The sequence below is a fragment of the Microtus oregoni genome, unplaced genomic scaffold, assembly GCF_018167655.1.
Source record: "Microtus oregoni isolate MIOR12 unplaced genomic scaffold, Mior012 000010F_ref0000083, whole genome shotgun sequence".
Taxonomy (NCBI): domain Eukaryota; kingdom Metazoa; phylum Chordata; class Mammalia; order Rodentia; family Cricetidae; genus Microtus; species Microtus oregoni.
The window spans coordinates 19,824,728-19,892,410 of NW_024543069.1; the positions used below are offsets into that span (position 1 = coordinate 19,824,728).

At 41.2% G+C, this 67,683-nt stretch overlaps 2 protein-coding genes across 2 annotated transcripts; one reads left to right on the forward strand and one right to left on the reverse strand.

Moving 5' to 3' along the window:
- Nucleotides 1–844: 844 nt before the first annotated feature.
- Eif2a (eukaryotic translation initiation factor 2A) lies at nt 845–27,249 on the reverse strand. The gene is made up of 14 exons (XM_041659055.1): nt 27,121–27,249; nt 21,023–21,092; nt 19,609–19,683; nt 16,927–17,045; nt 14,494–14,593; nt 13,690–13,772; nt 12,935–13,008; nt 12,666–12,810; nt 12,389–12,505; nt 8,412–8,983; nt 6,710–6,823; nt 3,813–3,929; nt 2,308–2,373; nt 845–1,802 (listed from the first exon to the last, which is right to left on the reverse strand). The coding sequence occupies exons 1-14, from the start codon at nt 27,170–27,172 to the stop codon at nt 1,737–1,739; spliced, it is 1,770 nt and encodes a 589-aa protein (XP_041514989.1). The 5' UTR covers nt 27,173–27,249; the 3' UTR covers nt 845–1,736.
- Nucleotides 27,250–27,368: 119 nt separating this feature from the next.
- Nucleotides 27,369–31,254, forward strand: Serp1 (stress associated endoplasmic reticulum protein 1). Its single transcript, XM_041659056.1, has 3 exons — nt 27,369–27,831; nt 28,076–28,151; nt 29,366–31,254. The coding sequence occupies exons 1-3, from the start codon at nt 27,748–27,750 to the stop codon at nt 29,404–29,406; spliced, it is 201 nt and encodes a 66-aa protein (XP_041514990.1). The 5' UTR covers nt 27,369–27,747; the 3' UTR covers nt 29,407–31,254.
- The last annotated feature ends 36,429 nt before the right edge of the window (nt 31,255–67,683 follow it).

Here is a 67,683-nt window from a genome sequence, read left to right on the forward strand (position 1 = left end):
TACTGACCGTTTCCTTTCCTTTTCATGGTTTCTGACCTCAAACTTGTGATACTCCTTCCTCATCCCCTACCCCACACCCCTGAGCTCTGGGATTACAGGTGTATGACATTACACTTGGCACAGAATAACTTTTATATCCCATCATTTCTTTAAAATCTACATGAACATATATATCTGAATGTACATACACTTTGTACCTTTAAAACATAAGAACTGATGAATGTTGCTACAGAATATAGGCAAAAGACGAGCTTTCATTTTATGCTGTCTTCCCCCGACTTCCTAAAAATGTGTACATGTGTACTTTCTAAAGAAATACAAAAATTAGTACTCTCATGATGGGTGGGGAAGGGTCTTGTTGCCAAGCCCGACAACCTGAGCTGATGCTAAGAAACCACATGGAGGAGAACCGACTTCTACAGATTGTCTTCTGACCTCCATGTGTGAGCCACGGCACACGCCACCCACCAACACACCCACCTAAACATCCAATAAACAAATGGTTTTTTAGTTTTTTGGTTTTTTTTTTTTTTTTGGTTTTTCGAGGCAGGGTTTCTCTGTGGTTTTGGAGCATGTCCTGGAACTAGCTCTGTAGACCAGGCTGGTCTCGAACTCACAGAGATCCGCCTGCCTCTGCCTCCCAAGTGCTGGGATTAAAGGCGTGCACCACCACTGCCCAGCTAAAACAAATGTTTAAAACCAACAACAAAAATCTTCAAAAAGTCAAATAGAGAAATAGCAAAAGGAAGAACAATTTACTAAAATATGAACAACTGACAAATTTGGCAAAAAACACATAAATGCATCCCTAATAAAAAAATAGATGTAACCAATAACAAAAAAATATCATTTTTAGTTTATTAATCTGGCAAAAATTCAAAGGCCCTTTTACAGTCAATACCAATAAAGGTGAATAACTTTACTGGTGGATGAATAAATTATCAGTGTTTATAAAAGTAAGAGTGAGCACAGTTCGGGACCAGACAGTCACTGCCCTCGGGACACCAGCAGTGTGCCACAGGAACCTAGCGCATGCACTCTGGAGTCAGAGTACTTCTGTCCAACTCCACTTCCCACACACTACCAGGTTGCTTTCTTTTTAAAATATTTATTTTTATTTTAAGTGTATGGGTGTTTTGCCTGCATGTATAACTGTACATGCCTGGTGCCTGTGGAGGCCAGAAGGAGGCGTCAGATCCCCTGGAACTGGAGTAACAGACATGGCTGCAGGTGGTGCTGGAACTCTAACTTGGATCCAGTGTCCTTATCTAAGCAGCCATCTTCCCAGCCCCTAAAGATTTCTTACTTTCTGGACTTAAGTTTCTTCACTTATAAAAAATAGACATGATAGCAACATACACTTCATATTTTGTTATAAGAATAATATATCCTGTAAATTTATAATAAAGAACTTCTTAACTTGAAAGCAAAAATAAATTTAAAATGTCTTTAATTATTTATTTATATAGGAAATTCTGTTACCTATTTTAAAAAAAGTCTGTCAATTTGTCAAGCTCATCTTAAAGAAACCATCTCTCTTTATCACATACTGACATGATACAGGATGTAGATGTCAAAGTCAACTTGATAGACATCATTAAATAATCACACATATGCAGTGTTGGATAAACAGTTAACAATACAGACTGATGTTAAAGGTGGGCATGTAGAGATTCCATCAATACCATGGGATTAACAAACGTGTTTCCTGCCAACAAATTGATTTCTGTGAATCTTCACACTCCCAATTCCAAGTCTTCAAGCTCCTGGAGAAGGGCTGTCTCTTTTTGAATTTTCTCCAACTACAAACATTTCAAACAATAAAATTATTAAATAGAAAATAATTATTGGATCTGTAACCTAACAGTATGAAGGACAAAATTTAGAGATGGAATATTCTTACACTTTATCAGACCCACGGCAGAGAGCTGTCATACTGTCACTCCAGCTCAAGATTCCCTGCATCTGCTTGTGCTTCAGAGTACTGAGAACAAGGGGAGGGAGATGGCAAGCAGGCCAGCGCAACAGACAGGGGAGTCCACTATTTACCTACAGCTGTCATTACTTTGTATTACAGAGACTCCACTAGGATACCCCTTAGGAACGTGACTCATTCACCGTGATATAAGGCAGCTTCTCCTACCACAGACAAAACTTTAAGAGTAGCAGAAAGAAATTTAAAAAGTATTAGAAGGAATTTCACAAGCAGTTTCCCAGACAAGTTCGTCAGTTCTGCGCTTTTCTCCTTACACTCATGGGGTGGGGGTGGGGTATGCTGATGAGTCCACAAGGCAAGTGAAGCCTTACCTGATTTTTCTCTAGCTGCTTACCAGCGGCTGCCTGCTCTTTCAGCTGCTCTATTGCTTTTAGTTTCTGTGAAATCAAATACAGGGAAGGAGAAAGAAGAAAAGTTACTTTCTAAAGCAATTCTCCCCCACACTCCCACCTCCGGGTTTCTCTGTGTATTTTAGGCTATCCTGAAACTCACTCTGTAGACCAGACTGGCTTCAGACTCACAAAGATTCACCTGCCTCTACCTTTTGAGTGCTGGAATTAAAGGTGTATGCCACTATGCCCGGCTAATGCAAATTATTTTATCAACAACAATCGTACTTCATTTCTTTCAGAGACAGTCTATTAAAAATGCTAGGACAAGCCAGGTGGTCATGACACACACCTTTAATACCAACACCTGGTAGGCAGACGCAAGTGTGATCTCTGTGAGCTTGAGGCTAGCCTAGTCTGCAGAGTGAGTTCCAGGACAGCCAGAGCTGTTATATAAAGAAATTCTGTCCCAAAAATCAAAAACAACAAGAAAAAAAAAAAGTTAGGATAAATTCTTTTTAAAAGTTAAATATAGCCGGGTGGTGATGGCGCACGCCTTTAATCCCAGCACTTGGGAGGCAGAGGCAGGCGGATCTCTGTGAGTTCGAGGCCAGCCTGGTCTGCAAGAGCTAGTTCCAGGACAGGCACCAAAGCTACAGAGAAACCCTGTCTCGAAAAACCAAAAAAAAATTAAATAAATAAATAAAAAATAAAAAAGTTAAATATAAAAACGTGGGATTAGGCAAACTAGGTTTTTGCAAGATTTTGGGTTTTTTTACTTGTTCTGTGTGTAGGTGTCTAAGCTGTGGTGCGTACATGGAGGCAGAGGAACCCTGTAGAGTCTGCTTTCCCTCTCCTGTCACCTCTCCGTGAGTGCTGAGATCAGACCTGGACTGTGAGGTTTGCACAGCAAGTTTTCAGTGATGTTGTGAGTGTGCGGGTATGGTTTCACAGCTACAACACAGGTGTCAACATCTAATTCAACACTGCACAGTGGCAGGACAATGTCTCTGGACTTAGAAGTCTTTCCCCCACACACTGTAAGTTCCCTTCTGTGTGTGTGTGTGTGTGTGTGTGTGTGTGTTCATGTTATAAACTGGAATAAAGTACTTGTCCCCATCTAACTCGAAGGGAGCCACTGAAAGCCGAGGACAGGATTCAGGGCTGGGAATGCAGCTCAGCAGAGCAGCACTTGTTTAGCATCTGTGAGCCCTGGGCTCACTCTCCAGCCCACAGTGATGACAATAAGAAACACCTTTACTACACAGATGTCTATCGTTCCTTATTACTACAAAATTAACAGATTAAGCAGCTTCAGTCGCTAAAGCATGTGTGACTGGAACTGACTTGTGATTCATGGAAACAAAGGAACAATGAGAACTGTTACCGACTCTAACCCCGTTGAGCGCCTGAGTTCCACTCTTAATGATGCTTCTCTCACAAACATGCCTCCTGATGACATGCCTATTCTTCATTTAGTCTCTCACCTTCTTAAGATTCTTAATTTTTTTGTCTACTTCAGGATCTCCCGAAGTAGACTGGGCGATAGTGTTCCGTGGTGCACTCTGAGGGACAGGAGTAGGAGCCACATCACTTCTTGCTTCCTAAGGGGAAACACATTTACACAGCTATTTCCTCTCAGTCTGTGTGAGACAGCCGAGTGGGTAAAGGTGCTTGGCAACAAGCCTGACAGCCAAAGTTCAGTTCCTGGGACCCACATGCTGGAGGGAGACCACAGCACACGTGTGGTCAGAGGACAGCCCGTAGGCATTGGTTCCTTCAACTGTGTGGTCCCAGGGGTCCTGAATCTGACCAATTAAAACACATTTCTAGAAGTGTAATATATATATACAAATATATGTATTATATATATTATACTATTAGTATATATAATAAACTAAAATATGAAAGAGAACAACTTCAAGTTCTAGAAGAATATAACGTGATTCTAACTTTTGAAATTACATTATTGGGCCAGCGAGATGGTTCAATAGGTAAAGATGCTTGTTGTTGGGCAGTGATGGCGCACACCTTTAATCCCAGCACTCGGGAGGCAGAGGCAGGTGGATCTCTGTGAGTTCGAGGACAGCCTACTCTAGAGTGAATTCCAGGACAACTAGAGCTGTTATACAGAGAAAACCTGTCTCGAAAAAGAAAAGAAAAAAAAAAAGATGCTTGTTGCCAAGTCTGACAACCTTAGGTTGCCCTTCAACCTCACTGGGGCACATTTCCTCCTGATGAAACAATCCCTCCAAGGAGGGGAGCAGGGGAAGAAAAGGTCACAGATCCTGGAAAGCAGAGAGTTGAAGGCCCTCCCAGCGTTATAAAAGGAGTAGACAACTGCCAGGCTAAAGAGAAGAGACACAGTGGAGCTGCTGCGCAGAGAGCACCAGGGCTGCAGCGTTTGTACATAGATAGCACTCTGCTGTGCTGGGCTTTTCAGCAATGTCGCTAGTTGCCTTGAGACATCTCTGTTCCTTATAAGTAACCCCTTACCCACAGTCCTGTTAGCAGCCCCAGTAAAACTTACTGGTTCACCAAGCTGGACTTTGGTACAATTGTTACTCTGGACTGTTGTGGGTGAAGAGATGAGTGTGTTGCAACTCCCCAGGAAAAGTCTATCATGGAACACCCCTCCACATGTGTGTGGATGTGTCTCAGGAGTGGGTGCATGCTCACTTGGACAAGTTCAAACTTCAAAACCCATTTTAAAAGTCAGATACACTAGACAGGGAGGGTCAGGAAGCAGAAGAAGCACACCTGGAGTTCACTCATGGGCCAGCCAACCTGGAATATAACAGCACAGCAGGGAAATACGGGGGTGCTGGCCCAACAGGTTGGAAGGTGGCTCTTGACAGCTACACACACCTGCACCCCCGTACCCGGAAATGATTAGGGCATGAGTGCTCCAACTTCATGCCTGGGATTAGTGTATTCTTAGGAGACTCTATGTCCTCCACTATGGAAGGACACAAAAAGGAAGTCCTCCCCCAAGCAATGAGACCAGCCCCACCTTGCTGAGACTCCAGCCACAATAACTGTGCCAATAAGCTTCTACTGACTAGAAATTATCAACCTAAGGAAGGTATTTTTATCTAGAGTAAATAGACTAAGGTATCTGCTCTGCCTAAATCTCAAAAATGTGGTTACTGACTTCACCAACCAGATATTCCCAATACAGCTGAACACTCTATCACAATGAACAATATAACACTGCAAGTTATATCAATTATTACAAATACCTGGTCTTTGCTTAAGTATATAAATAAAAATTATTTTTAGTCAACTTTCATTTTGATTACTTAGTAGTTCTAAGTTTTTCGTATTTCTGATTACTTAGATTTTCAATTAAATTAATTCTATGTAGCAATGTAATACTGAGTAACACATACTTTAACAGTTATGAAATTTTCAGGTTTTCAACCCTTTTCCTTTATTTTGAAGACAAAGCCTTATTCTGTAGCCCTCCCTGGCCTCATTATGTATCCTAGGCCAGATGGCCCTCACACTCAGCCTCCCAAGTGCTGGGATTGCAGGTGTGAGCTGCCACACCCCTCTTTCAGCCTCTCTTGATAAACACGTTTCTCCAGGAAAGCCAACCACACCACTTGTAGTTTCCATCAAGAGTCTGCGGTAAGAACACGTGACACAGTCCCATCCACCAGCACGGGTCTCAAGGTCAGGTCTAGGGTCTTCAGACTTTTTCTTTTTTATCATTTTAGATTTTAGATTCATATATTAATGGTTTGGTCCCCAAGGTAGTGCTACTAAGAGGTGGGCCTAATGGAAGGGAATGCTCGAGAGCACAGCGGAACGACAGCTGTATCTTACTCCACAACAGGTTTCTGCCCTGATATGCTATACAAGCCCAAGGCAATAAAGAGAATAAAATGAATTACAAAGAGATGAAGCTGTAGGCCAAAGGCAGATCACTTGCCCACCATCTGCAAAGCCCTAGGTTCAGTCCCTAGCACCACTAAAAACAGACACAGTGGTATACACTCATCCTCAACAGTTAAGAGGATGAGGAAGGAGGATCATAACTTGAATGTCAGCCACACACTACAAGACAAGAACCTGTTACAGAACCATACAAACAAAATCCTGTGAGTCAAAATAAATCTTCTATCTTTACAACTTTATTAGCCAGAATCCCACGGTAGTGAAAGAGGTTAGCAGTTACCTAATAAAGATATAGATACTAACAGATACCAATTCAGAGGCAGGCACAAGAGAAAGCTACCTGGCTACTGACATCTAATTCCAACTACATTTTCTCACATCACAATCACATCTTTAGGAACGTAATTGCTAACATGTCGTGGGTTAAAGCTAGATCAAGTAGCTTTTGGCTTGGTTTTGAAGAGCTCATTACTCCAAATACCTGTTTTGCAGCTTTTTTAGCTTCATGCTTCCTTTGATTTTTAAGGGCTGTTTTTGATAACGGCTTGTCACTTCCTTGATGTGGTTTCATATTCTGGGGAGGTTCATCTTCATGCTATGGAAAATGTAAAACAAGCACTTCTGAAATGGAGTCCAATAGCAAATTAAGTACCTTAACTAGTCTAGGACAATTTTATCAGAATTATTTAAGAAAACTGGCATGGAATGTTTCAAATCTCTTAATAGTGTTCTAAATAAGGGCCTCCCTATTAGCTGATATGAATCTTCTAGTTACAAAAGTCCAGGCAAAATTCACTTTGGTTTATAGAAACAATGAAATTTGTCTCAGGACTACTAGAGACGTGTAGTTCTCATGAAATTTGAGTAACAACAGCTTCTCTGTGGGGTTTTGATGTGATTAATAACATTGCGAAGCAACAACCTCATTTGTTTTCTTCACAACAAGAATCATGTTACAGCTCTTTACTGGGAAAGTTAAGTTGAAAGGTTAAGTATTGTTGAAACAGGCTATCTCAATGGGATTTGAGAGGCTTTTGAGATTTTTTTAGTCAAGAAAGAAGGATGTAGTTTTCTTTTTGTGCAAGCCAGGAAAAGGATAAGAAGTTTTATTCTTTGAACGTGTTATCTAATTCTCTGGGTACCAGTTTATTCAGCCCCTTTAAAAGGAACATTCAGCTAGGGTGTGACTCCACTTCTCTAATAACCTCAAGAACATGGAGTTCATGCTCACATATTCTTTATTAATATCAACACAGAAATTCAGACCACTTATCAATGTTCTTCTGAGCGCTGAAATACAGTTTGAAAGTATATGTGAATCTAACCAATATTCAGGAAATGTGAGGAACTAATGGCCCGAGGATAATAAATGTGTTTTCACAAACCAGAAGGAAAGGGCTGTAGAGTTTCACACAAAATCACTTTCCCCTGTGCTATAACTTACCAGTTTGGAATTGGTGACTGGTTTATTTCTTACTGGTGAAAGTGCTATGAAAGCCCAAAAGAGGAGGTAACAACTCCCACCCTATCACCAAAACTCAGGCAACATTACGGAAAAGAACGTAAGGGGTGGAGGATAGGGAGGGGAGCTGTAAAATGCTGTCTTCTGGTTAGAGGTGGCTCTTACGTTTCACAGCAATTGGGGTTAGCTGATATGATCAAGCTAGCCAAACTCTGACATAGATTTGTCATATGTCATTTGACATACTAAGGCCACAGCCCGTACTGAAGAATTATTGGTAAGTGATAGTTGGGAGAAGTGGAATAATTGCTTTTAAGGATATGGTCATGGATAAGACTCCCATTTGCCAAAAGATGGCCCCATACCCATGCACAAAATGGACAGCACTGAATGGACTTACAGGGAGGGTTGTTTAAAAAACTACAACATGAAACTGGGAGGGGATTATGAGGGCAGTTTGGGAGATAGAGAGTAGATATGATCATATTTAATTGCATATGTATGTGAAATTCAAGAATAAAAAATTGTTTTTAAACTGTAAACCCCCTTAAATTAACCTTTCAGCCAGCTTAATATATGAGTTGATCAGCATCTTCATCTTCTGTGGGCCTTACAGAGCTCTCTGGAGTATATTCTAAGCAGGGACTAAGCAACACAAGCAATGAAGGAAAGGGCTGTAGAGTTTCACAAAAAAATCACTTTCCCCTGTGCTATTACTTACCAGTTTGGAATTGGTGACTGGTTTATTTCTTAAGGCTGGAGGTCTATAAGCTGTTGTAACTTTAGGTTCCTCACTAGGTACTTCACTTGGCACTGCTTGGTACTTTATTGTTTTTGCTGGAAATACTCCATCCAAAAATGGCTGCCAAGACACCTGCCATAATTCTCCATTCGACGGCACATCATACTTATGCAAGACAGAGCCAGTATAATGCCAAACCTTAAACCCGTTATTGACACGCAACCTGGGTGCACAGGTGGCAGTTAAAATATGCTCGCCATCCGGGCACCAGGCAAAATACGTAGAGTCAGAAGCCACTGGTTTAGAGATCAGTTTATAGCTTTTAACATCCCACACTTCCATTTGTCCCCGAAGATTTCCAAATCCAGCCAGGACTAATATATGTCCATGAGGGCTATAGTAGGCTGCATTGCGAGGACCAGTCCCGAAATCAAACACAGGATCACACTTCAGGTTGAAAACCGTCGCTTTCGCAGGCATAAAACCATAAACAGCACAAAACTCAGTAGAGCTAGAATTCCAAACAACATCATAAATTGGGCCATTTTTTGCTAGAAAAAAATATAAGATACAAATCAACAGTAAAAAAAACTATATGAACACTAGTGCAAGATACAAATAACATTCATAATCATGCCAAACATTTTTTCAAACTTTAAAAATATATACTATGATATACTATGAGTATTAATACATAATCATACATCCAAGAACTCCCACAGAATTTTATTATCTTCTAAACACATTGGCAATATGGGCTCATGGAAGCCAATATAAACTTACTGTAATACTTTATTACTAGAAATAAAAAACATTTTTAAAAATGAGACTTTGCTAGGATGTCCAGGCTAGTCAAATTCCTGAATTCAGATGATCATCCTAGCTCCAAAGGGCTGAGACGCAGACTACCATGTCCAGCAATAGCTGGTTGTTGTTGTTTTTTTTTTTTTTGGAATGAATACCTGCACATTACTATACAAATACAAACTATATAAAATCACATGCCATAAAAAAAGTGTCTATCAAGGCAACCCATTTCATTTCTTGAATATCCTTTTAGAATATTTTCTTGAAATAAAGCATCTTCTCTAAATACAAAAAAAAATGACAAAGTTCTAGGCTTTCATTAATACCATATTTTGGAGATTTTTCTACATGATCATGTTAAAAATCTGCCTCAGCCTCTGCCTCTGTAATTCATTATAAACTACCCTGATCATTTCTCCAGTGCAAGTGCAGACAAACATAAGAAGGCAGCTATGGACAGACAGTGGTGGGTCACACCTTTAATCCAGCACTTAGAGGGCAGAGGTAGGTGGATCTCTGAATTCAGGGCCAGCCTGGTCTACAAAACCAGTAGTAGGACAGCCTGTGACAGAGAAACACTGTCTCAGAAAACAGACAAACAAAAAGGATAGCTGTGAGGTTACTGACTTGGCAATGCCCTCACAACGTTCCACAATGCTCTGTGAAGCAGCTGCACCGGTTTCCATGCCCATCGGTAGGTTCTAGGGCACGGGTCTCCTCACGTTCACACTACAGTTTATTTCCATGCCCATCGGTAGGTTCTAGGGCACGGGTCTCCTCACGTTCACACTACAGTTTATCTCCATGCCCATCGGTAGATTCTAGGGCACGGGTCTCCTCACGTTCACACTACAGTTTATCTCCATGCCCATCGGTAGGTTCTAGGGCGCGGGTCTCCTCACGTTCACACTACAGTTTATCTCCATGCCCATCGGTAGGTTCTAGGGCGCGGTCTCCTCACGTTCACACTACAGTTTATTTTTACTGATTAAATTTATGACTTGGTTTTGTTTAATTAGTGCTATCTTTTAATAATTAAAAGAAATTTCATTTGTTTTCTGGTAGATTAATTTTCCTATAATTCCCATTTCTCTTCCCAGTTATTGAGTAGGCATAGGCAACTTTTGAAATTAAGTTTACCCTTTCTTTCTTTTTTTGTTTTGTTTTTTTTTTTGGTTCTTCGAGACAGGGTTTCTCTGTGGTTTTGGAGCCTGTCCTGGAACTAGCTCTTGTAGACCAGGCTGGTCTCGAACTCACAGAGATCCGCCTGCCTCTGCCTCCCAAGTGCTGGGATTAAAGGCGTGCGCCACCACAAGTTTACCCTTTCTTATACTCATATATCCCTTGTCTGCTTGTTGTTATTTTTGGATATTTTTTCTGGGTTCTCTTATAATTCAAGTCAGACTGGAACTCAATATGTAAATGAAAATGACTTTGAATCTCTGACCCTCCTCCATCTGCTAAATATTGGGATTAAACGTATTTATTACTACACTTAACCTTGTCAGCTTAAAAAAACAATCTTTTTGCTCACCTAAGTTAGATTCTTCTAACAGAAACCTAAAAGATTTTACATATTACAAATTTATTGTATTTTCCTTAGGATTTTTGTCTTGCTTAGAAAATCTTTTTTTTATTCCAAGATTTTTTATAATTCCAAGTTTTCTCACACTTTTATAATAATGTTATATTTAATGTTTATATTATGTTTATGTTTATGTTTATTTTATAAAATAAGTGCTAATTTTATAACACACTAATGTCTACAAATATACAGATCTATTTCTATATATTTTATTTTATACATACATTAATTTTTCATAAGCCAGATCTAAATGCTCTTAAACTGTTTTACATTTTAATATCTTGTAGTATCAAAATTTCCCATGGCTTCTTAATGGTTTCCAAAATAGTCTTGTGTTAATCTTTTATTACCAAATTTCAGACCAGTTTATCTAGATTTTTTTTTAAAAAAAAAATCTGATTGGCATTAAAATGTTAAATTTTAGATTAACTAAGAGAGGAATGCCATCATTTATAAAAGTTTACTGATTAATGTTTAGAGTTTATCTGAAGAGTTTATCCCATAGGCTCTTATAGTGTGTTTCTTGGTGTGTCTTACTGTATTTAAAAGGCTGTTATTTAGCTGTGATTTCATTTATACAAAGACAAATCCAGTGTCGTCCTTCTTTAGATCTGTTGTAGTTACTCGATACGTCAGGTCTCTGTTTAACTTCTTGTTTCAGTGGGTACAGGACATTTTGGAGAGAAACTATGGACTATTTCTCTACTTACACATGTTCAATTCAAAGGGAAAAAATTAGGAAGCTGCTAGAATTGAAAAACTATTATTCTGGGCTGGAGAGTTGACTCAGCAGCCAAGTGCCACTTGTTCTCTTGCAGAAAACCAGAGGTTCAACTCCCAGCAACCAATGGCAGCTCACGACCAATGTAATTCCAGTTCCAGTGCACTCTTCTGACCTTCTTGGGCCACAGGTATGTGTGCACACAGCATATAGTCATACATGTAAGCAAAGCACTCAGACACATAAAGTAATAAAATAAGAAGTCTAAGTAAAATAACTATTATTCTATAGTTAATTTAGCATATTCAGGTAACATTGTTAGAACTTATTCTCATTTCTGCAGCAATTATTAAACTTACTATATCTGCTTGCTGCATTAGTTAAGTGCTCAGAAAGCAGCTATAGAAAACCACATCACCCAGAGATTCTACTCCTACTCAAGAGCTGATATAAGGCTAACAAACTAACTGGAGTCTGCCAAAGTCAGGCTTGCTTGAGGATGACTTTAAGTCTGTCAATGAAGAGGAATTTTATCAGAAATGTTATCATGGTATTTGGGTTTATCACTTGATTAAGAATTTAGACTGTTCCAGGCATGGTGGCACACGCCTTCAAACCCAGCACTCAGGAGGCAGAGGCAGGCGGATCTCTGCAAATTCGAAGTTATTCTGGTCTACAAAGCAAGTTAAAGAACAGCCAGGCTATTATATAGAGAAACCCTGTCTCAAAAAACAAAAACCAAACAATTTAGGTTGTATTACCTTTATGGCATTGTGTGTGTGTGTGTGTTTTCTTTTACTGCTATTGATCTTAACCACAAGGAAACTGTTAAGGCGTACTCACGTAATTGTACTACAGCACTCTCTCCATTTGTGGCAATGTAGTGCAGAGTTTGTTCTCCATAGTAGGAAGCTCCTGTCTTGTCAACCTCTGTACTAGCGATTACCAGCACAGCAGTAGCTATAACAGTGAAGCAGTATCCAATTAGATTCAAAATACAAGTTAAAAATCACCTATACATTTCTTTCTTTATATGTGTGTGTGCACGTGTGTATGTGTGTGTTTGTGAGAATGTCAAAATTAATATCTGATAACAAAATTTAAAAATTATTCATCATACCTTTCTTATTCCAAAGCATCGTAACCTTATCAGCTTTAAAGAAGCTTTTATTGGCCAGGGCTGCATGAGGTCCAGCAAAGTTGGGGTACTGATATAATCTAACAAATGAAGGTGCACCTTTACTTCCTGGGACATAGACTGCCACCTAAGACACACATGCACAAATGTGTATTTTAGAAGCATAAAATCTGAGATGGATGTTTTTAGAATTACTTTTAAAAAAGAGCAAAGAGTTAAGTTCTATATAAGTAAATAAAAACAGGAATTACCTTATAAGGTTGGCTTCCAGGTGATAAATTAAAGTCATTAACTTTTTGCAAATGTAATTTATTTGCAATTGTGTCTAAAATGAGAGGAAATGGATTACAGATTGATAATAAGTTAACAAAAATACATCAAACTCAGAATTCTTTATAAAGGCTATTATAACTACAAATTGTTCATTGCAGTTTCACGCAGATGAGGCAGAGCAAACCGACAGAAAAGGCATGGGTGGGAGCCAGGAAGAACTAGGCTTCAATTCCAATAACCAACCCATTTACTAGGTGTGTAAACTTGGGCAAGTAATAAGATGATGCTAACTATACCCCACTAACTTCTCAGGGACTGATGACAATGACAAGCACATGGCATATGCCCCAATAAATGCCAATCTTTATAGTAAAAAAATTCATAGAGTCCATTAGATGGGAAAGACGGCCTCAGCTTGCTAGGGTAAAATGTGTATACAGAAATTCTATTTGATAAATACGATAGCTGATACTGACTACAGTATCCTAAGCAATGAGAATCCATGTTAATAAGCAATAGTGTTACCTTAGCTAACGGGATAAGCACAACAATAATATTTAGGATGGCCCTAACCCTATACTGCCACCAAGGAAAGGAAAACTGTGTATTTAGAATATGGCTAGTGATGTGAAACCCTGGGCACAGATTCTTAGCACTGAAAACAAACAAACAAAAAACTTTGAAAAATGCATTTAAAGCAAATAATAAAGTTATTTAGTAAGTCTTTTCATACTAAAATTGTTGTTTTCAAAGAAGTGAATTTCATTGTTAACATTCCGTGCACAGATAACTTCATCATCTGACCAGGAAGGACACCTATATCAAAAGAAAGAGAATTGGAAAGAGTAAAACCTTGTTAAAGCCATGATGCTGTTTAAGATAAAATACTTACATCACACCTGCTACCAACAGTACTAATAGTATAATTAAATGGTGTATCATTAAAATATATTGTTTCTTTTTAAAAACTAAAAGGGATATTTTGCTATAATATAGACCTATAGACTTAAAAACCCTTAAACAACAGGATTTTAGAATAATTTATTTTCAAAGTCAATACTAAAAAAAACAAATATATACGATATTAGCAATATCGTGAAAATGTCACTTTCTGGACTGGAGAGATAACAGGCCAGAGAGCAATATTTAAAATATACAATATTTTGTCTACATGTATGCCTGCAGGCTAGAAGAGGGCACCAGACCTCATTACAGATGGTTGTGAGCCACCATGTGGTTGCTGGGAATTGAACTCAGGACCTTTGGAAGAGCAAGCAATGCTCTTAACCACTGAGCCATCTCTCCAGCCCCCAGAGAGCAATATTTAAAACCACTTGTTCTTGCAGACAACCTGGGCTCATTTCCTAGCACCCATATTGTAGCTCACAATCATCTATAACACTAGTTCCGGAAGATCTGATGACTTCTGACCTCCAAGGTCACTAGGCTTACGTAAGGTAAACATATATACATGCAGGCAAAACAGTCTTAAAATAAATCTAAATATTTTAAATAGCACTTTAAAACATTTATTTACCAGTTTTGCATTTTTTTCTGTATGAAAGATTTCAAACATGTTCCAGTTTTCACGTCATAAAGCTGTAGGTTGGGTACCCCAGCTGTGCCATCTTTAGAAGCTGCAATAAAAATTTTATAGTGATTGTCTTCTAACAGTTGTTAAGATTTCATGCTCACAAAAACCTTGAATAGTATTAAGAATATTAAATAAAAGAATTGCCTACAATCAACTTTTCCTCGTCTTTAATCATTCATTGCTAAAACCATGACAACATGACAGTTGTTTGAGTTAAAGCCCATCTCTGAAATGAATGCTTATAAGTTTTAAGAATACTTGACGGATTTATTTATTAATTCTGACATTATTGTCAAAGGGATTAAGTCATAAAGGTTTGTACTAATAATTTATGATTTTCAAAGTCCCTTCAATTTACTTGGAAAAACAAGATTCATTAGAGTTCAAGCCTCTGGAAAGAATAAAACCCTAAGGTTTATAACCAACAATGAACTATTATCATTCATTCATTCATTCATTCATTTATTGCCATTGTTAGAGAATGTTTTACCCCGTTCTTCCTTCTTTTTTTATATTAGACAGTCATATATATCCTAGACCGACCTCACATTCCTGCTAAGAGTGACGTTGAACTTCTGATCTCTAAGTACTAGAATTACAAGCATGTGATACTTCAACCAGTTTACGTAGCGTGGGGATCAAACAGAGGCCTTATGAATGCTGGCAAGCACTCCACCAACTGAGCTGCATCCCAGCCCTAATAAAAAGTTCTTAACACAGCCTTTATACCACTTTTTTCTCTCTGTATGGATAGAGCATGGCTATATGAAAGTTCCTATGTCATTACCATTATATGGCTTTAAATGTGTCAAACAGGACAGTTTCCTATCCTTTCTGTTCTTGGAGACAAGGTCTCAATTTAGTTTGACTCTTCACCTCACAGTCCTCCAGCTTCAGCCTCCCATCAGGACAGGACTCACAGGCAGGTACGCTCCACACTGTCATAACACACGCTTGTTTCATGTTCTATCCACTGTACTGTCTTTTGCTTATAGTGATTAATAAAAATGTTGACTAAGAGCCGAGCGGTGGTGGCACACGCCTTTAATCCCAGCACTCGGGAGGCAGAGACAGGCGGATCTCTGTGAGTTCGAGACCAGCCTGGTCTACAGAGCTAGTTCCAGGACAGGCTCCAAAGCCACAGAGAAACTCTGTCTCGAAAAACAAAACAAAACAAACAAACAAAAAAAATGTTGACTAAATCATTATTATTCCAGATTTTTACGGATCTTTTCTAGCCAACAGTTATTTCCCTTCTAAATTTTCCTTTGCAGTTTTCTTCTCCTTTATCTCATAACTTACATTTTCACTTTACTTCCTGACTTATGCTATTTGCAATGAAATATGGTCCAAAAATATTAAAAGTAAAATCCTAGAAATAACTCATTCATTTGAAATTGCCTACCATCTTAAGTGATGAAACTTGAGCCATTTCATTCTGTCTAACTGGAACACAAGTATTTCTTTTTAATAAATCATCCTTTGAAAAAAATTATTTGTTTGCTTGCTTCTTTATTTATTATTTATTTAGAGGCAAAGTCTCACTATGTATCTCTGGCTTTCCTAAAACTCACTTTGTAGAGCAGGCTGGCCTTTAACTCATAGAATCCACCTGCCTCATTAATCACCTGTGGGTCCAGGATATCCATACTACACCCATATGCTTCTCCCCACCCAACAGTCTTCCGGGTGATTATATTTACTGGCAGAGGACACAGTGCTTTCACCAAGTAACCCTTATTTTACTTAATGAGAGGAACACAAAAGTAGTGATGCTAGCAATTTGCATAAGAGAAGCTACAGAGAGCTTCCTCAAAGTAAAAAGGTTAAAGTTCTTATTTAATATAAGATAATGCTACATCATTGCAGACGTTAAGGTTGGCAATGGTAATGAATCGTCTATCCATGAAATTATGAACAAAATGTTCGTGTTACTTTTTCTGAGAAACCCTAACAGTTAAAAGTTACAGTCACAGTACTGTGAGTACTTGGTTAAGATGAAAAAGGCTGGGGCTGTGGGTGTAACTCAGATGGGAGGGTGCTTGTCTAGCATGCATGAAGCCCTGGGTCTGGTCTCAATCACCACACGAATGGAGCAAGGTGCTATATACCTGAAATCTCAGCATCCAGCAGCAGTGCAGACAGTAGACCAGAAGTTCAAGATCATCCATGTGTGAGGACAGCCAGGGCTACTTGGAGCCTGCTTAAAGGGTGTGGCTTACTTGCAATCTTAGTCATCAGGGCAGGCGATGGGGGGTTAGGGGTGGGCTGTCTGCTTGACCTTAAATTACCATCTTACAAGGTTATAAATTTAGCTTTTCCCCCACCAAATGTACTTAGTCCTGTTAGAATACTTTTCAAGGGGAAAATACTTACTCGTGTAAGGCTGCCACGTTGCCAGGACAGTGTTATTTGGCGAGAATTCAAGGCAAACTGCTTTTGGGAGGTCGAAGGAGTGCAGTAGTCCCTTGTTAGTGACATTGATTATATTTACTCTGGTTTCAAAAGAAATTACTTCAGCAAAAATACCATTTTGAAACAGCACTAAAACATTCATGCCCCTTTTCAAATGCAGAACACTCCAAGTTGTTCACTTTTCATAAAAACTACTTTTCAGGCAATTTCAAAAACCACCAAGGAAACACAATGTAAATTTTATCCAAAAAGTATTGATAAATAGTACAGAATTAGCAGAAAGACCCAGAAGTGATATGGCTTCCAACTGAGCAAGTCAAAGGGAAGGCAGGCATGAGGCAGAATGGTGAAGCACCCTGTTTACATTATAATAGAATCCGTAATAGTAAGCTAGTCTGTTAAGATTTCAAAAGCTGTCTAACGGATAGGCCTATTAAGAATTGCTGTGTAACCATATAATAAAAGTAGTTCTATATTGCTTCATATTGGATGCTTCCTGCATAATCGCAGGCAGTGGCCTTACCACTTTCTGCAAACCTTTTATTTGAATCCTTCCAAGTGTCAGCATCTCAATTTTATAAAAAAAACATTTAGAATTGAAAAAGAAATCAAATGAGTTGATCTGATCAGCTATAATTTATCATATTACTGATAAATATTAGTGCCAAGTTTTGGAAATCAGCTTGTCCGGACATACTTCCCTATGTTACATTGAAGTGTCAGGTTGGGGCTGCAGAGATGCTTCTTATGCCTTCTATGGACATCACACACATGGTGCAGAAACACACATACAGGCCAAACACCCATATAACCCACATACATGTAAATAAACAAACAAATAAATAAATTTTAAAAAACAAAAATTGAACTAAACATAGTGGCACATGCCTTTAATCCCAGCACTCAGAAGGCAAAGGCAAGCAGATTTCTGTGAGTTCGTGGCCAGGCTGATCTACAGAATTCCAGAACAGCCAGGACTATACAGAGACACTGCCTCAAAAAAAAAAAAAAAAAAAAAAAAAAAAAAAAAAACAGGCTGAGATTGGAGATTGTCCAACCCTTAGAGAAGGCACCATAATGATGTTGCATCTATAAATGTGCTGGAGTGCATTAAAGGATATTCAGGAAGGTATCTGGCCTGTGGACCACAGGTTTAGGTACACCCATGATTAATCTTTTTAGGGTTAATACATGCATATATATGTAATATCCCATCTTATTTAAGAAATTGCTGAAATAAATTTTATTGTGGTCATGTCTGAGGAGGATACCAAGGTCAGGATAAGCAGATCCAGTAAGAATGAGGCTATATTGCACACTAAAACACAAATGAACAGGTGTACCACCACACCCAATGGTCCTCTGCAAATTATAAACTATAAAAACACACTTTAAAATCGGTTTTCTTGTTTTTGTTGTTGGTGATATTCCTAGTTTAATAAAACTTTTAAAAATCCTGTTTAAGGAAAGACCCGTTAGTTTCTGAATTGGGTAACTACAAATTGACCAAAACCACAATCAATACCCATATCTGATTGCCTTGTCCGGGAACAACACACACTATTTTATGATAACATCATTCTAAGAAAATAAAGACTAGCATCTGATATAGAAAATACCTATTAAAATGATGACACAATTTAAAATAGCATATAAGGATATACTAAAAAAAAAGCTGGGCCAATGTGGTGCACAACTTTAGTCCCAGTACTCAAGAGGCAGAGGCATGTGGATCTCTGTGAGTTCCAGGCCAGCCTGATTTACACAGTGATATGAGGCTAGCCAGGGCTATCCAGAGACCCTGTATCAAAAACAAAACAAAAAGCCTTAACATTGTGGCTAAGATTCAATGTGATTAAATTATTGATTTGCAATTTTACTGGTTAGCCAATAGCCTAAAAAGCAAATCAACTAATTTAGCAGTCTTTAATAGTTAATTTTTAAAAAATCATGTTTATCTGACTTTCAGAAAATTTTAGAATATATTAACACTATAAAGAACTTTTAAACTCATTATTTTCAAACTAATGCATTATTTTTCTCTCTTTTGAAAAGCCTAACAGTATACATATGTTTGATAGCAACAAAAGAAAAACAAGTAAGAGATATCTGGACATTTTCTTGATCTATAAAATACTGCAGTGACCATAGGAAATTAAAAAAGACTGATTTTAAAAACTATGACCATTTAATGAATATAATTGTTTTCCTTTTTTTGTTATCTAATAGTTTACATAATATGAGCTATATTAATCATTCTTTCTATACTTTTATACACAATAAAACTAAAAGTACTTAATTACTGATTTAACAGCAAAAATACTAGATATTTAAGTATACAGTAAACAAGCAAAAAAATAATTATTTTCTAAATGAAAATAGTGAATCTAAGAAACCCTAACCAATGATTTAGAATACTATTTAAAATAATTTATTTCCTCCATATTTTTTTCATAGTAATTTTAAGTTGTGAGTCACTTCATAACTCAGGTCATGGCTTATGTATAAGAACATCTCTAAGGGTCACTACACATGACAATAAAAGATAGACTTTACCAATGATAACCGAGTACATGTATTTCAAACCATGCCAGTTATGTAATATTCATGGTGCACATAAAACTTCCATAAATGAGCACTAACTTTTCTCCATTGTTCCAGGCAAACAATGTCCCATCCTTACTAAAAGTGTAGACTTTGCAATTTTTTCCAGATTCCCTGAAAAAAGAAAAGGTTTAAATTTAAAAGCACTAGTAATATTTTTCAAAAAATCTGATTTAGAAGTCTACAATCCATTAATTCAATGATTTAATAACTTAAACAAATTTTATGAACATTCCAAAATGTTTTTGTCTATTTAAATCCTTAATCTCTTGTAATGCAAATGTCAGCAAAGATTGTAAAATATGCTGGAAACTTCTTGCAAACAGATAAACCTTCAGAAATAGATCATTTTTTGGTGCGGTGGTTGGAATGAGAATGGCCGCAGAGGCTCATGGATTTGAACATTTAATCATCAGGGAGTGGCACTACTTGAGAAGGATTGGGAGGTGTGGACTCCTTGGAGGAAGTATGGGGGGGGGAGGGGAGAGTGGGCTTTGAGGTTTCCAATGTTCAAATCAGAACCAGTGGCACGTTCCTCCTGTTGACTGTAGGTCCAAATGTAGAACTAACTCTCGGCTACTCTCCAGCACCATGTCTGTCTACATACCAACATGTCTCCCACCATGATAACAATGGACTAAGGCTCTGAAAATGTAAGCAAGCCCCAATTAAATGCTTTCTTAGGTTGCCATGGCATGGTGTCTTTTCACCGCAAAAGAATACCAACTAAGACAGTGGTCAAAGAAACCAAAACAATGAAACTTAATGTGAAAGTTATCAGCTGTCCCCTCTGAGCAAGCTGAGGGACTGCAGTGCAGAGGCTTGGTAGAGACCAGCCCCACACTATATGCATAAAAAACAGTAGTGGACAGTATACCCTCAAGGACCAAAGGGCCCTAGGATTTGAAAGACTAAGCTATTCCATCAATTTCCCCAGTGGAGACATAATGTATAAAAGCAATACAAAGATCTTAGTAAATGGCGTGCAGGCTTCTGAATATCATCTGTAGAAATATGACTGGTGTCAACATTCCAGCAAGAAATTAAAACTGTAAGTAGTACAACTCTCTACTGGAGATGGCCACTGTGAATATATCTAATAGCAATGAACGCCTAGCCAAATGTAAATGTGTATGAGTATACATGTACTAGCTTATCTATTATTTTCCTTTTTGGTCAATGAGCTGAGAGACGGTTCCATAATCAAGAGCATTCACGGCTCCTCCAGAAGACCCAGCTTCAGTTTCCAGCTCACAACTACCTGTAACTCCAGGGAATACAACACCCTCCTCTGATTCCATGGCACCACACACACAAGTGTTGCATAGACACACACATAGGGAAAATAACCATACACATAAAAACTTTCTAACATTTTAAGAAATATCAGTATCAACAAAAATCTTTCAGAGTGCATTGTATGTTTCTTATTTATCATTTGACAGAGCTGTACCTTGGAAGCACTGTGCTTTCTGTAAAGTGTGGTGGTCCATTCACCATGTACAGTCCTTCTGATCCTCGGACTAAAGAAACAGGGAAAGAAGCTTGGTTACGATGCTAAGAAAGACCCAGAGATATTACTGAACGTTACTGAAAAGCAAAGGGCTTTCAAAATACAGTAAAATCATGAAACATTTCCTCCTACTACAGAATGCTAACATTTCAAGTCCACTTTCCTGCCTTCCACATAGAAATAATGTAGTTGAATAGAAATAAATACGCAACTGGAAAACTTCAAACAATGTAACCATCCAAACAAAAGGCTGTGTCATAGTAGAAAGGGCACAAACTTAGCTGGATACAGTTAAACAAAGAGAACAGTAACAAATTCAAACAATCCAGGGAAAAGCTAGGAATGGGCATCAAAAAACAGAAAGGAGCTAGAAAGAAAAAAAAAGGAGCTAAAAAAAGCTGGAAAAAGAAAACAGGCCTCAGACCTAGAAGAAAATGGATGTTGAAGTTAAGTATCTTAAAATAACGTATTTTAAAAATAAAATCTCAAGACTTTCAGGCTGATTTCTAAAACCAGATTTGCATTTTGAAAAGACCAGTCTGGTACAATGTAGATGAACAGGCTGGAGAAAGTCTGTAGTAGTGTCACAGGAGGGTGTGGAAGTTTGATTCAGGGTGGAACAGCAGGAATGAAAAGCAGGAATGAGGATGGACTGTAGGAATGTAACAGGCTTAGTGGTGGGCTGCGACCTCAACAGCACTGTAAGTGCCCAAGGGACGAAGGTTTAACTCCTGTCCATGGCTTCCATTTCTCCAACTCAGACTCCTCCACCCTTCTCTTAGTTGCTAGGAAAGCAATGAAGCTAATAGATGGGGTGGGGCTTAGCTCCAATCTTAACTTTTCATTCCTTTCTTTTCCCAAGAAGTGTTAAGAGACAGTTATTAGAAAAATACTTTGCCTAAGAATTAGTTAGCTCAATTTTAGGTATCAGGCAGTCTCAAACTCAGAGAGATCCATCCACCTGCCTCTGCCTCCCCAGTGCTGGATTAAAGGTGTGCACCACCACTGCCCAGCTGAACCTTTTCTTTTTTTTTTTTCTTTTGAGACAAGGCCTCATGAAGTAGCCCCAGCTGGCCTAGTTAGAATTCTCTATGTAGACCAGGTTGGTCTGGAACTCACAGAGATCAGCCTCCAATGAGGTACCATGCCCAGAGGAAGTAATACATTATAAACCCATTATCACTATTATTATTTACTTTGTGTGTTGATCAATCTTACATACATTCAGATAAATGTATCTACCACTATAGCCCTGAAGTTTTATTCTTTACAGCATTGAAATCCTGCTACTAAACAGGGAAGGCAGCAGCATTTCTCAGCACCAAACCTGCTGCAATGTATATAAGATACATTGGGATTTAGAATAGGCTATATTTTCTTTCTTTTTTTTTTTTTTTTTTTTTTTTTCGAGACAGGGTTTCTCTGTGGCTTTGGAGCCTGTCCTGGAACTAGCTCTTGTAGACCAGGCTGGTCTCGAAGTCACAGAGATCCGCCTGCCTCTGCCTCCCGAGTGCTGGGATTAAAGGCGTGCGCCACCACCGCCCGGCTAGGCTATATTTTCTTAATACTATAATCAATTTTTTAAGAGTCAGTATCTCATTATGTAGCCGTGGCTGGCCTGAAACTTTAAGTAGACCAGACAGGCATTGAATTCACAGAAATCTGACTAGCTCTGTCCCCTAGAGCTGGGATTAAAGGCATGTGCTACCACATCCAGCATAATTCACATGGTAACATTATAGGGACCAAACAAAAAAATTTCAAACAAGGGCATTTACTAAGGCCATACCTTAGTTGTACACGATGTAGAAATTTAGACAGTGTAAGGTCACTCTCACTAAGGTGTAGTAGAATCTAATACACTGGGAGCTTTTCCAGAATTTACATACAGATCTAGACTAGAATGGCAAACTGTCAGGACAGTCCCAAGAAGGCTGCAATGGAACTATGAAATGTGAATGTGGTCCAAGTGTCCTGTCACTCTCACTGCTTAGCCCATGCGCACGGATGACAAAGAACAGAAAGCTTTTCCTTATCTCACCTTAGCTACCCGTGCTCTGGAGCAGGACCTCTTTCCCCAGCTCTAGTGGCACTGTCGTTGGTAGCATTGATCCCCTATACTCTTCATTCCTGGTAACAGTCGAAGGACTCAGGATATTTAGACAACCATAAGGGCTTTTCTAAAGTTTGTATTTAAGATTTATACTTCATACCAGGGCAGATGGTTAACCCCAAAATAGTAGTAGTAAGGAAGAGAAAACAAAAAGAAGGAAAGCAAAATCCATGTCAACCATACTCACACAGAACTGAAGTCTTAGAAAACGACATGTAACATTTTAAAAGCCAGTGTGAAAACTGCCATGTTTTTGCGGCTCAAGAAGCATTTATGTCTCACGTGATCTATTCTCGGTATCTGCCTTTTTAAAGGATAAGCGAAATCTCGAGCCAAACTAAACAACTGCTTTTCAACATGCTCATGTTCTTACTTCTTGATTTGATTTCTATTTTACTGATATATTTACTTTTGAGACAGAGTTTCACATTGTACTTCAGGCTGTCCTGGAACTCACAGTAATCCTGATCAAGCCTCCTTTGTGCAAGGATTAAAGTAAAGTTTGAGCTCCCACATCCAGCTGTTCATGTTTACATTCTAAAAAAAGGAAACTTTAAAAACAAAATACCCAAAGCTACCTTTTTTATTATTTCATTTATGCAATACTTTTGAGATGACAAAATGGTAGTTTCAAGGATTAGAACCTTCAGAATTGTATTGTAAAAGGGAAATACAAGCATCTCTTGTGCTATATTCTAATAGTGGTTTCATGAATGTGTATATTAAATGAAAATGAGGACATAACTTCTCCAAGGTATGGATGAGGAGTTTTTATTGTAGATATGAGGGAGAGTACAGCCAGAGGCACCTGAAGTGTCCAAACTGAACCAGGTCATGAGAAAGAGGAAGAGAGACGCAGCCAAGAGAGCATGAACAGAACGGCAGATTTTTTATAGGACTCGGGAGCTGTGGGGAGGGGAGGGAAGTGAAGCACCTGGGTTAGAGGTTTAGGGCAAGGAGTATGAGGGGAAGAGCTGAGAGCACACAGGGCTCTGCAACAGGTGCTTGCTATGCTGTGAGAGCCCAGAGGCCAGTACATGCTTTAATGTGCAATAGGCACCAAGGCTAGCCATTTGTCCCGAGTTTCTTTGACATACATGAACTAGAATCTCTTAGTCACACACACACACACACACACACACACACACACACACACAAATAAACCAAAAAAAACCTAAGTAAGGACTGCAGTTTGGTGGATACTCCTGTGTGACTACTATGTACTAGTTTTGACAATATTCAATCTTTATGTTATATGATCAGTGGGAAGGCTAAGTACTTTTTGACTTACTGTTCTGCAACTTCCATGAGTCTTAAATGATAGCCAAATAAAAAGATTTTTTTTAAAAATTATTTTTAGTAATACTTTAATGACAGGATAGCAGAAATTAAGCAAATGGACTTCAACTTTTACCAAAAATAGTTTTACTTTTAGACAAAAATCTGTACTCAAAGCTTTTTAAAAACTGCAATACATTTCTCTATATATAGCGTTCTGATAAAGCATTCAGTATAATTACAAATGTTTGAAAGTGACAAAGTAAACAGAACGCAAAGTTTGCTAAACGTGTGTATGCACACTCAGTGTGAAGCCGTTTTTGACGACCAGGAGCTGGTATAATAGATGTCAGTTTTACACTCTTTAGAAAACACTAACTTCCTTTAGGAATATTCAAAGGTGAGGCAACATTGGTCCGGATCTCCTGACTAACAGTTGGTTGATAAAAGGGTAAGAGCGAAGGCACGGACAGCCAGCCTTGAGAATTCTGTCGGGAATGCTGGCCAAACAACCGAACGCTCTGTCCTTTAGCGTTACTAAACGGGCTGAATACCTGCCCACCATGAATTCTCCTCCTTTAATGAAAGAAAAGCAAGAACCAGGGAACACAGAAAACAGATTTTTGAAGTCTTATAAATACTTGAATTCACTGACACTAGAAGAAGTGTTTAAAAGCTCACTTTTCACATGGTTTTTCACAGGGTCTTTGCTCATATCTGACTCAGAATCACAACAATAAAATTCACGGTTAAGCTCCAAATTATTCACAGATCTAAAAGTTTAAGTATGTTAAACAATATTTGGAAATTTAAAAACTAAAAACTAAGAATGTTGAAAAGAATAAGCAGCGTGCTGGTAGAAAATAGGATGGAAATATCTGAGTATTATCCTGAAGCTGCAATTTCATAGTGTATATCTGGCCGAGTAATCTTTGGGCATCTAAGAATTCTGAGACCATGAGAAAGTGTCAGAGCAAAGACTTTAACTCTGAGCACTGTAAGAAAAATTGTCATTCTTTGTTACCTGATTGTACACAAACAATCTATTCTCCATTCATTTATTTTCCCTTTGTTTAATGTCTATTATGTCCTGGGTTCTGGACTAGGTACTGAAAAGGTGTGGATGAATAAGGCTCTACCCCTAACGCCAAGAAGTTTACAGACTAACAGGGAAAGAAAATATCTGAACGGAGAACTTCCTTTGTGAAGCTAAAAAACAAAAATTCTTCCCCTAGCATATAGGAGGTATAAAAATAGCTCAGAAAGTGGCTGGGAAACATGGGAAATTGTTTGGAAGAAGCTTGCCAAATCAACAGAAATAGGATAATCCCAAAGAATAGTTTAAGGGACTTTATCAAACAACTCAGTACTTGTGGGATACAAAATAAGAAGGGATGGAAAAGCAATAACGTAAAGAGCTAGTTCAAGATTATAAGTGGTCCATGATGGGCTAAACAGGAATGACTTCACACTGCCTCGACAGAGCAGAACACTTCATAGATTTTTAATGTACTAATTTTTAAATAGAATTCAAATACTCATTTAATATTAAAACCTCTAATTAACAAAGTCATCTTTATGAAGCTAGAAAAACTACTTATTTAATTACATAATTATTCTATTTAAACAGTCTCAGAGGGCTGGAGAGATGGCTTAAACATTGAGAGTACTTGCTGCTTGTCCACAAGACCCCAGTTCAGTACTCAACACTCACTTAAGGTGGGACTCACAACTGTAACTCCAGCTCCAGGGAAGCCCAACACCCTCTTCTGGGCTTCTTAAGGATGCTCACACAGACACATACATTAAACAATAAATCTAAACAAAACAAAATCATCTCAGCCTGGCATAGCGTTTAGCAGATTATAGCCTTCATTTTATAAATACTTGATGGATAAATTATCGTAGTCTAAATGAATAGGAGTAGGCACAGACTTTAAAATGTACTCCTAGAATGGCAAGAAGTATAAAAGCTTCGCCATGCCTCAGAAGGACATAACTCCCAATTTCCAAAAGCAGACGTTCTTCCTAACGATCTCGTCCTTCCCTGATGTTGTCGAAGAATTGTGTCAGCTTCAAACTCCCAAGTCTTCTACTGCTCTACCTCTAAAACGCTCACAACTGCTTCAACCGAAAGCCTTAAACTAGCACGCTCCTGCTCACTGCCGCCACCCTAAGCCACATCGTCACCATGAAAGCTAACCTGCACGAGCATTCTCTCGCTCCCTGTTCAGTCCTTGCAAACCTCATAAAAATAGGGAGTGCATAAATTTTAATTAAGCTCCGGTGAATTTGATGTGTGCAGTCGCGTTTCTTCTGTTATATAGAGGCAGGGGGTTTAAGAAAGGTCCGAGCAACACTAGCACTGCAGACCAGAGGTCACACGACCAGCACTTTCTTGTTGTCTGTCTATTCCGTGGACGATAAAGAATGATGGACGGATACCCGAGAGGAGGGAACACCAGAGACGGAAGCTTCGCTTCCCATCGCCACGCTATCGTGGAATAAACCACAAGCCAGCCTGGCTCTTCCGCGAGCCACGAGAAAAGACGAGTCGGACTCCGAGGCTGGCCAGGTAATCTTCCAGCGCAAAGACACGGGGAGCAACCACTCCGAAGACAGGGTCTCCCGCTCTTTTGGAACTCACCTGTCAACAGCGGTGTGGACGGCGCCATCTTATCCCGGAAAGAGAAACCCATGCGCCGGGGTGAGAGTTCACCGAAGGCCGAACCCGGCCTCTACACGTCTCCCCAAGCTCCGAGACCGCGAGCCGGGGTTTCCGGCGCCGCCAGCGTCGGGGCCAAGCCACTTCCGGCCTCGGAGCGCGCACGCGCAGCTCGGGAGGGGGGGGCGCGCTTTCCGGAGCGTGGAAGGGCTGGCCTGACGCCGCGGCCGGCCCTCGCCCTCCCTCTCCGGAGCGGGCGGAGTCGGCACTTCCGCGGGGCGGGGTCTGCCCAGTGCTGACGTTGGCAGCCGAACCCGGCCGGAGTAGTTCGAGGCTGCCGGCTGCGCTCTCCGGTTGTTGGACTCTTGCTTCTCGTCCCTGCGCCCCGCTCGCCCCCGGCGCGCCCCCCCCACACACACACTCACCCATCCTCGGCTCCTCGGACCGCTGTGGTTGGCGGCTGCCCGGCGCTCCGGTGCTCCCAACGCTCGGGCATCCCAGGCCCGGTGACCGTAGGTGGCGTAAAGCGCCGCGAACCGAGCCTCCCGGCGGCCCGGGAGCGGCGAACGAGCGAGTCCGAGGGATTCCTGGGCAGGTGGCGCCGCGAAGATGGTCGCCAAGCAGAGGATCCGGATGGCCAACGAGAAGCACAGCAAGAATATCACTCAGCGCGGCAACGTCGCCAAGACCTCGGTAAGGAAGAACGGGCACCCCTCGCCATGCCGACGCCGGGACCGAGGCCCGAGGCCCGCGCCGGGGCCGCGGCGAGTTCTCTTTCAGACCCGCCTGACTCTGGACTCCAGCTGCGGTGGAATCTGGGGCGGGAGGAGAGATCTGTGAGGTGCCGGTCGGCCACCTGGCCCTGGGGGTGCAGGCCGCGGGAACCCGGGATCCCAGTGGTTTCTCTGCATTTGAAACTGGATTTTCCTTTTTGCAGAGAAATGCCCCCGAAGAGAAAGCGTCGGTAGGACCCTGGTTATTGGCCCTCTTCATTTTTGTTGTTTGTGGCTCTGGTAAGTGTTTGGGGGGGGGGGGCTCTCTTGGTTTGGAATGACGTGGTGAACGATCAGTGGGTGAGTCCTGCACGCGTTGTTCTCTACCCACCTGCTGAGAGTTTCACGCAATTGTTTCTTGTGAACCAAGTTACTTGTACCACAAACGGTGGTGCCCCTAGAAATTTCTCCCACCTTGATTTGTGCTCAGGAAAAATTTTAAAAAGACAGAGAGAAGAGATCTTCCTAATGATCCGTTGAAAGAAATTACAGACCAAACAATTCTTGGAGTAAGAATGATTTGTAACACCTTTATCAACGGTATTGCAAAAATCTTAACATCGCTAACATCTGGATACTAGATTGAACTGTGCCAGCTTCTGAGGTCTCTATGTCAAAAACTAACTAAATAAAGTAAGGTAGTCCAAAGAATTGATTGTCCGTGGAGGAAACATACCTCTTAGGCAATTTAATGTGGAAGACCAATGTTTTGAGGTTTATGAAAGGTATGTTGAGAAAACTTAGCTACCAAGGCAGCCTGCTTTTAGGGTGGGAGACCCTTGCCTCTTCAGATGCGCTGCAAAATGTCTTTCTGCCCCGCGTTGCTTTAATACGGAAGCTGTTAGTATTGAGACAGATGCTTTTGTTTTCCCACATTCTACAGTTACTGGGGTTTCCATTTCACTTTGCCGTTTTCCTAAACTTAACAACTGGAAGCTTTCTTGATAGATGGCCAAGAGCCAACCGGCTTATATAACCCAAAGATTACTGAGCTTCAGCTTTGTGAGAATAAGAAGTGTGCATATGTTAGAACCAGGCCCTCAAGGATGCTTAAGAGAGAACTGAAATAAGTCTGTGCTAGAAAAACATTTTTGTTTTGATACTTTTGATTTACTTCTAAAACAATTTCGTGTCTGGAAGCTCTCTTGGACACCTTACAGGTAAAATTCAAGGAACCTTTGATTGAAGAAATAATTTGAGTTGGAGATGTAGCTCAGTGGCAGAGTACTTACCTAGCATGCATGGGCCCTGCGTACCATCCCTGGCACAAGATGGTAATAATGTAAAGGCATTAATTGTTTAACTGTGATACACCTGCCTTTGCCTCTATTATAGTAAAATTAGGTTAATTTGTAATGATTTTCTGGAGTCTGCAGCTGCTGTAGTAGGTTAATTTTCAGTTGACAAGCCTGTTTTCGTCGGCTTGTTTTAATATTCTCTCTTTCTCTTTCCAGCAATTTTCCAGATTATTCAGAGTATCAGGATGGGCATGTGAAGTGACTGACCTTAAGACGTTGCCATTCTCCTGTGAATTTTAGCTTGAACTCATTCCTGATGTTCGCTGCCCTGGTTACAAACAATTGAGTAAATCGTCCTGCCTCAGAATGACGTTTTCATATCATTCTTCACGTGGCATTCCAAGGTTTCTTCAAGAGCCATTCCAGGTTTTCCAGTCCATACCACAGTGCCTTGCAAAAGCACCACATGAATAAGCAATAAAATTTGATTATTAAGCTCCAATAGTAGACTGTACTTATTCAGTACAGAATGAGTTTTATGTGGTTGTTAAAACTTACGGCTAATTAGATTAAATCTCTGTAGCCAGGGTATAGATTTTGTTAACCCTAATGTGTAAATGCAATTAGCTTAACTTAAATTTTGGAATCTTAAGGTTTTCTATAGCTAGGCACTTTATTACTCTCTTGAATGGAAAGCACACTCCATTATAGGGTCATCATGTAACTATCCTATAATAAGGTGCTTAAACGTGGACAACTACACAGCCTAGTTTCACACAATCGTCCTCACCTAAAATGTTTGAAAAGCTTCAAGGGCATACTATAAGTACCGGTTCTTACGGCTGCATCTGTGTTACCGACAATGTTTCTGTTACACAGCCTTGAATTTTGCATGAGTAAGTATAGTCACCTACGATCGATCGCGTTTGGAACTCGGTGGAGCATTTTGTAACGTAATCAGTGATTGCAGTTTCACTAAAAGCTATCATGTGGAATGAAATTAGGGAAGGTTTGCCTGTGTCATACTGATTTCACCAGAATGAATTAACAAGGGGTTTTCTGTGCTAGAAAACACTTCAGGGGGAAAGACTGTAGGAAGTGAATGCCTCCTCAGGACATGTTGAGTCTAGTGTGCCATAAGATATCTTAGCATGTTGATTGCACTTTTAATACCAAAAAGGCACATCAGCTAAAAAGTTATAATTGACATGTCTGTAGGGTACGAGGTCTGTCACTCTAAAGTAGCATTTGAAATGAAATGAACTTACTGATAAGGATCAGTCTCGTCTTCCTTTGTCTGACTTGATAGGTTGTGATTGATCAAATCTTTTTACTGATAGGGTGAGAGTGATGAGGCAGGGTTGTGGTTTCCTGGCGCTGTCAAAAACTGCAAGTCCTGACTATTTATGGACTTAGTCAGAACTTGGTGCAGAACCCAAGCAATTTCTGTGTTTATGAATTGGAAGAAGCCTGCTTATGTTTGCTTTGTCAATTGCCTTGTTCCTGAGGCAGTTTCTTGAAATAAACTGTTTTCAAAGGAACAGAAGGGAACTTTGCTACCTGTTCTGTAAGCAGTATAAGCCTCGGGGCTTTGTTTCCCCTCGGATGTAGAGGAGAGGGAAGGAAGGGGTGGTGAGGGATGTGAAGTGTTTGTGGACAGAAAAGAAAGCTGGCTATGGGGCTGCGGGGTCACTGATGCTTACCTGCCTCTTCACCCATAAGTGAATCCCTACACGTGATTCCCTCTGAAGCAAGTCTTGGTTAACTAATTCTATTTTATTATAACTTTAAAAGTGAAAGATAATTCTCTAAATTTATAGCAGGTGCCTTATTTCCTTTGAAGCAAATCATTCCATACCAGAATTTCCCTCGGTTTACTATGGATAATTGGCTTTAAGGTATTTTTGTTTTTAAACATACAATGTTTTAATTGATTTGTTGAATTGTACAGCAATCATTTCACATTTGTAAAATTACACCCCTCTGTATCATGTAATTCACCTATCGAGTACATTTTACATTCAGGTTGGGTTATGCATGTCTGGGTCAATGAAAGCTATGTCTGTTGGATTTATGGTTTAAAATAAAGTTCCCTGGATATTTGATGCTTTTGTTGTAAAAGAAAATGATTTTGCAGAGTTGTTATTTGAATACTTTTCATAGTTCATAGAAAATTATTTTAATGCCTGTATTTAGCCAGATTGGTGGTGACACATCCCTTTAATCCCAGTACTCAGGAGTCAGAGACAGGCAATTCTCTGAGCTCTAGGTCAGCCTGGTCTACAGGATGAGTTCTAGAACAGCCAGGGTTACACAGAGAAACCCTGTCTCAAAAAACTTCCTAAGAAAGAAAGGAAAGGAAGAAAGAGCATGCCTACTTAATTAAAGACTAATTAAGTGACTGGGTTAGGGTTACTACTGTTGCTGTTAGGAAATATCATGGCCAGAAAGCAAGTTGGGGGAGTAAAGGGTTTATTTGGCTTGCATTACCATATTGCTCTTCATTGAAGGAAGTCAGGGCAGGAACTTAAGCAGGTCAGGAACCTAAAGGCAGGAGCTGATGCAGAGGCCATGGGGTTGCTGCAAGTACTGGCTTGCACCTCATGGCTCAGTCTGCTTTCTTAGAGATCCCAGGACCTGCAGGCCAGTGATGGCACCACCCAGACTGGGCCCTCGCAGGCATTTTCTCAACTGAGCTTCTCTCCTTGTATGTCAAGTTGACATAAGACTGAGCATCACATTATTAAATTAAAGAGAAGTACGTAATTGTAAAAGTCTAATTGGACGTAATAGCAAGGAAAATGTATAAAAAGCAAGAAAATTCAACACTCATCTACTTAGCATGTAGTGGTTACTATCCAAGGTTGATTCAAGGAAAAACCACATTTCTTTGATATCACTTTTCTACTCGGATTTTATATTATCTTGTAATGTTCAGCACAGCATGAAAATAAGTGTACTCATAATGATCTAGCTCTAACAGAACAAGGCGTTACCATTTCATTGTATGTGCTAGCTTGTATACAATATTGCTGGAAATAAGTAGGCTTCGAAAATAACATTGTAGCAGGATTGCACTGTCATGGGCTTTGACTTATGTAATGTGTATACTTAAATATTCAAATGCAAGACCAACTTGCGCTCCCCAAGAGGGTTGTGATCTGGGGCACACAGCACTACCATACAGAACTGTTTTAGGACTTGGTACTGACTGGGTCTATCAGTAAAGCCATGGTGCTTGGCATCTATAAAACTTACAACATCTTGAAATTCTCAGTTTAAACTTATACGTAAGTTTGATTTGCTTTCCACCTCCCGTGGCAGAAGGTAGGCGTAGACTTCAGTAGCAATTCCGTCCCTCTGTACCCCAGTTTCTTTCAGATTGATGTGATAAAACACTCTTGACAAAGCAGCATAGGGGAGACAGTGATCTAGGGCTCCCCTTGGCTAACAGTTCCTTGTTATAGTCCCTCACAGTAGGGAAGTCATAGCAGCGGGAACTTGAGGAAGTTGTTTTTATCACATCTGTAATACGGATCAGCCATGAATACACATATTGCCGGTACTCAGTTTGCTTCCTCCGCTCCTGTAACGTCCAGGCTCACCTGCCTAGGAAATGGTGAATTGGTCTTCCCACCTCAGTCTAGATGCCCCCGCAGACATGAGCAGAGGCCCATCTCCCTGATGAGTCTAGATTCTGTCAGCTTAACAGTAAACACACTCCCTTCGAGCTTTTCCTACCCAGCTCCATTGTACCAAGTAGGCTCCAAATTGGGTTGAGATAGTGTGATCTTGTTCAGAAAAAAAGTATTAATGAGCAATGAAATACTAGAAACTAAAGAGAACATAAAAACTGGTCCTTCATGATTCAAATCCCTGCGTGTTCCAGAAACAAGCTGGAACTGTGGGAAGATGGAAAAGAAAATGCACATCTACCCGGTAACACACAGACGGAGCTGTGGAAGGCATGGCCGCGGCTGCCTCAGTAGCTCAGAGGAAACATGTAAATGCGGTGTGATAGCGCTGGCTGTCGCTGGGGAACAGAAAGCCGAGGTTTTCTGACTCACTGTGCTCCCCAGAAACCACAGACCCGATCACAAGATGGATGTGCATTTCACACGTACTTTGAGAAAAGCCTTTCATTTTTTTCAGGTCCTAATTCAAAGGGAAAAAAATCATCCTTTTATAAACGCAGTTTCTTTTGAAAGAACCACCAATAGCATTTGCTATTGGTTTTTCCTATAGTAGAAAAACGGAAAATTGTGTTATCAGCAAAACTATTTTTTAAATAATTATTAGGAGCTCTTGGGAGGCTGATGTAGGAAGGCTGCCCAGAGCTCCAGGCCTGCAAAGTGAGACTGGGAAGGAAGGAAGGTCTCCTTTTGTCTTTAAAGATATGAATCCCCATGATTTTTCCAGAGGTAAAATTTGAAGGTGCGCTGATGTTTTGAGAGTTTCCACTTCCACTGGGATGGAACTCTAGCCTTTGTTCTCAAGGGCACATCACACAGCTCCATTTGCCTTAGCCTTGGCCTTCACAGCTTCCCTCCATAGAATTGTTCTAGTCCTCATTTGCCAACTTCCTGTGCTTTTCAGCACGCACACACTGCATCACTGCCTGTCTTCTCAGATCAGTTTTCACTGCAGGTCTAGATACTGAACCTGTTAGAACTTAGTATACTTCGGTGATTATTACTTCCGAGCCTTACTTTCTTCTATCAAGTTTGGCCTCCCTAAGGACGAGAGCTCTATCTTTTTCTCTCCTGCTTCCACCACTCCCAGACCTCTACACAGTGGGACTCAGCGTATTAGCTAACAGACAGTCCAAAAGCAATGAACGCTTGATTATGGGTGATAACACCTCATCAGCAAGAATCTTGTCTTCCTGCTGGGCATGGTGGTGCATGCTTGTAATCCCCGTCCTCACGGGGCAGAGGCAGGAAAACAGAAGGTTAGACGTCAACGTAGACTGTAATTTGGACCTTATACTCCCACCCCAAATGCACATCACGTTGTACTACAATCCCTGCCACTGTGCTACAATGAGAGTTCAAGGCTAGTCTGGACAGTCGAGAAATAATCTTTAAAAAAAAAATTAAGTAGAAAAAAGCATACGTCGGTGTTAGATGGCTTGTCCTGCATGCATGAAGCCTTGGGCTTAACCCCGAGTGCCATCAAAGCAAATTAAAAAAAAAAAAAATCCAAAACACGCCATAACAAAACTTGTGTGCCCCTGTGAAATCCTCTAGCACTAGAGTAACAGTCACGCACCACTTAACCCCTCGTGACCTAGTTGAGAACTGTGCTCGGCACCAAAATGTAGTTTCTTGGAACAAACTCACCCAGGATAGACTTATAGGCTTGACATTTGGAAATACACCAAGAGCATGATATTTGTCCTTTCGTCATATTTGTAAAGGTCACATTAAGTGTTGAGAAAAGCAAAGAGCATTTTATCAAAGAAAGGTAATACCTGACTACACCAGTCAGTCTGGTTATAAGGGTGAGACACCTGCCACTTTGAGCCTGTGCCTGGGGGCTTCAAATTGCTCAGCTCCACTTCCATCTTCGGTTCAGAGGGGGTCAAGAATGCCCATATGACCTTCTCCACATAGGACCCCTGCAAGCCTGCTGGGTGGACCCCACACCAACTCTAGCCCTTGGGAACAGGTAGCCCCTCCTCACAAAGCAGCCATAGCACAGTGACCCGAGCATTTAGGACGTGGTGTGCTTACCAAACCAGATCTCATACGCTGAACAAAAGACTCTCTGGGTTCTTTCGGAAAATGCCTTGTGTGTAGCGCTCCTGGCCCCATGGCGCCAGGCGCCCTGGAGTGCTGGAGACTCGAGGGAGGCAAGTTTGGTTTTCTGTCAATAAGAACATAACTGCAAGTTCCAGGGCACTCGTACATCAGGAACTGAGTTGGTAATTTCTGATAAAGGTTAATCATAAAGGTAAATAGCTAGCCAGAGTATCAAAGCATGTTAGCTGCAGCCCAAGCCACAAAAGGACAATTGTTGAGATACCCTACAGGATTATGTGGAGACAGAAGCTTCCCGGAGGATGAAACCCGTTTCCAAAGCTTGAAGTCACTCATTCTTGCTTGAGAACAGTATTAAAACGTCTGATGCAAGAACCCTTTCTTCTGTTAAGGAGGACATGAAACTCCACCCTCATTGCCCAGTGCTGGCAGGGAAAAGCCAGGCCCCACCTCGTCGAATTGCCTGCCACTCAGAACAGGGTGCTGCAGCCATGGGTAACTTGGAAGTCTGTTGAAAATAGCGTCCCACCCTGGTCAAGGCTCTCTGAATTAGAGCTTAAGTTTTCTCCGGATCTCCCATGTGTTCTGTCTGCAAACTGACATTGGGAAATGTTGAAAAAAGACTAGACTTCCTTTTTTTTTTTTAAAGTATCTTTTAAAAATTATTTCAACGTCTGGCTGTTTTGTTTGTTTCTATGTATGTTCACCACAAGTGTACAGTGCCCATGGAGGTGAGAAAAAGGTGTCAGATTCCCTGAAACTGGAGTTAACAGACAGTTGTGAGCTGCCAGCTGCCATGCGACTGCTGGGAATTGAACCCAGATCCTCCGGACAAGCAGCCCATGCTCTTCGCTGCTGAGCCATCTCTCCAGCCTCCCATAGGGCTAGGTTTCTAATTCTAGCCGTGGCACTAAACGGCCTCATGGCCTAAAATCGCACAACCTTCTTTCTTTGTCTGACCGAGGGAAAGGAAATCTGTCTGCCTCAAACAGCTGTTACGATAAAAGCACTTTGCATAGTTAAAAATATTCAGTGCAAATAAGACACCGCTGACTAGGAGAACTTCAAAAACAGAGACATCTGATAGGGTGCGGGACTTTCCTCCCTGAAGGCAGAAGAAACGGCAGCCCTCACACCAGCTTGGCAAGAACTCACTCAGCCTCCAATCACTTGCTCTTCATAGATTTTTCCAACGTAATTTTACTTTGCCTTTAAACTACCGAGAACTTGCAGGACTGTGATTCATATTTGACTGTGTAACCCACAACATGAAATGCGTTTTGTATGTACTTGGTTCTCAAAGATCTGCTGCACTGGAAAAGAAAAGGAAAGAAAGAAAGAAAGAAAGAAAGAAAGAAAGAAAGAAAGGCAAGGGAGATCTTGGCTTCAAAGTTTGTTCATTCAAAGGTCCTTATGACATCTCTACCACTGTATAAGAGACTTTCCCTCTGCGTGTGAAAAAGATAGTATGCAAACAAACAGACGCAAACACCTGTCCTTGGAAACGCTTCAATTCTCATGAAAAGAAAGCAAAAACTATTTAGAAACAATGGACGGACTAGATTTGATACTGATTCTAAAAATAACCTTAGGTTTACAGAAAATTTTGGCGCAGATAGGACAGAAAGGTCTTGTGTATCTTTTATTCAGCTTCCTTTAAGAGTGACATCTTATCAACAGTATGGTGCATTTTTCAAATCAAGGAACTAGTGATAGTTTGGCATGGCTATAAATGGCTGTAATCCCAGCACTGTTCCAGGAAGGCTGAAGCCGGAGGCTCAAGTCTGAAGCCTGGGCACAAACAGTTAAAACTCCCATCTCAAACCAAACAAAGCAAGTTAGCTGGGGAACAATGCTTTAATTCCATTTGGATTTTACAGATGTTGATGCTCCTTTCTTTGTTTCAGAACCCAGTGTTACCAAATTGCAATTTAGCCTTCACTCATTTTAAAAAAATAAATAAATAAAACAAATTGCTGTGAAGACTATTGTGTCATTTGTCTGGGGGCAAGCTTGTTATGGGACCTGTTTTATGTGTTGTTCTGCCTGATGTTTTGTTTTTAAAAAGCTAATCTAAGTAATAAGATTTGTGGTTACTTCTAAACTCATAAAAGGTTTATGCCTAATTTTAACATGTGTAGATGTGGCACACGCCTTTAATCCCATTACTTGGGAGGTAGAGGCAGACAGATATCTGTGAGTTTGAGGCCAGCCTGATCTACGTAAGAGCTACATAATGAGACCCTGTCTTTCCCCCCAGTCCCTTAAAAAAAAAAGATGTAGAGATATGTATAAATTTGCATATGCATGTGGTTTTTTCTTTAAGATGTTATCATAAATACAGTTTCTCTTTGACTATACATTTTAATTACTTCAGTGATGACTCTACATTCTCTGTGTTTCAAAGTCAATTTCTTAAGTTTTCATTTAAAATAAAATTATTTTATCCAAAAGATGAGGTGTTTTAGGAATTTAAAAATAAAAAATGGATTAAAAAGCAGTATAGTTATATAAATATAAAACATATTTTTCATAGAATAGGTTAGAGAGAATGATTTTAGATGATACAGGGTTTTTTTTGTTTTGTTTTGTTTTTTGAGACACGGTTTCTATATGTATCTCTGGCTGTCCTGGAACCACACCGTAGACCAGGCTGGCCTTGAACTCACAAAGATCTACCTGCCTCTGCCTCCCTGAATGAAGGGATTAAAGGCATGTTCCACCACCACCCATAGATGACACAGGATTTTATATGGGGAACTTACAATTAAGGGCTCCTGGGAAACACAACAATCACATGATTGCTAATTAAAAATGACCCCAGAGCTGGAAAGATAACTCAAGAGCACTGTTGCAGAGTAATCTTTTTGTACACTGTGAAGGTGTGTCTTTGCCAAGGCACCTTCTGATTGGCTTAATTAAGAGCTAAATGACCAATAGGCAGGCAGTATAGGTGGGACTTTCAGGCACAGAGAGAACTCTGGGAAGAGGAAAGCCAGAGAGGCCGTGGAAATGTGGAATGAGTCAGACATGCAGAATGGAAGAAAGGTAATGCCATGTGTAAAAAAAAAGTAGGTTAATTTAAGATATAGGAGCTAGTAGGACAAGTCTCCGCTAAGGCTGAGTTTTCATAATAAATGATAAGTCAAGAAGACAGACACACATAGGAACTTGCAGAGAGCTTCACAAGTCTGCATCGTATGGGGTTCTAGACCTGAAAGGAGAAGTAGGCTCATGACCCCCATCCCTAACCCAGAAGCAGTCTCCAAGGGATAGATAACCCTTTGCAAATGAAAATTTAGTTTTCCTCAAGGGGGTCTCACTGGGGAAATAAATTACACGTAAGAGTAGACCACATGCCCAGAGTAGATGGTCAACAGAAAATGAACTCAACAGCATCTCTGGAGGTTTGCTGTCTCATAATGTCCTATCAGGGCTTTTTAAATAAATAAAAAAAAAACTTAGTAGACATACATGCGAGCAAATCATATACATAAATGAATCAAAACAAAGGTTTCTGGAACTATTTCTCCCTGAGATGCTACAGTCACTCTGTTTTAAACTGTCTCTCCCAACATAAGTCAAAGCACTGCTTCCTCCATCTGCTTCTACAGGCTTGATTATTTTAAGTTGAGAGATAGTATTTCTATGATGTCACTAGAATGTCTGCCTTAGTGCATTTGGCAATCCCTTCTGTCCTGAAGGTGTGCTATCCTGACTACTTTGGCACACAATGTGCGCTCATGTGTGTGCATGCACACACACACAAACATGCACATACACGAGCAAAATATTCATACACATAAAATAATAAACTTTAAAAATGTTTTTAATTTTGGGCTGGAGAGATGGCTCACAGGTTAAGAGCACTGGTTGTTCTTCCAGAGGTCCCAAGTTCAATTCCCAGCAACCACATGGTGGCTCACAACCATCTGTAATAAGATCTGGTGCCCTCTTCTGGGCTGCAAGCGAACATCCAGACAGAATGCTGTATACATAATAAATAAATAAATCTTTAAAAAATGTTTTTATTTTAAAAAAGAATACTCATCACAACTCTACTGAAACCTAACTGCTCTCTGATGCCTTCCCCGTCTCCCCTAACCCCCTCAAATATTAGCAATATTCCTTAAGAGAGCCAGTGCTCGTGGCTCATGGGCACTCCCCCTTGATGGTGCCTACACTATCCTTAGCTCTTCTCTTTACCCTGGCCTCCCTCTTCTCAACAAACTTTGAAATTCTTCACAGACCTCTCAACATACCTGTGATTACTCCTTTAATAGCTGTTTTGATTCTAGCATTATAATACCTCTCTAATTTGCCTTGTGACGGAATATATCCAGACTACTGCTCAACACGCTACACAGATTCTTATGGACCACGTCCTTCTGATACATAAATCTGGATACCAGTCTCTTACCCTAGACCAACAGCTGACCAGGAACAAGAGGAGGAGACCACACCCCAATCCTTTTCCCTGATAACAAGGACAAACAAACAGAAAGCCAGCAACTCGAATCCCATGTCTGTTGCCCCATGAGCCTCCTCCTCTACTACCTACCCCTTCTATAAAATTCATCCTCTGTTTCTTCTATACAACAAAAAGACTGGGATGTTAAATTACAGACACCAAATTGCTTTTCTCTCCCACCGGAGTGTCAGATCACAGCCTCACGTAGTCTGTCCCTTAGGATAAGGAACTGAAAAATATGCCATGTAATGTGACTCAGGCCTTGCCCTGGTTGGTTTTTGTTAGCTTGAAACTAGCTAGAGTTATCGAGAAGAAGGAAACTTAATTGAGAGATTGCCTCCATAAGATTGGCCTGTAAGGCAAATCTCTGGGGTACTGTCACTGTGGGTAATACTAACCCTAGGCAGGTGGTTCCCGGATGGACAGGAAAGAAGGCTAGTCGGTGTGGTGGGACATGCCTCTAATACCAGCATTCAGAAGGCAGGCTGGTAGGCAGGCAGGTAGATCCCTGAGTTTGAGGCCAGTTTGGTTTAACAGAGTGAATTCCAGGACAGCTAGGGCTACACAGAGAAACCCTATCTCAAAACACCGAAAGGAAGAAAGGAAAGAAGGAAGGGAGAGAGAGAGAAAGAGAGAGGGGGAGGAGGGAAGGTGGGAGGGAGGGAGGGGGCAGAAAGAAAGCAGGCTGTGAAGGCCAGTAAGCAGCATGCCTCTCCATGGCTTCTGCATCAACCTCCAGGAGCCTCCAGGTTCCTGCCTTGACTTGACTTCCTGCCCGTCATCTTCCTCCATGACAGAGAGTGAACTGAGAGTTTGTGAGAAGCGATAAACCCCTTTGCTCCCTGAGTTGATCACAGCGGGAGAAACCCAGCTAAGCCAACCTTGATGAGAAAAGCAAGCCTACCTCCCCATCCCATTGCCAGGAAGCAGGGCAGTTTTGAACTATTGTCCAATCTAGCACCTCCCACATAGACTAGGTTACAGAACCTGCCACCGTCCTCCTTTAAACCCGTAAGAATCTGAAACCCCTTTGTTCTGGGGATTGAAGGCTCTTTCCGTTAGGACTCCTATCACGCCATATGGGGCAGTTATGCCTTTGAATGGCAGCTCCTCCGGGGATTTGGAGGAGCCCCAGGGTCTGAAGGGAAGGCGCTCTCTCTTCAAAGCCCCTCATGTTGCCTGTGGTATGGGCGCTTTTCCTCTTCAAACCCTGATCAGGGCCCCAGAGCTGGGCATCTTCAGTCAGCTCCTTTCCGTGGACTCCTTGGTTTCTGCTTCATTTTATTTGTAACATTGTTCTAACAGCTGGTTAAATAGAGAGACAGATGCCTCTGTAGTTAGAAGCGCTTGTTGCTCTTGCAGAGGATCCAGCTTTGGTTCCCAGCACCCGTACTGTGGTGTGTAGTTCCAATTCCAGGGGATCTGATGCCCTCTGACTTCTGCAGTCACCAGGTCTGCGCATGGTACAAATACATACACCAGCAAAACATTCATATGCATAAAAACATCTAAAATATTTAAATATGTGTAAAACAATGGGCTGTCAGTATGCCACAGCCGCATTTGTTAAAATGTTGCCGTGTTTGCTTTAAAGGTTTCCTTTACTGGGTGAAAATAAGGGTAGGGTGATAGTTCAGAGCTCCTGTCTGTGTTTAGCATTCACACGCCTCTGAGTTTAGCTTTTAACATCATCAGAATAGCTGGATAAATATACGAGTGCCACATAAATAGATACATGATAGACACACAGATAGAGGATAGACAAATTAGGATGCAGACACCCCTTTTGTGTCTTCTATAGTCAGTGTGGGATCCTCCCATATTTTGTACTTTCACCCCTGTATAACAATAAATATGAATAGCATAATACATACTCTTGCACATTTTCAAAGATCAAATAGCTGCTATGAAATTTATATTTTATATGCACCTTTATATTCAACGTTTCATTTTGGTACTGATGCGTGACATACATCCTGGGATTGCAGCATGTGCCACAGCAGTCCAGCTTTACCTGCGCTTTTGGAGTCATATGGAAAATCCATTGCCAAATTTTTAGAACATGGTGATATACCCGTTCTGTAAGTTTTATGATTTGGGTGCTCATATTTAAATATGGCTATATCTTGAGTGCTTTGGTGTATGGGACCAGGTAAAAAATGTACTTTGATTCTTCTGTGTGTCAGGATCTAATTTACACAGTGCAATTTGCTTAGTGATATTTTTCCACGCCGAATCGTCTGGTAATCGTGCCGAAAACCAATTGATCATGTAGATACCGGTTCCTTCCTGGACCTAACATTTCTAACCATTGATCTGTATGTATGGGCTCATTATTTAGTCCACCGTGTCCCTGTTGCTTTGTTTTGTGGTGGGGTTTGAAATCAGGAAGTGTAAATCATCTAACCTTGTTCTTCCTTTTTTCAAGGTCGTTTATAGCTATTTTGGGTCTCTCGAGTTTCCCTATGAATTTTCAGAACAGTTTGCCAGCTTCTAGCAGGAAGCCAGCGAGCACCGACACTCTGTGACTTCTGCACATCAATCTGGGCTGTGTTGCAATCTTTACAATATTGTTTCCCAATCCCCAAACAAGGCATTTCTTTTCGCTTATTGTGGTTTTCTTTCAACGATGCAGTTTTCAGAGAGTATGCTTTACACTTCGATGACATTTGTTTCTAAGCACTTTATCTTCTTGAGCTTCTTTATAAGTAGTTTTCCTGATCTTATTTTTGTCTGCTCTGTACTAAGGTACAGATAGATACAATGTGTCCTGCACGGGTCTGCTGGGTACTAGTGTGTAGATAAATACAATGTGTTGTGTGTTAACTGGAATGTGTCCTGCAGCCTCACTACATTTATTTGTTGCTTTTCATGAATTCTTTTTCACATATAGGATTATGTTATCTACAAACAGTCATAACTTGACTTCTTTCCCTTCTACTCTGAGTAGTTTTAATTTCATTTTCCTGGGTACTCACTGAGCTGTGCACTGTCCCTGTGCACTGTCCCACACAGACGGTGCACTGGGCATCTGTGCCCAGTTCCTGGTCTTTTACAAGAGTAAAGAGGTCTGTTAGCTGCTTTTCCAGCCACACCATCCCTTCCCTAAGTCCACCACCCCTCCCCTAAGTCCCTACCAACCATTGTTCTACTTTTTCTTTTGCCCATTTTGCACTTCTCATAGAAGCACTATAATACCATTGTATATCCTTTTGTGCCCAACTATTTTACTCGGAAGAATTATTTCAAGGTTCATTTATTTTACAGTAAGAATCAATTCTGCTTCTTGTTATTTTTCTACCATCCGCTGATGGACATCTGGATTCTGCCTACTTCAGGCTGTCATGAATCGCGTTGCTAAGAGAATTCATGCCCAAGTCTGTGTGTTGAGTGTCTGTGTTTCCATCTCCTGGGTGTGCACCTTTCAGAAGAACTGATGAGTTTTAGAGAAATTTCAAAATGAGTTTGTCTTCTGTTCTCTCGATATGAGATAGATTGGGAGACAGATAGCTATGGGTGTGGATACATGAATACTCATTTTAAAGACAAATGGTAGCGTCACATAGATACTTTTTCTCATTGCTTTTCCACCTAAAGTATATCCAGATAAGGAAACAAAAGCAAAGCATGGGTCCCCTGGCAGCAGCCCATGCTGACCACACCAATGGAGGATGACAGATCATCCTCTGGTGGTTTTGTAGCTATATGATCAGGATGTTCCATGGTTTACTCAACTAGCCATCTGTTCATGGGTATTTCAGCAGTTTTTAGAGTCACATGTATTACTAGTAAAATGAAAAAGTCATCTGCGTATTGTAGTTATATATACATATATATGTATGTATATGTATAGAGAGGGGGATCTCACTATAGAGGCCTGAATGACCTGGAACTTGATATGTAGCCCAGGTTGATTCACAGAGATCCTCTTGTCTCTGCCTCCAGAGTGCTGGGATTAAAAGTGTGCACAAGCATGTTTCTGTATAAATTTCTGCTTTAATTTCAAATGTTTTCAGTTTCTGTTGGGTGTAGCCAAGTTCCTGTTTATCTTTCTGTCAGCTCCACAGAAAATTCTGTTTCTCCAGTGTGATGCTGTTTTTGGTTGTCACCCGACAACATCTGGAATTAACTAAAATCCTCAGAAATGGAGGGGCACACCTATGAAGGACATTTGCTTAATTTAAAGTGGGAAGATCTCCTTCTAATCCAGATCTTTGAGGTAGGAAGATGCACCTTTAATTCGGATCTTTTGAGCTAAGGAAACCCACCTCTGATTTGGGCCAATCCTTCTGCTGGAAATCTATATAAGGATTGGAAGAAGGAAGCTTTTCCTCTTTATCTGCTTGCTCTTGCCTTGCTAGCTAGCATGTTCACTCTCCTTCACTGGTACTACAGCCTACTTCTTCAGGATCCCAGTGTATACTGAAGACCGACTGAGACACCCAGCCTTGTGGACTGAGCAACAACTGAATTCTTGCAACTTCCATTCATAGGCAGCCATTAGTGGATTTGTTGGACCACATACTGTAAGTCATTCTAATAAATCATATATATATATATACACATATGTATGTATATATATATATATATATCATATCATCACCCATCAAAAAAGACTCTTGTAGTAGAATATGTGTGACTTTATTTGAAAAACGGTACAGAAAAATGAGGAAGGACAGATCAAGGCATGTTGCTCCTCGTGTGTGTGTGTGTGTTTGTGTGTGTGTGTGTATGTGTGTATGTATGTGTGTGTATGTGTGTGTGTATGTGTGTGTGAATGTGTGTCTGTGCATTTTATAAATTTGAAACTGTTTCCCAATAAAAAGTTTTTAAAAAGTTTTGTATCACCAGATTAAAAAGATAGTCATGCCAGGTGGTGATAGCAAATGCCTTAATCCCAGTATTTGAGAGGCAGAGGCAGGTGGATCTCAATGAGTTCAAGGCCAGCCTGGTCTACAGAGCAAGTTCCAGGACATCCAAGGCTACACGAAAGAAACCCTGTCTTGAAAAATCAAAGTCGAAAACAAAAACAAACAAAAAACAGACAATATTTTAACTGGGCCCTGGAGCACACAGCTACAATACCAGCACACAGGAGGCAGAATCTAGATTACAAATGCTAGACCAGCCTGGTCTACATAGTAAATTCCAGTTCCACCAGGATTCTACAGAGAGACTTTGTCTCAAACAAAACAAACAAAATAAAAAGATAATCTCTTGTTTTCTTAAACTTCCGTTCATGCTGTTTTTTAAAAAAGAATAACTACATTAATATTTTTCATAATGCTATAATGTCACCCTGGGTTCAATTTCTGCAGCTGTTACCCTTACAGAGCCACCTGTTCACTGCGACTGGAGATGCAGCAGCAGAGAGGAGACTCGGCCGAGAACACCCTGAGAGCACCCACCCTTTGGATCTGCTCTCAGGGACACCCACAGAAACCAATTTCAGATCAGCCAGAGTGAGGCAAAGTCAAGGAGTTTATTAAGTAAAGATCAGGGACAGTGCGTGCTCAGGATTCAAGTTCAGAAACACATGGTGGGGCCGACTGACTGACTGACTGACTTAAGGACAACCACCCCAAGGCTGGTGCAGAAGTCTCCAGAAAAATCCCTCTTAGATGTTGTTACATTACAATGTGGCACTTCTATGATTCTCTAAACTGCATTCCTCCAAGGAGGTAATTCCCAACAATGTTTAAAGATTAAGCAAAGTACAAATAAAATTTGAAATTAAGCAAAAATGTAAGAGTTCACTAAGTTATTTCTCGTATCTTAAAGATTTTTTTTTTTTTTTGGTTTTTTCGAGACAGGGTTTCTTTGTGGCTTTGGAGCTTGTCCTGGAACTAGCTCTGTAGACCAGGCTGGTCTCGAACTCACAGAGATCTGCCTGCCTCTGCCTCCTGAGTGCTGGGATTAAAGGCGTGCGCCACCACCGCCCGGCAAGAACTTCTTTTTGTAAATGAACTTGTAAGGTGGTTTTGGTTTTGGTTAAATCACAGGGCCCCTACCTACCTTTCTTTCAGTCCCCCCAAATCAAGCCGCACCCCTACAGCTCTCTCCTTCTCCCTGTCCTCCTCTCTCTCCATCTCTTTCTTTTCTTCCCTCTCTTCCCTTTCATCCTCCCCTCCCCGTTCCCTTCCTCCCTGCCTCCTTACCCTCTGCGTGGATAAGAAAACCTGCAGCATAGTCGCCTTGCAGCCAGGCCAGGCTGATCCTCCCTTCTGGAGACTTCGAAAAGTCAGAAGTGCACTTCCTCCCCTGGATTTTAAGGGACGGCTCTGTCCTTTGAATACCCCATCAGGCTGCCTTCAGTATAAGGACCTACGGTTTCTGTCTCTCTAACCTATCTCTCCCTTCAAGATCTGAGGTCTGGAGACTCTCTGAATGAAGCGTCTTCTGAAGGGGAATCTCTAGTCTGTTCTTTTTCACGAGTCTACTGTGTCTGCTCTTTCTTTTAAGTTGTGCATTTTATGACGTGCGCTGTTTTCATTTAAGGATGAGGGGGAAGCACCAACACTTCAACTCAAGATCACAAGCATTCTGGCCCTAGGAAGGCAGAGTTTATTTGTTGTTTGAGCTTTATGAAGGAAAACAAAGATTATCTCTTAAGCAGTTTTGGTTTTAATTAGTTTTGTTATTTCATGTCTCTCAGCAATAGGAAATGCAGATGACAGGAGGGTTGTCTTTTGTTTTCCACATCCTGCTTAATTTTTCCTGCCTCTCCATGCTGCCTCAGAAACGCCTTTGTGTTGACTTTTTTTTTTTTTTTTTTTGGATTGACAGTATGAGAATAGAGGGCATGAGATGGTAAAATTATTTAAAAATAACCACAAAGCGCTGCATGCTGACAGTGGGCCCGCACACTGCAGTGTAAAATGCATTTCTGCCTTCCTTCAATGTCACCATAACTCAGCGGGGTGTGGGAGCAGCTGGAGCATAAAGAAAAAGCTGTCATCGGTGTCCAGATAAGTCAAACTTCTAGTTACAAAGCAGGGAATTTAGTTAAAACATTCATTCACGGGAAATGAAGTGATCACTGCAAGAATGTTGCAATATATCCTTTTTTTCTCTAAAACGATCAGGTGTGTGTGTGTGTGTGTGTGTGTGTGTGTGAACTTAATCCAGTAAACTCCATGATGACAAAAGAACAAAGTTTGGCTCAACATTTGACTTAATAATTCATCATCAACACTTTTAAAAGACATAATAATTTGAAATAATTGTCTTAACCCAATCTCTTTACATATTTCACTCATTCTGATGATTTTGTACTGCTCTCACGGAATGTAGACATGCCCCAATTGTGTAACAATCCTCTGTTATAGAACGAAAACGATTAAGTTCAATGTTGACTTCCTCAGTCAGTTCTGGGGTTTGGAATCATCTCCAGGAACAGATGCAAGCTGGCTTTGACTGTCCAGATCTTTGGTATTGACCTTCAAGAGGAAAACTGTATGAGCAGCACATTATGTTATAAAATTAAACGAGTGTTGTTTACTTGTCATCTCAAGTCTTAAACTAAGTCCATTTCCTGTTTGTTTTGAATACTTCAAAATATTGTCACTTCTAGTTTTCCATTTCCCAGTATTAAGATCACCTGGGGGAGTGATTGACGCACACACACTGAAAGTGGGAGACTTCTGTACCCGACTCTCGTCAATAGACAGGTCATTCAGACAAAAACTCAACAGAGATGCTGGTGGTAACAGAGAGTGTAGACCAAATAGACGTAGCAGACATTGACAGAACATTTCCTCCAAACACAAAAGGACATACCTTCTTTTCTACACCTTTCTAAAACTGACCACGTACTCCTCCACAAGGCAAATCTCAACACACTTAGGAAATTGAAATAACCACTGTACATCCTGTCAGCCACCACAGGCTACGTCAACAACAGAAGCAACAGAAAACTTGCAAACTCCTGGAAACTGAACAACTCTCTACCGAATGAAAATGGGCCAAGATAGAAATTAAGAAAAAAAAAAAGGACTTTGTCGAACTGAATGAAAATACATGCACAACACACCAAAACTTAAAGGACACAATGAAAGCAGCCCTAAGAGGCAAGTTCATAGCATTAGATGATAGCATAAAAAGCTAGAGAGATGTAATCCTAGCAACTTAACAACACACCTGAAAACTCTAGAACAAAAAGATGAAAACAGACCCAAAAGGAGTAGACCACAAGAAATAATCAAATGCAAGGATGACATCAATAAAACAGAAGCAAATAAATAAGAAGGAATAAAATAAAGAGTTGATTCTTTGAGAAAAATCAATAGGATTGACAAACCCTTATCCAAATTAACTAAAAGGCAGGGAAAGAGTAAACAAATTTAAAAATTAGAAATGAAAAGAAGACATAACAACGGACATTGAAGAAATCCAGAGAATCATAAGGACATACTTTAAAAATCTGTACTCCACCAAACTGGAAAAATCTAAAAGAAATAGATCAGTTTCTAGATAGGAACCACTTACCAAATCATATAAACATTTTAAAAAGACCCATAATGCCTACTGAAACAGAAGAGCCATTAAAAGTCTTCCAAAAAAAAAAAAAAGCCCAGGACCAGGAGCTGGAGAGATGGCTCAGCAATAAAAGCACTGGCTATTCTTTCAGAGTTCGGGGGCTTGATCTTAACACCTACATGGTGGCTCACAACTGTCTGCTGTCTGTAACTCCGGTTCCAAGGGATCTGACATGTTCTTTAGACCTCCTCAGGCAACAAACAGGTATACACAGAAAATAAATAATAAACAATTAATTTTTTAAAAAACCTTTGGCCCCATAGTTTTTAACACAGAATTCTACCAGACTTTCAAAGAAGACTTGGTGCCAATACTCTTCAAATTATTCTACAAAATAGAGACAGAGGGACATTGCCCAATTTATTTTGTGAGGCTACACTTACCCTGATACCCAAAGTTCCAAAGGACTTAACAAAGAAAAATAATTACAGACCAGTTTCCCTTATTAACATAGATGCAAAAATACTCAATAGAATACCTGCAAACCAAATCCAAGAACACATCAAAATGATCATCCACCATGATCAAGTGGACGTCATCTAAGAGATGCAGAGATGGCACAACATGTAAAAACCCACCATCTAAACAGACTTGAAGACAAAAATGGCATGACCATGTCATTAGATGCAGAAAAGCCCCCTTGACAAAAGGAACACCCATTCATGATAAAAAGTTCTGGAGAGATTAGATATACAAGGGACATACCTCAACATAATAAAGGCAGTTTATAGCAAGTCCATAGCAAATATCAACTTATGTGAAGAGAAATTCAAAGCAATTCTACTAAAATCAGGACAAGATTCTTTACTCAATACCTTCAATATAGTGCTTAAAGTTCTAGCTAGAGCAATTGAAGGCGTAAGTGGCAAACAATGCCACACCAGTTTGGAATTATGATTAATAGGGTGATATTTATTTAAAGGGGAAAAAACTTACAGATAACTGTTCCAGATAACAGCCCTCTGCGCAATCAGGAAGGAGCCTATTCGCCGGAAACGGAGCAGGAAGCGAAAAGGGGCGAGAAGGGAAGTAGCCGCTTTTTTAAGGGAGAGAGACCATGCCCCAATGGGCTGGTATCTCAGCGGCTATACGCTGGAGGAGCGGAAGGACCTCCCGCAGCAAGCAATAAGACAACTGAAGGAGATCAGGGGGATACAAATTAGAAAGTAGGAAGTTAAAACATCTTTATTTGCTGATGATATGATAGTATATATATCACCCTAAAAATTCCATGAGGTAACTCCAATAGCTGATAAGCACTTTCAGCAAAGTAGCTGGACACAAAATTAACTAAAAAAATCAGTAGCCCTCTTATATACAAATGACAGACTGAGAAAAAAATCATGGAAACAACACTTTTAACAATATAATCAAGTAGGATAAAATATCTCGGAGGTAACTCTAACCAAGCAAGTGAAAGACTTGTATGATTAAAAACTTCAAGCCCTGAAGAAAGAAATTACAGAAGCTATCAGAACATGAAAAGATACCCCATGCTCATGGATCAGTAGGATTAATATAGTAAAAATGGCCATATAGGTGGAGTTTCTCTGTTTCTCAGCAGCCATTTCCAAAATAACCACTGGTAGGCTTAATATTAATTACAAATTCTCAGGCGATAGCTCAGACTTATTACTAACGAGCTCTTACAACTTACTTCTTATCTAAATTTTACCATGTGGCTCAGAGCTTGTTACCTCAATTTGTGCACATCCTGCTTCTTCTGTTTCTGACTGGTGACCCCAAGAATCCCCCCTTCTTTCCAGCGTCCTCCTAGCCTGGCTCTCTCTCCCAATCTCTTCCTGCCCACTCTAGGTCAATCAGCTCTTTATTTACCAGTGAGAGTAATACATACTTAAGAGTGCACAAAGATTGTTCCACAACATGTCCATCCTACTAAAAACAATGTGATCCTCTTCAGAATTCCAGCACAATTCTTCACAGATCTTGAAAGGACAATTCTCAGTTTCACATGAGAAAATACACACACACACACACACACACACACACACACACAGAACAAAAACAAAAACAAAAAAAAAAAACAAGAACAAAACAAAACAGAAAAACGACCTCACATTGCTTAGGTGATAGTCCAGAGACCCAGAGACTTAAGATAACTTAAGATAGTCCAGAGACTTCAGATATTCCAGAGACTTAAAGTAACATCAAATATTACTGACCTTTAAAAAAAAGTTGCAATAAAATTACTCTTAATTATATTTTATCATACTCATAGATCAATGTCTTATTCAGTCATCATCGGAGTAGTTTTCTCCTGCTGCACGGGATCAGAAACAAAGACTCACAGCCAGACATTACACACACACACAGACACACACACACACACGCACTCACACGCACACATGCACGCGCGAGCGTGCGCGTGCGAGAGAGAGAGAGAGACAAAGACAGAGAGAGAGAGACAGAGAGAGAGAGAGAGAGAGAGAGAGACAGAGAGAGAGAGAGACAGAGAGAGAGAGAGAGAGAGAGGAAGAGAGAGAATATGATCCTTGGAACACTCAGCTCTAAATGGGGTGTTTCTATCAAATCCCTTCCCTCAGAGCTAAGGGAAGCCCATGAAAGAGGAAGCAGAAAGAGTGTAGAAGCCCAAGGGGATGGAGGACACCAGGAGGAGAACAAATCCCTTCATCAGCTGAGCAAAGCTCATATGAATTCACAGAGAGGCAGCAAGCACAGGACCTGCATGGGTCTGCGCTAGGTCCTCTGCCTATGTACTATGGCTTTCAGTTTAGTGTTTCTCTGGAACTCCTGAGTGTGTGAACAAGTGGGTCTTTGATTTTGTGCCTACTCTTGGGCTCTTTCTTTCTGTTTGTTTTGTTCAATTCTGATCTGTTAGATTTTGCTATATCGTATTATCCCACAGAAGCCTGTTTGTTTTCTAATGAGAGACAGAAAGGGAGTGAAGGACAAGCGAATGGAAGGGAGGTAGGGAGTAACTGGACAGGGCAGAGGGAGAGGAGGTTGCAATCAGGATATCAGGATACATAGCATCAGAAAAGAATCTATTTTCGACAAAGGGGGGAATGCACAGAATTTTAAAAGAATAAAATTTAATTGAGATCCTAAAAATAAACAATATGTTTGTTTATTTATTTGTATTGTATGTGCATCTGTGAACACTTAGTGTCTGTGAGGTCTCATTGGATCCCCCAGAACTGGAGTTACAGATGACTGGTGAGCCTCCATGTAGGTTTTGGGACTTGAATATCGGTCTTCTGCAAGAATGAATGGCAAGCGTTCTTAACTACTGAGCCACACCTTCTTCTTCTTATTCAACGTGAGACCCATGCCCAAAGAAGGGCGTTACCCATAGTTAGGGTTGGCCTTTCTACTTTGATCTACCCAGTCTAGAATCTCTCCTCCAGACATGTCTAGAAACTTGTCTCTTGGTGATGCCAGATCCTGTCAGGCTGACAATCACCTGTAACTAGCACAAGCCCAGGGGTTCTAGACTGACTCAGTTCACCCAAGGGAGCTGTGCTCCTAAGGACCTGCAAAAGCGATGATTCAAATGACCTGCTTTAGACAACTTAGAAAGGAACCCCAGGGAATCCTTGGGCAGTTGGCACACGTTCGTAGGTCATATCTCAGTTGGTTTCCTGTCTTGACTCTTCTGCCTCACGGAAGTTTCTGAACTGGGCCCTTTGTCTTCCTGCTGTTCTCTCTAATGGGGAAGACTTTTCTTCATGTCTGACCTGCTACTTTCCCTTACAGCTCAAAGTGCAGAACTCAAAACTCAAACAGTCCAAGAACTCTTGGAAACATAAGAAGAGCTGGATTCGTTGACAGTTGTTTCTGCTTCAAAACTCTGAGGCACTGGGTTTGCTATTTATTTTTAGGTTGTTTTTATTTTTGGGTTTTTGAGACGGGCCTCATGCATGCTTGGCTGGCCTTGAACTTGTTATTTGATCAAGGGAGACTAAAAACTCTTGATTCTCCTCTTTCAACCTTCCAAATGATGGGGTTTCAGATCTGAGCATCTGGTAACAGGCAGAATTCTAGAAAAACTGTCTTTTTAAGGTTGTTCTGGGAAGGCTGCCTTTGTCTCTGGGGCTCCCCAGAGCCATCTGTTTATGTCTTGCATAAACATAAATGTTTTCTACATTTTTAACTCAGTTGCCAACTTTGTTTCTTCTATGGCTCGTTTGATGTTTCACTAAGACTTTTAACCCTGTGACTATCAGAAGCCCCACTTCTCAAACTCCATGGACCAGGCAACAGCAGGGCATTTCCTCAAAACAATCCTTAAGTGTGACTCTCTTTTCATGGAAATCCATGGAACCCATTCTATGTAACACACAAAGCCAGCATGTCCTTTCTGCTCAGCTCAGAGGAGTTCCCGGGAAAGAGACCTCTAGCCTATCTTCCACGATTGGATTCTTACTCTCTACAGGAAATGTGCAGGGAAGATTACAATTCAGAGGCCAGAAAGGAAGCAGGTCCCAAATGCAGGTCTAGTCCAGGAGCAGCCCCAAACAGGAAACAAATAAAACAAAAATGGCTGTTTCTCCGGAGTGTGAACCAGCACAACAGCAGGAATAGCAGCGACCTGATATCAAACAGAGTTCCCTGCATTCGCATGGTATGCATTGCATGCTGGGAAATCATGCCCAAAGCAGTTCACTCTAACCAAATAAACTTCTTCCAAAGCACAGACCTCCTACAGCCCATCACCCCACACAAGTGGGTCGCCCATGATTTTCACACCTGCTGTGTTTCTTGCAGCATACTAAAAAGTGGACTGAGATTGGCTACCTTTGCTTACTAGAACGCCACTGTCCTGGCACAGCATAACGTGAATCGGCTTTCATGTGGGCGCATCCGCTGACCAGTGACTGACAGGTCCAGCTCCCTTAACTCTCAAGGGAGGAGACAACAGTCTGTAATGTTCTCATCTTTGGAATGGATAAGGGAGGATGCAGCTTTCTCTTAATGAACCCCAACAAAGTCCTGCTATCTCCATCCTCTCACACAGCATCTTAAGTACTCAGAAAGGGGATTTGTAAAGCTTCTCTTTCCAGTATCACCAGGAAAACAGGATGGTGCCTTAGAGTTATTTCACTGAAGGCCCACTGCAGGGCTGGAAAGATGGCTCAAGGGTTAAGAAACTAGTATGCTCTTGAAGAGGACCAGACTTCTATCCTGTGGGCCTGTCAACTTATCAGAAGTCACATCCTTAAAGAAAATTGACTCCCCCCCCACCACCACCACCACAGAAGCCATCAACTGTCCACAGCATCTCAGTTAGGGGTGAAGCTCATGAACCTCTTTCCACTCTGAGCTTGAATATTGACTGGTTTCACAAGGCATTTTTAAAGGCTCAGTAAACAAAACATAGAAAAGTGGTTCTGTGGGCTACTATGAGCACAGAAAACATTGAAATAATCCATTCATCTAACAGCAGACATCTCAGGGAAGAAGCGTCTTCCCGCAAGCAAAAATTCTAGAAGGAGTAGCCTAGACTGAAGAGGAGTGAGAAGGCGTTCGCCTGCAGACACAAACGAGGTCCTCGGGGCCCACAAGGTGGCAGGAGTGAACTGGCACAGAGCTGTCCTCTGACCTCCACGTGTGTCGGCTGCACCGCAGGCGAGTGCCCCGCCTCACAGACAAAACCTTCACAGGGAAAGATCCAGGAGTTCTGAGATCGACGTCGAAACACATAGCTGAAGAGTTAAACCTATGTCATTGTATTGGCGTGTATTATCTCGTTCTGTAGATCAGTTGTCTATCAAACTATAGAGCTCCGGAGAACAGGAAGCCTGTCAAAGAATGCCAGGAAGCTGAAGGAAAGAAATTCCTCCTGGGAGAACGCAGGACTGAGTAGGAAAGCCCCACACATATGGGAAACACGTTCACATCCTTTCCTGGTACCCTAAACTACCACGCGGCAGAGGTGACCGTCTGACGTTTGCAGTATAATTGAACATTCACACGCCTGCTTCCTCCCCGTGGATCTAAAGCTGAAAGAAGTGTTTTAAAAGAAAAACAACAACCTTATAGTGAAAAAGTAGTAGTGTCAGAATTTAGAAATCAATGTGATCACACACGTTTGTAAAAAAAAATAGATGGTTGTACCTTCTTTTTTTAAGGGGGAAAAAATCAACAGAGATAAAAGCAAATACAATGAGTGATTTTTGGAACAGGTAAATCAAGGCTATATGAAAACCATAAAGTCTCTGTACTCTTCTCACGCCCTTCTGTCCTGTGCTACCATGTTCTTCTATTCATGTATGGAAGTTTTGTCTAGAGCACACACACACAGCAGTTTATAATGGGTCTGATGCTTTAACATTTATTTAAAATTTAAGAATCCCCCCCCCACCCCAAAGCAAGAGAGCAGCCATGAGGTGATGTGATGCATGATCACAGAACACTGTTTGTCTGAGTTTGCGTTTACACCACGCTGATATTTTGTGTGAATGAATACACTCTGTGCTTAGCGAGACAGTAGGGATGCGATTGCTTTCCCTCTATCCCCTCCTGTCATAAAGAGTCTAGGCAAGCCAAAGAGCTCAAAGCTGATTCTGTTGGCAGAAGGTAAGGGCTGGAGGGCGTTAGAGACGTGGTGTGACATCGTTTGGCTCCATAAAATAACACCTTTATCAAAAGGAAAAAAAAATGAAAAACTGAGGAGACTGGTATAATTTTAACACAGTTTTGGAATGGACTCAAGGCTGATAAAGATGGAAAGGCACAGTGTAAATATTAATAAGTGGCAAGGACCCATCTTCTAACTTGAATACTCTGTGGAACGCTCCTGCTGAAAACACAGAATTGAAACTGTACTCGAAGGACAATAAAAGTATACATTTTGCCAGGCGATGGTGGTGCACGCCTTTAATCCCAGCACTCGGGAGGCAGAGGCAGGCGGATCTCTGTGAGTTCGAGACCAGCCTGGTCTACAAGAGCTAGTTCCAGGACAGGCTCCAAAGCCACAGAGAAACCCTGTCTCGAAAAAACAAACAACAACAACAAAAAAAATACATCTTAACAAAAACAAAGACTTTCAAGTATGAGTTAAATCTGTACATCTTCTTATAGTAGCAATTAATTCTGTTACCATTTCTTAGTTGTCTCTTTTAGTCAAGTGTATGTTGCCTCCCTTATGGATGGATGTTCAATCAAAACACATCTTAATTTTAGATGTGCCCAAATACGTTTTGGAAAACTTGAAGTCAAATATTTAAAATGTGATAGCCATTCAGAAGAATTGACTAGATATATAATAACATGAAGATGTTTCGATGCTCCTATTGTATTGAAGAATTATGGAATAACACCAATGATATTTTCATAAGCGGGCAAAGGACTTGAAAAGGCATTTCCCCAGAGAAGATGACAGATGGCTGATGGGATTGTGGAAGGATGCATAGCTCTGCTAAGCTAAATTAAGCAGTGGTCCCCAACCTTCCTATGCTGCGACCCTTTAACACAGTTCTTCATGCTGTGGTGACCCCAACCAGAAAATTACTTCATTTCTACCTCATAATGATAATTTTGCTAGTGGTATGAACTATAATAGCTGAGATGCAGTCCTCAAAGGGATTGAAACCCACAGGTTGAGAACCACTGTATTAGAGGAAGAAAAATTCAAGCCAAAAAGAAGCAAAACATATAAAATGGAAAAACGAAAGCATATTCAACAAACAGTGCTGGCATAACTTGATATCAGCATGTAGAAGAATGAAAAGAGATCCATATCTATCACCATGCACAAAACTCAAGTCCAAATTGATCAACGATCTCAACATAAAGCCAACCACATTGAACCTTCCAAGAGAAAATGGGAACGCATTGGTACAGGAGACCACTTACTAAGTATAACCCCAGTAGCACAGACACTGAGAGAAACAACTGATAAATGGGACCTCCTGAAACTGAAAAGCTTCTGTAAAGCAATGGACATGGTCAACAAAACAAAGCGGCAGCCTACAGAATTGGAAAAGATCTTCACCAATCCCACATCAGACAGAGGTCTGATCTCTAAAATACACAAAGAACTCAAGAAATTTGTCATCAAAAGAACAAATACTCCAATAAAAAATGGGGTACAGACCTAAACAGAGAACTCTCAACAGAGGAATCTAAAATGGCTGAAAGACACTTAAGGAAATGCTCAACATCCTTAGCCATCAGAGATGTGCAAATCAAAACAACTCTGAGATTCCATCTTACACCTGTAAGAATGGCCAAGATCAAAAACACTGATGACAGCTTATGCTGGAGAGGTTGTGGGGTAAAGGGAACACTCCTGCATTGCTGGTGAGAATGCAAGCTGGTATAGACCCTTTGGATATCAGTATGGCAATTTCTCAGAAAATTAGAAACAACCTACCTCTCAAGATCCAGCAATACCACTTTTGGGCATATACCCAAAGGATGCTCAATTGTACCACAAGGACATGTGCTCATAGCAGCATTGTTTGTCATAGTCAGAACCTGGAAGCAACCTCAATGCCCCTTGACCAAAGAATGGATAAGGAAAATGTGGTATTTTTACATAATGAAATACTACACAGCAGAAAAAAATCATATGTACTTGCTCTTAAGTGGCTTTTAGACATAAAGCAAAACAACAAACAAACAAACAAAAAGCCTACAATTCACGATCCCAGAGAACCTAGACAACAATGAGGCCCCTAAGAGAGACATACGTGGATCTAATCTACATGGGAAGTAGAAAAAGGAATGGAGGGGAGTGGAGAAAAATATATAACTCAACAAAATCAATTTTTAAAAAAGAAAAAATATTGCAAAGGTTGAGCAACAAAAAAAAGAGAAAAATTTAACTCAAAATGATATACACATAATTCAAAATAAAAATAATATTTTTAAGACAATAAATATTGGCAAGTCTTTGGGAAAGTAAGGCCATTACACACTTCTGAGACTAAAAACTGATATAACCTTTGTGAAAAAACAAAAAAGGCAATTCCTCAAAAATTAAAAATAGGGCTGGAGAGATGGCTCAGTGGTTAAGAGCATTGCCTGCTCTTCCAAAGGTCCTGAGTTCAATTCCCGGCAACCACATGGTGGCTCACAACCATCTGTAATAAGGTCTGGTGCCCTCTTCTGGCCTGCAGACATACACACAGACACAATATTGTATACATAATGAATAAATAAATAAATATTTAAAAAAAATTAAAAATAGAACGACTCATGAATGCTAAGCCTTACTATCACGTGTCGTTCCTAAAGAACTGAAACCAAGATCTCACAGAGATGCCAGGATTTTCATCTTCACGGCAATATTATGTCCATATCTTACAATATGGAAACAACCAAAATATTCATCAGCAATCCGTAAATAAATGAGTGAAATCAGTGTGGTATAGACAGAGCAGAACTCCATTCAACCTTAAACAAAAAGTGTCTCCTGCCGCCTGTGGCACCTACGGGAGATCATGCTGAGAAGAAAACCAGTCACAGGAGAAAACGCCTCATGATTCCGCTTAGCTGAAGCATCTAAAGGAAGTTAAGCTCAAAGCAGAAGAAAGTAGAAGGGCAGTTGTCAGTCGCTAGGGCGAAAAGGAAACAACTGGGTTGTGGCTCCGGGCTGCAGGTTCTCAGTTCTGTAGCTAAGGATGCAGCTCTGTGGGAGGGCTTACCTCGCTAAGAGTGTAGCTCTGTGTGTGGGGGCTTATCTAGCTAAGGGTGCAGCTCTGTGGGGGCTTACCTTGCTAGCCCGCTAGCCCGTGTGAAGTCCAGTCTTATCCTCAGTGTCACAAAAGAAGAAAGAAAAAAGGAAGACTTCTAGAAGTTTGCCGAACAGTGAGTGCTACACCCGTGGTTCACAGCAACGCACCACACATGTCGCTCATCACACCGTAATAGTAAAGTATTAGCCAGGCATGGTGGCGCTTGCCTTTAACCTCAGCACTCAGAAGGCAGAGGCAGGCGGATCTCTGTGAGTTCGAGGCCAGCCTAGTCTACAGAGGGAGTTCCTGGACAGCCAAAGAGACACAGAGAAACCCTGTCTCAAATAACCCAAACAGTCAGTACCTTTTCCCGCCCTTGAAGAAAGATCTATTTTAGGAGCTGGAAAAGTGGCTGGAGGGCTGAGAGAGTGCACCTGTTGCATTTCCAGAGGACCCCAGTTCGGTTCCCAGCATTTTAGATGGAAAATGTAAATAAGGTTTCTGGTATTTCTTCTAGCTCCCTGAAGAATCTACGTACAGGCAGGGCGGTGGTGGCACACGCCTTTAATCCCAGCACTCAGGAGGCAGAGGCAGGCGGATCTCTGGGAGTTCGAGGCCAGCCTGGTCTACAAGAGCTAGTTCCGGGACGAGCACCAAAGCTACAGAGAAACCCTGTCTCGAAAAACCAAAAAAAAAAAAAGAATCTACGTACACATCCACTCATGGATGGATGCTCATCTTTGAGACACAGATAAACTGAGTAAGTGGCCCACGGTTGTACAGACAGCTGCTGCCAGGATAGTTTGTTTTAATGCTCTTGAAAAGTAAGTAGGTACTTGAGTGGCAGAGGCAGGAGGATTTCTGTGAGTTCACGGCTAGGCTGGTCTACAGCGCTTGTTCCAGAACAACCAGGACTATTACACAAGGAAATCCTATCTCAAGACAGAAAACAAAACAAAACAAAAAACCAAAAGAGAAAAAAACAAAAACAAAAACGGTAAGTAGCTCTTTTCTTGTTATTTTTTCACTTTTTAAACTCGTGATTTTTATCAAAAGGCTCCCAGCTTTCGCATGACACAAGTTCACCTCAGCTATGGCAAATGGCAGCGATTCACAATTCCTGTAAGATGGGCTTTCCTCCAGGTTCCTCCCGGGACCTCAGTGACTCCCACTGAACAATGATGTGAAGGAAACATCAAACAATGGGAGATTCAGGGAGAAGTTTGCCTCCTTAAGGAGATCCAGCTGCTAATTCCATTGTATCCAGTTCCCAGTAGATAAGGAGAAGTGAGCTAGCTCCTCGGCAGTTTCCCCTGAAAGTTTTGGAGTTCTTAGGAAGCAAAGAACACAGTCTGCTGTTACTGGGTAATCCCTACAGGGGCAATTCTGTCTTTGTTCGGTGGAGAGACATGGTCTGTAGGACATCTCCACAAGGCTCTCTTGACACACAGGCTCATGACTCACGCAAAGGCACACTCAGGCACACTCAGACGAATAATAAACTTAACTGATAATAATGTTCAGAGTGATTATATGGCCGCTCAATTATTATAACCTTAACCTATTGTATAAGAAGAAACCCCTACTTGAAAAAAAAACTATCAAGAAGGTGAGCTGACTGACTATTGAGTATCTCACCCCCAGAGACGGTCAGGCAAAAGTTACAAAACGTTACAGAAAAGTACAAAGAATGGAAAATCTTTCAATTTCGGTGGAAAGAGAAGCTCCCCCGGCTTCCTGTCCTCTTTCCTCATCCACTTCCCTTTCTTCTTTCCTTTCCCTCGTCTTCCTCCTCTGTCACCCCTTTCTCCCTCTTCTTCCCACTGTTGCTGCTCTCCTGTCTGTTTCATCTGACATACGTGACTGTCACGTAACCAGGAAATATTCCTACTCCGTTAGATTCATTCAAAGTTTACATGTACCTCGATTTTAATTTTTACACTTTTGGCTTGATCTGGCAGGGTTTTGTGTATTTTTTTTTTAAACAATGGACCTGGACTTGCTTTGGGTCAAGCTTTGTCAATGCTCCTGCCTCAGATTTCCAAGCACTGACATTACAGGTGTGTGCTACCATGGCCAGCTCAATTTTAGTTTTAAAGATCATTGACTTGAACATATGATGAGTCTCTTAAAAAAAAAGTTGTGTCTAGACGCCTTGGATTTGTAGTTGGTCTGAACTGTAAGAAGTTTTTGTACTGTTAGGTCACTGGTATACTTAGAAGTCCATCTGTAGAGAGATTTGTTCAACTTCAGCACAACACACCACACACAGGAAATGCTTTTCTTTGGTGTCGTCTCCACCTGGTGGTTAGAAATCAAAACACACGCCTCCTTTCGGTTCCTCTTGAGCTCAGACTTTAGGGGCGGCAAGCGGGCCTTTGTCTGTAGGCTTGCTAGCTCGAGACTCTCTTGTGTGATCCATGCTAGCCTCCCAGGCCCTCAGCAATCCCCGTGCTGGATTGGAAATGACCTAAGGGCCTGGATTACAGGTGTGTGCTGTAATGTCCAGTAAACTCTTAAGTCAGAACTAGAGCGGGAAGGGAGTGCCCCAGACCTCCCTTCTCTCCTCTGGCCCTTGTACAGAAGCTAATAATGGAAAAAGACACCTTCACTTTCGCAATTAGGTTTGAGATGACTTTCTACTGTGGTGTGAAACTCTCCAACCCTATCATCACTTTGCACTTTGGAAGTTCTTTCCAGAAATGCTTGTTGTAATAAGGGCGGCGGGGCTGCGTCCCCAGCACCCCAGCCGCCCGCACGGCTAGCTTTACCCGAAATAACAACACACAAACTGTATTCATTTAAACACTGCTTGGCCCTTTAGCTCTAGCCCTTACTGGCTAATTCTGATATCCCGATCAACCCATCTCTAATAATCTGTGAGAACTGGTCTTACCGGGAAGATTCTAGCCTAGTCCATCCTGGATCGGAACTTCATGGCGCGTGTCTGCCCGGGAGCGGGGCATGGGGCATGTTGTCTCTCTCAGGCGTCTGCTCCCGAGAGGAGAGCTGTGGAGTCTGAGCTCACTTCCTGTTCCTCCCAGCGTTCTGTTCTGTTTACTCCTCCCACCTATCTTCTAACCAATAAAATGGGCCAAGGCAGTTCCTTTATTAGCCAATGACCTTCCTCCATCAAATGCTCATCACTTTTAATATACATTCACAATTTGAAGCAGAAAAACATGCACTATTGAACATCCTGCTGGTATTTAAGATGCATGCGAATGACAAAATATCCCCAGAGTCACATGGAAGGCCTTACAGTGCATAATGAAATTCAATACTAATTCCTCCCCAGATCTCTCAACCTTCTCATCTCCCCTCCTTTCCCCTCCCAGACCTTTTCTCCTTCCAAGGTCTCGTGACATGTTCCTGGCTGGGGTAGAATTTGCTATGTACACCAGGCCAGTGGTGAACTCACAGATTCATCTGTCTCCGCCTCCCGAGTTCTGGAATTAAAGATGTCTGGCTTATTTCCAAGTAAGTAAAACCTCCAGGTGAAGCCTCCTCCTCTTTATATGAGAGCCTACCAGAAGGCCTCCTTTCCCATCCATCTTCCTCCCTGTCAATATGGTACCACCAGAAGGCACTCATTTGTGAGCTAAGTAAAAGCCCCACAAGGAGCAGGCTTTTCTGAGCGCTATCTGGAACTAGGAGCGTGTGTTTTGCTGATGTCAAGCCATATTTGTTGTGGCAGCCAGGACATACTAACACTTCACAAACCAACAGATGCAGGCATGCATATGACAGGGTTGATTTACATAGCCCTGACTGCCCTGGAACTCACTGACTCACTATATAGACCAGAACAGCCTCAACTCACAGACATATACCTACCTCTATCACCCAAATGTTGAGATGGAAAGTGTGTGCCCTGTCACCCCCTGCTTTCCCTCCCCTTTAATGATACATAGGATAATGTCCTTTTATGTAACACTGGAACTATACAGATTTATTTTTATTTTAAATCACGCATATACGTGTCTGTCTTTGTCGGCATATGTGCAGAGGAGTACACTTGTCCAACAAGGACAGAGAGGGCATCTGACCCCTGGATGTGGAGTTATAGGCCCTTGTGGGCCACCCAATATGAGACCTAGAGATATAAGTCTGGTCCTTTGCAAGAGATTCTTAACCTTTGAGCCATCTTTCCAGCCCTACAGTGGGCCTTCAGTGAAATAACTCTAAGGCATCATCCTGTTTTCCTGGTGACACCGGAAAGAGAGGCTTGACAAATCCCCTTTCTGAGGATTTCAGATACTGCTTGAGAGGATGGAGATAGCAGGACTTTGTTGGGGTTCATTAAGAAAGCTGCACCCTCCCAGTCAAAAGACTGAAACCTGGATTCCACCTCTGACCCTTATCCATTCCAAAGATGAGAACGTGACAGACCTTTGTCTTTTCCCTTGAGAGTTGGGTGTGGTAGCACACACTTTTAATCTCAGTACTTGGGCTGCAGAGGCAGAAGGATCTCTGAGTTCAAGGACAACCTGGTCTACAGAGTGAATGCCATGCCAGGGCAGCCAACGAAACACAGAGGAAGCCAGACACAGAGGAATCTAAAATGGCTGAAAGACACTTAAGGAAATGCTCAATATCCTTAGTCATCAGAGAAATGCAAATCAAAACAACTCTGAGATTCCATCTTACACCTGTAAGAATGGCCAAGATCAAAATCACTGATGACAACTTATGCTGGAGAGGATGTGGGGTAAATGGAACATTCCTGCATTGCTGGTGGGAATGCAAGCTGGTTTAGCCCCTTGGATGTCAGTGTGGTGATTTCTCAGAAAATTAGGAAACAACCTTCCTCAAGACCCAGAAATACCACTTTTGGGTATATATCCAAAGGATGCTCAATTGTGCCACAAGGACATGTGCTCAACTATGTTCATAGCAGCTTTGTTTGTCATAGCCAGAACCTGGAAATAACCTAAATGCCCCTTGATTGAAGAATGGATAAGGAAAATGTGGTAAATTTACACAATGGAGTACTATACAGCAGAAAAAGAATAACGACAGCTTGAATTTTGCAGGAAAATGGATGGAGCTAGAAAACAGCATTTTGAGTGGGGCAACCCAGACCCAGAAAGACAATAATCACATGTACTCACTCATAAGTGGTTTTTAATCATAAAGCAAAGAAAACCAGTCCACAAATCACAATCCCAGAGAACTTAGACAAAAATGAGGACAATGAGAGATATTCATAGATCTAATCTACATGGGAAGTAGAAAAAGATAATATCTCCTGAATAAATTGGGAGCATGGGGACCTTGGGGGAGGGTTAAAGGGGAAGGGAGAGGCAGGGAGGGGAGCAGAGAAAAATGTAGAGCTCAATAAAAATCAACAAAAAAGAAGAAAAATTAATTATATATATACACAAAAGAAGAAAAATAAATTATATATATACATACACACACACATATATAAAGATTACCTGTTTTCCTCATCAGCTTAGCTGGAGTGTTCCCAGGGAATGCCTACTAGAGTTGGAGGCTGGGATAATGGGATGAGTTGGGGGAAGGAAGGTGGAGGAGAAGGTCTTTGTGATTCATTGGTTATGGGGTCAGAGAGGAAAGGGAGACCACAGCTGGTGCTCTGCTATAGAGCTGGGGGATTGGATCTTTTAGGAGCAGGACTCCCTGGAGTCAGCATACCTGATTTGTTGGCAGGAATCAAGATATCTTTTTAAAAACCGACTCATTTTTGGTTTTTGTGTTTTCTGTGAATGTTTTTTTTTTTTTTTTTTTTTTTTTTTTTTTTTTATTTTGGAGACAGGGTTTCTCTGTAGCTTTTGGTTTCTGTCCTGGAACTAGCTCTTGTTGACCAGGCTGGCCTCGAACTCACAGAGATCCGCATGCCTCTGCCTCCCCAGTGCTGGGATTAAAGGCGTGCGCCACCACCACCCGGCTCTGTGAATATGTTTTAAGAGTTAATTTTATACTTATGGTATTCAAAGGGAGCCAAGCAAGGCTTCTCTCATGCCAGCAGCCTTTGGGTCTTCCTGACACACAGCTGCATCTCCCCTCCCCTAATCCTGATCTTTCTGTGCGACCTTGCCCCAGGAATAAAAATGTCTAGGACTGCCGGGCGGTGGTGGCGCACGCCTTTAATCCCAGCACTCGGGAGGCAGAGGCAGGTGGATCTCTGTGAGTTCGAGGCCAGCCTGGTCTACAAGAGCTAGTTCCAGGACAGGAACCAAAAGCTACGGAGAAACCCTGTCTCGAAAAATCAAAAAAAAAAAATGTCTAGGACTCAAGCGTGTGCAGGGTTTAAAATAATCAGTTTAGGTTAACTGTGTAGATACCAAATCCCTTTCCTAGAGAGAACCTCTGACCTCCGCGAGCACACTGCAGCAACAGCAAGCCCTACCCTATGTCCACACAAAATAAAACCCCACCCCGTGACCACACAAAATAAATAAAAGGTAAAAAAAAAAAAGAGAGAGAAAGAAACTGGACTTAAGAAGGGATTAAGTCATTTATTTGAAAGGAAGGCCTTATCAGACGTGGTTAAACAACATTCCAATATTCCGATATTGTGTCTACAGCTGTGTGGTAGAACCGGGCTCCAGGCACCACGTTGGAGTTTTCTGGCTAAAAAGGTGGAGTTAGAATTTAAGGAAGTCTCTAGAAGTAAAGGGCGTGAGTGGGAGAAGAAAAGCTTAGGGAAAGTGGAGCTTTTCTTTTCTAATTTCTTTTGATTTTTTGAGACAGGGTTTCTCTGTAGCTTCGGAACCTATTCTGGAAACTCACTCCCTAGACCAGGCTGTCCTTGAATTCACAGAGATCCGCCTGCCTCTGCCTCCTGAGTGGTGGGATTAAAGGCGTGTACCACGGCCACCTGGCCAAAGTGGAGCGTCTCTAACCCTAGCACTTGGGAGGTAGGGGCGGGATGGCTGCGGGGAATCTGAAGTTGGTCTGGGTTCAAGACTTTAGCTCAACGACCAACCAACCAAACAAACAAATAAAACAGCCCAAGGGAGGGAGGAAAGGGTTAGGGGAGAAGAGCAGTTGAATTGGGAAACTGGGATCTACTTGACAACAATTCAGCAAATACTAAAGTAAAATGAAGACTCCTTAGTTTCTACAGATTATCCTGCTTTAGTCCTAAAAGTCAGAGTCAAGGTTTCAGTAGAGCTGTGTCTCCTCTAAGGCAACATTTAATTCCTGCTTCTTTTAAAGGGATTGACTTCCCTGTGATAGAGGGTTCCTTAGTAGAAGCCCACAGCTAACAATATGCATAATGGCAGGAGGCTTAAATAAGACAGCAAGGCTCACTCCTTCTTTTTTATTTTATTATTATTTTTTGTTTGTTTGTTTTTCGAGACAGGGTTTCTCTGTGGTTTTGGAACCTGTCCTGGAACTAGTTCTGTAGACCAGGCTGGTCTCGAACTCACAGAGATCCGCCTGCCTCTGCCTCCTGAGTGCTTGGATTAAAGGCGTGCGCCACCACCGCCCGGCACTCCTTCTCTTTTAAACGTCAACATTCCACTAAGGTTTTCAGCAGTGTAATAAAGGAAATGCATTTATTAGTTAGCTAAATACAGCTAGATAAGAAGGGAAGGTAACTGACAGATGTCTTCCTCCTAATTTCTGAATGTAGAAATCCCTATGGAACACCCTTCCCCCTATTAGACACAGCAGAACCACCAGAATAATGTATGGGCACAGGCTCCACCCAGCACTCACAATCTAGTGTGTGTGTGTGTTTGTGTGTGTGTGTGTGTGTGTGTGTGTGTGTGTGTGTGTGTGTGAGAGAGAGAGAGAGAGAGAGAGAGAGAGAGAGAATATGAACCCAGGGGCTCACTCATGCTAGGCTATTCTGAGGTACCTCCCAAGAACTCTTTTTACTCTTTTTATCTTGACGTAGGGTCTACGGCTAAGATGGCGAGTTTGGCTTTGAACTCTTTCTGTAGCGTAAGCAAGCCTCGTTGCTATGGTTTTCCTGCCCTAGCCTCTTCAGTAGCTGGGTAACAGACCTATGCCACCAGACCCGTCTTTGTGTGTCCTTATGAAAGTCATGGGGATTATTTCTGTACATTACAGAGGGTCCCTTCACCTTTGTTAAGTAGCAAATCTACTTTTTTTTTTTTGCACAGACTTGCTTATCCAAAGATCTCATCTTTCTGTTCTTAGCAATTTAATGAGTATATCTTGTCTATTTTGCTATCTGTTAGCTCAGCAACATGAACCAATTTTCTTTCTTAGATCTAATATAAAAGCCTACACAAATCTTGAAGGAAGAAAGATTAAGTAAAAATTTCCCTTCATATTTTCTTTTAAAGTCAGGTGCTTTGTCTACAAAAAAGGAATAAATTGTTATTTGCAGCTTGTTTAAAGCGGCTACCAGCCTTGCAATTGCCAGTTCACAGGTACCATGTGGACAACTTCATTCATCCTAACCCAAACCACTGACTAGTAAGGCCCAAGAGCCTGCTCTGTGGAATTTGGTGTACTTATGAGTCTTCACAAGTAAAGAAATTGTCATATAAAAAAATAAAAATACAAAAAAAATACAAAGAGTATATCCTATTTTTAAAAAAAATATCTTAAAAATATTTTCTTTTAGAGGCAGGGGCTCATTATATAGCCCAGGCAGGCATAGACTTACTAGATGACCAGCCTGGCCTCAGCTTGCTATCCTGCCTCAGTGTCTCCAGGGCTGAGATGATAGGTGTGAGTTACCACACTTGGCTTGAAAATCCACATTCCTGACAAACAAGCAATCAGCACTGACTTCAGAGATCTGACTGAAGTCGGCTTGGACGGAGGCTGTGTTGTCAGGTGTTATCTGTTGTCTGCTCATCCTGGGTGGCCAGTTTTTAAATACGGACACCAAAATGGGTAGATGGCCTGAGCAGACACCAGGCACGACCTCAGCATGTTTGTTCCAGAAAGTACGCCATCCTTCACTTCTGAAAGCACACTGGGGAGAAACATGGCCTATCGGGTCCCTTAGAATCTAGCTCTACCACTGGCCAACTCTGAGATCTTGGGCAGATGGCAAGCTTGCTAGACTCCTTGAACACATCTCCACATGTTGTAGGAGGCTGCTTGTTCATTTCCTGGCCATCCAGACTCCCGAAATAACCACACAGAGACCGTATTAATTAAATCACTGCTTGGCCAATCACTATAGCATATTCCTAGCAAGCTCTTACATATTAAATTAACACATTTCTATTATTTTATATTTTACCACGAGGCTCCTGGCCTACCAGCAATGTTCCAGATGGCAGCTTGTGTCTTTCCCCTCTGACGGCTACATGGTGTCTCACTGACTCCACCTTCTTTCTCCCAGCATTCAGTTTAGCTTTCCCCACCTTGCTCTATTCTGCTAAGCCATTGGCCAAAACAGCTTCTGTATTCATTAACCAATAAAAGCACATAGACAGAAGGACTTCCCACACCATCCACACTTGTCAAATGAGCAAGTATTTATTCACTGTCCCAAGCCTTGAAAAGATTTTTTTTCAAAAGGGTTGTGAATTGTCAAGTCTTTCTTTAGAGCCTCTGGTCAGAAAATGACAGGAGAAAGATCCTGACTTTAACCAGGTGCCCAGAAAGTGCTAAAATGAAAAGCAAGGGCGGGCATGAGGAGCCATGTGCTACTTAAGTGATTTATATATTTTACATTGTTTAATCCCTACAGCAAGGCTGTGAGTTATTACCCCTCTACTTAATGATCATAAAACTTAAGGAAAATAAAGGATAAGGTTCATGCGTATCTTCACTTATTAATATGAGCACTCAGTGTCAGGATAAACAATTATAAATCTGAAAGTAGGATCCTAGAGAATGCATTCTGAGGCCAATGTGCTATTGAGGGCTATCAAGGGGCAAAGGGGGCTTTTATTTAATCTCATAATGCTAAGCTTCTGCCTTTACACATTGATGCTCTCCTGCCTAAGGATTCCTATGCTGCTCTTTTTAAATATCTGTAGGTCTCACACATGACACCCAGTCTCCTGTGCCTGTGCCTCCCCACCCTGGTCATGGCCATTACTGACCGCTCAACGGGGGTAGATTCTGGAAGTTAGGTCACTAGTGAAAAAGCCAAGACTTACAGGTTTGGAACGCCACGTGTTCACT

Bases quoted from the DNA above. Each gene is read 5' to 3' on its own strand.
- Eif2a (XM_041659055.1), bottom strand. From the start codon at position 27,172: ATGGGTTTCTCTTTCCGGGATAAGATGGCGCCGTCCACACCGCTGTTG. The intron at 14,594-16,926 runs GTAAGTATTTTC...TTTTTATTGCAG, and splicing joins AACGTGGCAGCCTTACACGA to CTTCTAAAGATGGCACAGCT. The intron at 6,824-8,411 runs GTAAGTAATAGC...CATTTTCCATAG, and splicing joins CAGTCACCAATTCCAAACTG to CATGAAGATGAACCTCCCCA.
- Serp1 (XM_041659056.1), top strand. From the start codon at position 27,748: ATGGTCGCCAAGCAGAGGATCCGGATGGCCAACGAGAAGCACAGCAAG. The intron at 27,832-28,075 runs GTAAGGAAGAAC...TCCTTTTTGCAG, and splicing joins GCAACGTCGCCAAGACCTCG to AGAAATGCCCCCGAAGAGAA. The intron at 28,152-29,365 runs GTAAGTGTTTGG...TTCTCTTTCCAG, and splicing joins TTTTGTTGTTTGTGGCTCTG to CAATTTTCCAGATTATTCAG.